At 33.1% G+C, this 56831-nt stretch overlaps 2 protein-coding genes and 3 long non-coding RNA genes across 5 annotated transcripts; 3 read left to right on the top strand and 2 right to left on the bottom strand.

Moving 5' to 3' along the window:
- Positions 1-201: 201 nt before the first annotated feature.
- LOC105326823 (sialate O-acetylesterase) lies at positions 202-13403 on the bottom strand. The gene is made up of 9 exons (XM_011426998.4): positions 13322-13403; positions 12805-13124; positions 10099-10237; positions 9354-9522; positions 8274-8359; positions 6281-6411; positions 4839-4993; positions 2309-2507; positions 202-634 (listed from the first exon to the last, which is right to left on the bottom strand). The coding sequence occupies exons 1-9, from the start codon at positions 13374-13376 to the stop codon at positions 392-394; spliced, it is 1497 nt and encodes a 498-aa protein (XP_011425300.1). The 5' UTR covers positions 13377-13403; the 3' UTR covers positions 202-391.
- Positions 13404-28652: 15249 nt separating this feature from the next.
- On the top strand, positions 28653-35606 carry LOC117690849 (uncharacterized). Its single transcript, XR_004602736.2, has 2 exons — positions 28653-28721; positions 35401-35606. It is a non-coding gene; the product is annotated as an uncharacterized lncRNA (long non-coding RNA).
- Positions 35607-37666: 2060 nt separating this feature from the next.
- Positions 37667-43323, top strand: LOC105326822 (uncharacterized). Its single transcript, XR_010709373.1, has 4 exons — positions 37667-37786; positions 38911-38982; positions 42603-42719; positions 42810-43323. It is a non-coding gene; the product is annotated as an uncharacterized lncRNA (long non-coding RNA).
- A 2196-nt stretch (positions 43324-45519) lies between these two features.
- On the bottom strand, positions 45520-49154 carry LOC136271328 (uncharacterized). Its single transcript, XR_010709249.1, has 3 exons — positions 49017-49154; positions 48553-48684; positions 45520-47920 (listed from the first exon to the last, which is right to left on the bottom strand). It is a non-coding gene; the product is annotated as an uncharacterized lncRNA (long non-coding RNA).
- A 96-nt stretch (positions 49155-49250) lies between these two features.
- Positions 49251-56513, top strand: LOC105326821 (alpha-galactosidase A). Its single transcript, XM_011426996.4, has 8 exons — positions 49251-49446; positions 49563-49720; positions 49816-49990; positions 51755-51929; positions 54047-54141; positions 54751-54912; positions 55833-56030; positions 56163-56513. The coding sequence occupies exons 2-8, from the start codon at positions 49563-49565 to the stop codon at positions 56418-56420; spliced, it is 1221 nt and encodes a 406-aa protein (XP_011425298.1). The 5' UTR covers positions 49251-49446; the 3' UTR covers positions 56421-56513.
- Positions 56514-56831: the final 318 nt, after the last annotated feature.

Below are 56831 nucleotides of genomic sequence, written 5' to 3'. Positions count from 1 at the left end.
ACGGACAAATCCTCACATGAGACGATTTTTAAAACAGCTATAACAATTTTCAATAATTCTTACCTAATTTTCCTCTTTTGAAAGGATGTACATGTATTTTTCTTCCTTTGAAAATAAAACCTAGAAATTCTTTACTTATTGGTGTTTTTTGCGTAAAAAGACATGGAAAAAGATAAAGACATGGGTAAATCCTCTTTCATATTATCTCAGCTTAAACATTATGTAACGTTCATTCCAAATTTTTTTGGTTTTGTTTCTTTATATCAAATAAAAGAAGTCCACTTCTTTCTTTAAAATATTTTTTTATCAATAATTATAAAGCGCAGTTGACAGCTAAGTTCAAGTCACTGTAATTACTTGCTAATCGGAACATTTAAAGTACTCATTTATATTAGTGAACATAAAAAGTAAACGGAGGTCCCGGTAAATTGGTTATTTTTCCGTACACAGCGCATTGGTGAAAAGGACAAGGACTCTCTCGCCATGCATATCTGACTTGTGCTACATGATTTCCATGGGAACATGTAGAGACATCCAGAGTGACAGAGGCAAAGTCATGAGATTCCATGGTCACATTTACCCAGTGGTTATCAAACGCATTGCAGACATTTGTTGTATGATTCACACAGCAGACCTAAAACGTAGAATGGTTGCACTTAGTCAGGGGTCAGAAATTCCATAATCCGACACATTTATGCTGATGCTCATGATTGAAGGATTTTTCGAGAAAAAAAATATCAATATACTGAATATTTCTTAATTTGAATGTCATTCTCCACTTAAAAATAAATGCCTCAGATTAAAAGCAATAAAAATACAGGACAAAAGATAACTTTAGAAACTATGTGGTCGTAAATAATAGAAAAAGAAAACATTTAATCGATTTGAAGATTTAATGATTACACTTGATCATTCTATAATCAATAAAGTGTGCTTTTCGTGATTCACGCCTTTTTTCCAAGTTAAGCGTGATCATCTAACCTAAAAATGAGACTGATTATTATTCTAGTTTTTACACTGTTTAAACTTTTTCAATAATTTGACAACGTGTTTTGTTTTTTTCTTTCTTGCGAGTATTTTTTGTTTAAATCCATCATCGGGCATATACAGTCCCCGAAACCTTCTACTTTCCCATTTTCCCGTGCTTTCACCGTGCGCTCACAGTGCGTACGTTCACAAAGCGCTCACCGTGCTATCACAAAGCGTTCACTTTGCGCTCAACGTTCGTTCAGCGTTCACTTATCGTTTAGTCAGATAATATTATATTAAGGCTGATAACAATACATACATATATAGTAAATCGTTATATTTTCCCGATTACTGACGAAACACAATAACTCCGAAGGCTTTCAGAATAAATCGTTCATCTTGCGTTCACCGTGCATTCACCGATCACTTTGCGCTTGCGTTTGCTTCTTTTGCGCTCTGCGTTCGCTCACCATTCATATATGTATAAAGGCGCTTACTAAATTCCGTTCAGCGTTTGCCAACCGTTCGCTCAGAGTGCGCTTACCGTTCGCTCACCGTTCAAGAGGGAAAGTAGAGCGTTTAGGGGACTGTGTGTTGAGAGTATCACTACGGTTCTCCTATATTGGAATTTCCTTTACCTACATAGATCATAATTGCTAAGAAATCCATATCACTTATCATTGACATAAAGAGTAAAACGTCTCTGAGAGATGTATTCGATCCAGGTTAAAGTTAACATGAATTCATAAAAGCATTTGGTCGCCATAACGAGTGCATAACGTCTGCATCTTTTTGAAAACCCCGACGGCTCTACATCCAACACAGCAGCTAAATGATAGTATATCCAAGAAAGTAACAACGTAACATCGTTTCCATCCATTCCAACAATAACGCTTCGTATCTAAAATCCATGCGATCATTGACATTGCTCTATCTGCCACAGTGTATGGTTTGCGCATGTGCGATGTTAAACATACACAGGAAAACGGTCCACAATTATCGAGGTATTTTTGAAGTATCTGTGCCTGGATTTCAGTCTGTTTTATTTCGTCGTTTATTTGACATTCCTTGCCAGTGCAGTGGTTGTCTTATTCTTTTTGTTCAAAACGCGTTACAACATGTCTTTTCGTCCATGGTAACGTGTTCGGATGTATGAAATACCTGAATGCAGTGAAGCATGAATATTGCCCCCGGCCTTATATAGGGTGTGTGTAGCGATAGACAGAATAGAAATCGACAACTAATATGGCGGTAGTCTAAAATAAAAGGGAAATAATGCGTATTTATGAATTCATGTCAGCTTATTTTGACTGATTCTCTCTACCATTGTAAAGCTGACCTCAAATCCTTGGTTTGATCTGACTTCTATGGGATGAAGTCCGCGGTCATATTCAATAGTCAGATGACGGTGCGTGTTGTCGATCGTAGCAGACGTTGGGAAGGGACCTTCAAAGTTAATCCCTTCAACATGATAAGCCACCGCCAGGGCTCCTAGATACAAACGGTAGGCTACCTCATGCTTGTACCGGGGATGAATGCTAAGATATATAATAGTAAATACATGTTCATTAATTTACTCCTGATCAATATTTTCAACCGAAGACAACCGATATCGAATAACGGACAATATTCGTAATATGTATAAAAATTATTTCAAATTTGTTTGAAACATACATTTAATATAACGATAATAATTTTTTTCCAAACAATTCAGACATTCACTCAAAATTTGCAGTTAAAATAATTACAATGCTATGATATACCTAGAAGACTAATTGTTTTGGGGCATCTTACAAATAATTAGCAAAATTTATGTTAATTGACACGTCTTTATACAGTACTGTAATAGAAACTAAATTGTCTGATCAGTATAATGGTATAATGACCAACTGATAGGTCAATCGTAACGAATAACTAATTGATACTTGTTGTTTTTTTAACAATCGATATATTCAACCCTGCGAAAGTTTCCTTCATCGTTCGATTTGAACATATTTTATTGCATTATATATTGCAATGGAATTGGGCACAAGTTATAAAAACTTAATTCGCCCTCTCCCAACATGTTAAACAATAAATACAATATCATTGCAGTTACGTCTCAGTTTGTACTTATACAGTAATAAATTACATCAGTACGTAGATATTTGATAAATGTAGTAAGAAAGTTAATGTTGTCTACTATTAATGTTACATGTATGCAAGGATGAACGAGATGAATAAATAAAATAAGCAAAATGTTATCAACAAAAATACTCAGATTTGTGATTATTCAAATCTGCTAGTACCATGAATATAAATTTGAACAATTGAAAAAAGGTATTTATTTTCATCCACGCTGAGTAAGTCGTCTCTCCAAAGTAAAAAACGAGAGTCAAGAATATGAATTTTGCCAAATCTAAGAAATTTATAAAAAAAAAACTTCCCTAACAGTAGCATACTTAGGACAAGAAAAAAGAAGTGATGTGCGTCTTGCATCTTCCCACATGAACAAAGAGGGCTTGATATAATATTGCATCTATATAGATCTATGTTTAGCGCACAATTTTGACGGAGTCGAGTCTTATGTGTAAAGTTTTCCCGTAAATAAAATAAGGTGGAGCTACTGCTAGAGATTTGGAAATTTTGTTTTTAAATAAGGATAATGAACTAGAATCTCTGATATCCAAATGTAAGGAATTCCATTCGTTGACCATGCCACAGTTGGAACAAATGATGATTTATAAATTTGCAGTCTAAACACGGGTATAGTGTAGTTGTGTGAGTTTCTCGTAAGATATGCAGATGCATTACATCGCATATCCGGTACAATATCTGACAGATATTCAGGTACTAAGTTATTGTGGATTTTATAGATTATATTTAATCTTTGAATTTTTCGTCTTGCATTAAGTGGTTCCCAGCTCGTTTCAAAATACAAAGATTCTCCTTCATCGTTGCAAAGTATGTAATAAATCCAGAGGTGCTCGAATGAAAGTTCACGAGACTTCTCCGAGATTTGTTCAGTTCCTGTGAAATTTCGAGCGGACGTATAAGTGATCGGTTTTCATTTCATATCCTAATTTAATTTATGTTAATACATGAAAATCTATTTAGATATATGTCTTATATTTCAGCATCTAGCGGTTATTCAAATTAAACGATGATTAAGAGAATTATCGTTCGTGTTAAACCACTCTACACGTGGTTGGAAATATAAACATCGGGTTGGTTAATAAAATCATAGCCATGTTTGATGCTTTTAGTGTGCAATACCATACTTTTTAAAAAAGGAGTGGATGTTGGTTTTGTATAACAAAAATTAGTATATCAAGCCAGTTTAAAGGAACATTCTGCAAAAATAGTATAGTCTGTTTCACTATTGATGCAATTTCATGTACAAGGCCAGGCGCGGATCGAAAATTAATCCTTAGGGGGAGCGCTACTAAGTAATGTTAATTATTGCAACTGCCAAAAACCTACATTTTCTATTGTCACTTTTTTCAAGAACTCATTTTACCCATCAATAATGAAGGTAAGGTTTAAAACCAATGAACGTCTAGATTTTATAGTTGACTACAAGAAACTAGATTCTAGGAAAAAGACTATAAACACGAGGCGTGATTTTTACTGCGATACAGAAAGGGTCAAATGAACCATGTGGTCTAAATCTAAATGACAATAACAACAAGGAGTGATAATGATTAAAAAAAAAACTATTAATCACGCTGCTGTTGATATTTGTTCTTAATAATATACCTAATGGATATTTAGTGTACTACTAGTATATGAAAAATAAGAAAAAATACAATTAAGACTTATATTTGTGTGTTAAATTCATGTTAAAATTCAACAGATTTTCAGTATATGTAATATAATCTGATCCTTACCTTCCATACGGAGAATGGAAGTCCGGCAAATCCATAGCCACCGCCATAAACACATGTGGCAGCAGTGAGTTCGGCACGTATCCAACATTACTGGTTTGTGCCCAGCGAACCTGAGGAAATCCCAAATTGCTTTCTCCCTCTCGCCATGGTGCTAACTGGTATCAAATATTGAAAATATGTAAAACAAAATTTCTTATTTCTTAAGGATTCTTAAGAATTCTTAAGGAGGTTGGCATCTGAATTAATAGTAATGTCAATCACCCAAAAGCCACTTGGATATAAAGATGGGGACCTAAAATGTTCATTTATTTTATTTGTGACCCATGTCACGTTCCATTTTTTTTTGGAAATATAGGGCCCCAAACAGAAATGATAATTTTCCTGAAATATTTGCTAAATTTTGACATGGAAATTGATAATTTGAAGAAATCAAACAAATATTTGTAGACTGAACTATTATTTTGCTATGATTTTAATACAGTTTAAAGTTGAGCACATGTAGTGACTATAAAAGTAAAATCTAAGTCAAATTTTAAAAATTCTTGCTTTACTGGTGGCTTCAAAGGCCAATACATAATGAACACAACAACAGATGTTACAATATTTTAGAGTAATCAAATTATAACGCAAATGAAAAAGAAGAAAATGCCATCTTTCTAAAAGTATGCACACAAATAGACATAAATTTATGTTTCATTTAAAAGTAAAACAGGTAGGGGTCACATCTCAAAAATTTGAGATATAGCATGAAATACACGAATTTTAGGCCAAAATTAGAGTTAATTTTTTCTTAACTTCTGTGAAATATGAGTTAAATATGCCAAAATATATCGAAAGAAATAACAAAATATTATCTAAATATGTTTTTTAGAACATTATGAATATATCGTAATACACAAACTATCTGGAAGTTTGGTCTGTGCTGAAAATTAGGAAGTTAAAGAATAAGTACTCTAATACTCGTGAGTTATGAAAAATTTTCATTTCCTTCTTGAAAAGCTTTCGCCACAAAATATAGTCCCTTACTAAACTCTGTAAAAGCGTAATTATTGTATAACAATTTTATTCAAAAAAGTTCATTTTGCATTGTATAATATAAATATACTACTAGAATTAATATGTGATGCAGAATTTTCAGACTACAGGTTACCCAAAATGGCTACCCATAACCCAAGGAGCGAACCTCTTAATAAACTAGGTATACATGTAGTTAAATATGTTAACTTCTTTATAAACAAGTCAGTTAAAGTGTTAACTTGTTTATAATCTAGCTAGTTAAATGTGTTAAATTCTTTATAAACTAGATAGTTAAATGTGTTAACTTCTTCATAAACTAGCTAGTTAAATGAGTTTACTTGATAATTGATAGAACAGTTTCATCCTTAAAACGTTTCTCCAGTAATGATATCAGAACTAAAATCAAGGTTTGGAATATCTTTAACCTGCACAAATCCGAATGGAAATGAAGAACTGGTTGTACCAAGTGAGGCAGTACTGAATTTTGTTCTCCAATCGAAGATCATCTCTTGAAACTGGCAGGTGTACTTATACGCATGCGCTGCATTTGATTCTCCTTTAAAAAAAAAAACTAAAACGTTTTGAATTGATTTGAAATTGTTATCAAATTCAATTATCTTTATTTTTCTATTTTCATTATTTGCAGTGCTTAAGTAACCTTATAATGATCAATTACAATTCGAGTGTCAGTCGTAATGTTTTAAGCAGGACACAGAGCTCACTATTGTTACCAATTGTAAACAATTATGCAAACAAGGGTCGTGCCATGCCAGCTTGCATTTGTTTCAATATTCAAGTTGACCTATCCGCTTAAAGTTTTGAACATGAATAAACAGATCCTAGCGTTAGTTCCATTCATATTAGGTCTAATTTAGCTGGAATTTTTTCCATTAACATTCAAAATGTAACAAAAAACCATGAGCTGGGCTTTATCTACATTACAAAGATTTGTGAGCTCTTTATATTGCTTAAAACTTGACGACTGACACTTAAATTTTGATTGAGAATTAGAATGCTTTTCTGAGACATTGTAATCAATGAAAACGGAAAATATTGACAATAATGGTAACCAATTCACTTCAAAGGATAATATCTCTATCAAAAAAGTATTTAATAAAAGTAATAAAATCCCAATAAGAGTCAATTTATAACTGTTTAACTGATTTAAGAGAAACTTTTGACAAAAGTAGCTGTATTTGAAGCATTTCTGTAAAATTGTACCAGCAATATTAATTTGTGTTTGTTGTCTTTACAGTAAAACTAGATGACATCCCGCGCAGGCGCAGGAAATAACACATCACACATTAATGAAATTTGTATGTTTAACCTGATTTTTTTAAATTTTGTTTAATGTATACCAATTGGAATTAAAAAATAAGATATGGCTGGATATTTAATTAGAAGTGCGGGCAGGGATAAAATTCTAAGCTGAAATTAATTATGTATGCTTCCTAAATTCTTTTTTTGCAGCTGACTGAAAAAATTACAAACTTTTTCGGTTTGTTCCGTATGCAGTTTATTGTTGCAACTTAATAATTTCTATTTTCTTAAATTTTGAAATATCAACCCTCAATCGCATACATAAAGGGATGTGTATTACAAAACATGGAGGGTGTATAGATCGTCGTATTTCTTTTCTTAATTTCTTTTATGTCAAATTTCACTAATTTTTTTAAAAAGCCTAATAAAAATATATCCTAAATCTTAGCCTGCATTGAAGCTTATCTCTAATTATATGATCGAAACATTTGCATTTACTTCTGTTGTTATATTATCTTTAAAGTTTCTAAATGCTAATGAACTTCTTATTGATTGTTTATTCTAAACAAATCCATGTAATAGTTTTCTTTAAAAATATATTAGACTTAATGTTATTTGTTAATAAATCATTTCATCTTTTCATTTACTGTACATCGCGTTATTTTTATGTCACAATCTGTGTTATAAAGTAATACCACTATAAAAGTAACAGACGATGATATAATTATCAGCTAAATGCTAATCTTTTAGATGCAATATAAAATACAGCCTTATATGCTTATGTAGAGGGTTGAAAAAAAGTTAATCATTATTTTGTTTGTGTCCTGAGTACACTGAGATTTGGATGGACTTCTTCAATTAATTTCTCATACTTATTCGAACAAATTCTCCTCTGGGAGATAAGTGCGGGGGCTTGCCTTGTGTTGATGAAATGAGCATTCTCTTTTAAGTGTTCAAACTTTAAATTTCCTATGAATCTTTTTCAGCACAAATCACTTTTAAGTAATTTCACAATTCGAAATACTGATGATTCAATGTTAGAATATGCAAATTCCATTTAACACATGAGTTCAAATATAATATCTTTCTTTAAACTTTATATATACATGAATGTGATTAAAGGGTTCTGTTGATATTTTTTTTTATTTAAATGCTTACCTTGATACCATATGGCTCCTTTAATTGTATTTCTTAGAAGTGGATTAATCATAGCGTTATAAAGATGGCTTTCGTAGTACTGATTTCTGTAAGATGACAATAAGTCATGATTGCCAAAGCTGTTTGGTCCGATTTTTGTGGTTTATACAGTATCAGTTGGCCATAGTATGGAAAATTGTTTAATTTGATGTGTAGTGAATTATTCTTTAGCTTATCACATGTATGCCGCGCAACCAAAAAGTTATAGACCTACACCTGTTAACACAAGCAGATAGGGATGGATCTTCTTTCAAAGTTAGAAGTATTTAAATTAAATTTCTGTTTCGTGATACATAAAAAAACTTAAACAAACAAAGAACGAAACGACATGAGCTTGTCCACAAAAGAAAACCGTTTGGTTTCGCACCCCTCTCCCCATATTGCATATTTTATTCAGCATGCAATTTTTTTTTTGCAACTTGCATCAATAGTAAAAATACATATTTCATAAATATTATTGAAATATTGTATACATGTTTATTACTGATTTACAAAAACACTTTTAAAGTTATCTTACGATAGTTAAGCGATTGCCAAAATTGCAATGCAATCATATCCGCATTGATATCGCGACAAACACTAAGTGAAATCATACTTAACCTTACTGTATAAGTTTTTTTGTAATAATACTATGCACATCAGTTTTTATCAAAGAAATGCCGTTTAAATGATCAGGAAAATTACTACATAGCCTAGTATTATACATGTACATATACTTATCAAAATCATCATTGTACTACATGAACGTACATAAATCTTTATATAAAATCCGACCAAGAAGATTTAAACATAACTTTAATACAATATGACTTTATGATATTATTGCAAATAACAAAAGGCCGAAATGCGTCTTCCAATAAATTACGTAAATCTGCAACGTTTATTTCAGCAGCTTAGATGCTTCCAATGCAAGAAATTATCACAAATGTTAATAGGTGCATACGATGCCGAAATGTAAATTTTGAACTTCCTATCCTATAGGTTATATTGTCAAGTTGAAATGTGACTCAAGTAGTCAAAAGGTATCAATTATCTTATCACCTTTTACGGCCAGAAAATCCTGCACAACGTTTTAAAGCGTCTGGAGAAGACCATGCTTCAATTCTTGTTCCTCCCCAATTTGTTTCAACTAGTCCAATTGGATAATTAAAATGCTGTGACAGAAATTTCCCATACAGCCAACAAACAGCCGAAAATGTCTGTAGACTTCCTAGAATACAATGAAATGTAGAACTTGTTATATAACCAATGTAGAAAAAAAAATTCAAATGTATGTGAAATAGTTCTATCTATTTGGGAGGAAAGGCAAAACAGCATAAAATACTTTGCTGTCGGATTTTTTTTTTTGCTTTGTCATACAAAATGTAAGGCGGTTTTTATGGAATTTTTTTTGATAAAACCGTAACTTCATTTAACTCTTTGAAAATAATTTAGCTTTCATAACGATATCGTATCTTTCTTTATTATTTCCGATTCGAAAAATATATAAAAGCTTAAGAAGACTTGGCTCATATAATGTTGATTATCAACAACAAAATTTAGGATTAACAAATGCAAGGGCATTTATATAATAACCTAAAAATGTAACATAATGTAGCTTAGAATATTTACAAGACAAATACAAAATGTACAAGCAGGCACATTTCCAAACTTTCCTGGGATGTTTTTGAACTATTAGTGAAAAATTTACTTTTACTCTAGTATAACTCTAGAATGCATTGTATCCTATTCTACAGGTACATGTAAGGTTCTTTTTATGAACAAGTTGAGATATAATAAACATTACTTTGATTGGGTGTATTCCAACCAGAATTAATTGAGTCAATGTCGGTAAAAGGTGTTGCTGAAAATTGCTTGTGGATATGAATGAACCTAATGCTTTGATAGCTTGTTGAGTCGGAATATTCTTCTGAGGAATTAAGCAGCTGCAAAAGATAATAATTATAGATGCAAAGACGTACATTTAAGCTTTATATATATAACATTCTAGGGTATTCAGTCAACTGTCAGCTTCACGCCTGCTTTGGTCGAGTCCGACATTGAGAGATTGAGAGGCTCCTTTCCAGCCAACAAGTTGTCCCCGACAATCTTACGAAAGAAGAAAGATCTGCTTTACAGAGGTGGAAAAACAGAAAAGACATAGTCATTAAAAAGCAGACAAAGGATATAAAGTGGCTGTCCTAGACAAACAGCGTATCAAGCTGAAGTCAACAGACAACTGACAGAGTAACGTTTCTACAAGAAAATAGACTCTGATCCCAACGAAGAGTTTTCAGCTCTCATCACCAACACCTTGGACAAAAGGTATAAGAATGATGTATTCGGTGTCAATGTTTACAAAATGCTTTACCCAACCAACTTTATCTTGTCAATTTTATCTGCTACCCAAAATCCATAAGGAAGGAATACTTGGACCCCCATAGTTAGTAACACTGGTCGTGATGTATATTTTCCATAATACCTCAAGGACACTACAGTTTTCTCAATAAAACGCCTTCTTCTGGCCTTCCAGACCATACCTTCTCATTCAAATGGATATCACTTCCTTGTACATGAATATGTGAACACGATGAAGGTATCGAGGTTTGCAGGGAGGTTTAGGATAGTAGGACGATTCAGCATCCATCAACTGAATCCTTGTACATGTCTTCAAGTTGAACATTGTTATGTTTATTGGCGAGCACTGCATACAAATTAGTGGAACAACTATGTGCTCCAAAATAGCTCCCTCTTAGGCCAACATTTTTAATTTTTATAGAAAAACTAAAACGCAATATGTCCCTTAGCGCTCCCTACAAACATTTGAGCTGGTTGCGTTTCATAGAAGACATAGAGATGAAATAAGTCGGAAACCAAGACCGCATGAATGATTTCATAACCTTTGCAAACTTATTCCATAAATCAATCAAATTCACACTTAACATATCTCGTTCAAAAAATGTATTTTTCTTAATACTAAACCGACTGATTCTCATCTCTACCGCAAGCCGTCTTGCTACCACCCTCTCTATACTTTTGGAGGAATTCCTAAAGGTTTAATCACTCGAATCAGTTATTCTGATGAAATCATTGATGTGTAATCGATGCCATAAATCCCATACGGTGCTATCTGCAATTGATGAGATTGTTACAAAAGACAGGAAAACCCTTTTGCAAAGACAAAGAGAAAGTAGACAAAAGCAAAGTTCCATTAGGCACTACCTATCACCCCGTACACAAGAACCTTCACAGCATCCTTAAAAAATTTGCCAAGTCTTTACAATAACGACAGAATGGCTTACCTTTTCAAGGATTGGCCGATGGCTGCATTTAAACGCCCAAGAACTTAAAGAACATAGTAGTGAGAGGAAGACAACCCATTTCCAAATGGTTGCTTAAAAAGTTTTTGAGACACCAGATACCTTTACACAGCACCAACACGGACATATTTAGTAGCCCCATTATCGGTCGTACCTACAAAATATTGGACAACACGTCTTGTCACACAGACAACTGCATCTATATCTTGTCAGTTGCAAGATTTGCTATAACCAATACGTTGAGGAAACGGTGACATCTGCAGAAGAATCATCAACCAGCGTTCTGCCATAAAGACCAAAAACTCAGTATGCCTGTCGGGGAACATTTTATTCTCAGTGTTCACAAATGGGAATAGGTGACAGTAGTGGTTATTGACTATAATCCGCATTGGACGAACGCGGAGATAGCAAGGAAAAGTTCTGGATGTAATGACTCAAATCGTTCAGACATGATCCCATGAACAAGCAAATTGATTTCATTTAAATAAAGCACTAATAGCTTAATCACCTGTTACCCTACAGCAATTCTACCAATTTTGTCAAGTTCGTCTCTTCCTATACACTTTTCATTTTATTTTTTCATAATTATTTTAAAACTTTCCTCCTTTACATAAATAAGAACGATTCATCATAAAATGATTTTTTTTAAATAAATTAAAAATTGGAATTTAAACCTTGGCGTCATACGACTTAACATCGGGTGTTTGGTTTTTTTTTTTATTTACTCGGATTTCAAATTAGTTTAATTCACCCAATCAGGCGTGAAGTTGACTGAACACCCAGAAAGATCGATGGCACGACCTACGCCATGGCAAACACTGAAACAAATCTGTACAAAATGTAGTTCCTAAGTCTTTTATAATTCATATGGTTGGTAGTTTCAGTTATAATGCTAAATTACATTTTTTTTAATTTTGTTTTCCTTGATTTTGTACTATGTAATTTATTCTATTGACCTGAAAAAAAATCTGACATCCGAAAATTGGACAATTTCAATAGTTCGTGTCGTTAGCCATTTATATAAAGCAAAAGGAAATTCACTATGCCTTGCCTAGTTTGCCGAGTGTTTATTGCAGCGACAGCCGGTGAGTTCCAGAGGTCGTAATTTCAAGTTCCGGTCGGGACGGAGGTTGAGCTCCGATATAGTGAAATTCCCTGTGCTTTGAATCTATAAACATTAATGGTTGCTTTACCTTATTAGTGGTGAACTCCATATTACTTTGTCCTGAACAAATCCAAACATCTCCAAACAGAACGTCAGAAATCTGAATTGTTCCAAGACTAGATACAGCTGATATTATGTAAGGGCCGTGATCAGAAGGACTTGTCAATTTGGCCTCCCATATTTGATTACTTTTAACAACAGCTTGAAAAACTTCGCTGTTGTTCATTTTTATGTGTACCACATCACCAACTTTGCTAGAATGACCCCATACTGTTGTTCCTGTTGAACTCTTCTGCAGCACCATGTGATCATGATAGTAGTTTGAAAATGTAAATAATCCATAAACAGCTAACAAATTGAAAGAAAGTTTAAAATAAAACTTAATTAACCGGCTCGATTAAAACAATAAATAAAATGCAAATGAAATTCATCATTTAATTTAATTTACAGGTAAAATATTGCATTTTCACTAACGTTACTTTATAATATTTTATATCAGATGATAAACCACCAACGTGTAGCAAATTTAATTAAGACAAACTTACAGCAAAGTGAACAACTTGCTACAAAAGCGCTAAGAAGAAAAGATATTGACCACATTTTCAAGGAATGCAAATGGTTTTGGAATGTGACAGGTTTATAAGGAGTCTTATCAGTAATCTACGGCAATATCTAGTACGGAGTCGTGTATGGGACGAAGTTATTCGATTTGGTTTATATAACTACATGCCTGACAGAAATTTAAGTTTAAAGTTTAAATACAGTAGTTCTATTAAGATTAAGCTAGTTTAAGTTAAAAAAAAATTTAAGGTAAAATGCTAAGAATGTTACCCATATGTTTGTATGGATATATCAACTCCCCTCCTAAAATAGAGACAAAATCAAGTTTATTGAATTTTGGGATGCTTTTGAAGTCACCATTTCAGGCTTGGGGCGAATTATATTGTAAAGTAATGCATTACATAACCATTATTTCTTGAGTTTTGGCATTAAATTACCATTACTTAATTCTCTTGACGTAATGCATTACATGAGTAAAGTAATGCATTACCATTACCATGTGAAAAGTCGACAATAAGTTTTGAGAAAAAGTAATTTAAAAGCTGATTAAAAAGTTTCTGCAAATGTTTAATATATAAAACACGCTAAAACATTTTTACAGTTTCATGTTACTATCAGGCTCAAATTCAATGACTTCAACAAGATTGCTGTTGCACTTTATGCTCAGCGAAGTTTCAAAGGTTTCATTTTTTAACTGCATCCTGTCGGGTTTGAAAATCTAAGATATAAGTGTCCAGACAATAATAGAAAAAACCGAATATTGTATTCTCTATCAGTCCAAACTATTGTACTTAATATACAACACAGAGAGAGAGAGAGTAAAATTATTTTTAAATGAGTTATAATACTGTAAGTTATTTTTAAGCTTTCAGAGAGCATGGTTGGACAGTGCTTTCTTTTTTGCTTCTGTTCTATATTCTAATGGAACACAGTGAAGAGAAGAGCGGAGATCACGGTGTTTAGCACCTCTTAAAACAATTGAATATTTTGATACTACTTAGCTTGTCCTGGGGGCATTGCATGTTGACACAATCTTCACAGTAAAGAATTCATTGAATCCACAACTAATATTTCAAATGCAATTAAATTTATGGTAATAAATTGTTTTATGTAAAGTTCGAAGTTTGATTGCTATTTGTTGTACATCCCACTGGAGGCCCCAATTATGTATAGATGTATGTTAAACAAGTACCCTGTGTAGGGCCCCAGTGTTTACAATTGTAGCCAATCACAGCTCAGCATCTTCATTATTCTTTTGTTTTTCTCGATAGTGGCGGCTGTAATTTTGGCTCTACCCTCCTCCACCCCAGCTACATTTTTACCACCTTTATACTTTCATTCAATAATTTGTCATGGCATGGCATACATTTTTGGCCACCTTTTTTGCCTTTTGTATTATAGCTTTGGTTTGGGAGGCCTCTCCTTGTTAAAATTGTCATATTGTGAGTTATGATATGTAAACAATCTTGTCAAACATTTTAGTATATGTTGTTTAGAATGGCCTCCCAATATTTTTATGTATTATGTTTTATTTCAACGTCATTTTTCAATAAATGACATTTATGGAACCTGATATGTCGTTATCTTTTATTGGCAAAAAACCTAGCTTCATTGTTGGCAGTATTTTTAAGAGCGAAGAAGTTTTACATAAAGTCATTTATCTGGTAACCCAGCAGCTGAAAATCAGATGAATGAACCGGAGGTAACCGAAACGCACTCTTCACGTCCAAACGAGCGATTAAAGCACCTGAACCTAACTTTTCTAACTATTCAAGGGCTTCTTCAAATGGGGTAAATCTACATGTAACTGAACAATACTTGTGATCAATATAATCAATAACACTATCACCAGCTGGATGAGAAAATGATGAATTATGCGGAAAGTATCATTCTTCTTTGGCACCATACCTATCGAGGAAAGTCTAGGGTTATGAAGTTGGGAGTAAGGGAAAGGGTCAGCAACCCTGCTCATATTTATTTCTTTGTTTAACAAGTGTATGGCTTCTGTGCTAGGTTACTATAGAGGCTTCAAGTTGTTACAGTTGTATGGCCGTATAGGACCTTCATAACATAATTTAAAACCAAATTGAAACCCCTCTAGTAATTCATGGACATTTTCCTTATCAGGATATTTTGCAAAATATTTGAATAATGCTGGGAGTTTAATGGGAGTGCAAACAACGTTACTGACGTCTAGCATGCAAGGGAAGGGGGGTTCTGTCACTGTTTGTGGCTGGTTTGACTGTTTACCGAGGACGCCAGGTTGATTGGAAGTTTCCAGACCTAAAATTCAAGGAATTTCGATTAATGTTTCTACACATAGTGTATGAGTGGGGCTGTGAGCATAATATACGCAAATGGCTATAATGACAATTTTGCCTTGAACATGAGCCCCTGTAATTAAAATTATAGCATTTCAGAGGCTGGGTATGTTTTACCAAATGCTGTCGGGAAGGTGCGCTGTTGTACATGTAAAGCAGCCATAGCTCCTGATCCACTATACCAAATGACATTGAAGGGTAGCACTCTTTCTTATGAAGTCTGAATTGGGTGTCGTAGTCGCGCCATCCCAAACCATTGGCCCGACTTGCCTCAAGCCGTATTGTGTGAACATATCTAACGAGGCCAGCAGGCATGTTCACGAAACTTTCCTAAGATGTGACCTAAGTGTGTTCCTAAGATATGACTTAGGAAACAAGTTAGGGACATCCTAAGATCAACTTAGGACACGTCTTAAGATGTAGCTCGACGGTTACTTAGGAACATCTTAAGTTAGGATATCCTAACCTTCTACAACCATTCTTATTTTTCACAATTATTCATTCAGATCGAATTTGAGAGACTTATGTAGGGATAAATCATTAAACATTTTGCCGGAGAAAATTGTACGTCTCGGTAGTTAACACAAAAGGCCTAAAACCAGTAATTTTAATGTATGCATTTTAATAATTTTACATTTACCTAAATATATATATCAGTTACCAATAACAATTTAGTTTGTTTTTCTTAAAATGAACCCCCCCTCCCCAAATATTAAAATAAACAAGATATCTGTGAGCCAATGCTCACTAGTGATACCCCCGCTCTAATGTGAATATGCAAAATAAGCAAAGTCTACATTTAACAGAAAGCTGGCATCCGATTGGTACAGAAATATATCCCACAATATGGCATGCCTAAACAAATAGTGTGTTAAAATTTCAAGCATCTGCGATAAATAGCTGCTGAGAAATCTTTGAGGAAAATTTGTTTGAAAATTTTGGCTAAAATAAACAAAATACTCATTTAACAGGAAGATGATGTTCGATTGGTACAAAAATATATCCCACGATATGGCATGCCTTAACAAACACTGTGTAAAAATTTCAAGCATCTCCAATAAATAGCTGCTGAGAAATCTTTGACGAAAATTTGAATGAAAATGTTGGCAAAAAATAAACAAAGTCATTATTTAACAGGAAGTTGACGTCCGATTGATACAAAAATATATCCCACAATATGGCATGCCAAAACAAATAGTGTGTTAAAATTTCAAGCATCTGCGATAAATAGGTGCGGAGAAATCTTTGACGAAAATTTGTTCGAAAATTTTGGCTAAAAATAAACAAAGTTGTCATTTAACAGGAAGTTGATATCTGATTGGCACAGAAATATATCAAACGATATGGCATGCCTATACAAATATTGTGTAAAAATTTCAAGCATCTGCAATAAATAGTTGCTGAAAAATCTTTGACGAAAATTTGTTCGAAAATTTTGGTTAAAAAATAAGCAAAGTCATTATTTAACAGGAAGTTGACGTCCGATTGATACAAAAATATATATATCCCACAATATGGCATGCCTAAACAAATAGTGTGTTAAAATTTCAAGCATCTGCGATAAATAGTTGCTGAGAAATCTTTGACGAAAATTTGAATGAAAATGTTGGCAAAAAATAAACAAAGTCATTATTTAACAGGAAGTTGACGTCCGATTGATACAAAAATATATCCCACAATATGGCATGCCAAAACAAATAGTGTGTTAAAATTTCAAGCATCTGCGATAAATAGGTGCGGAGAAATCTTTGACGAAAATTTGTTCGAAAATTTTGGCTAAAAATAAACAAAGTTGTCATTTAACAGGAAGTTGATATCTGATTGGCACAGAAATATATCAAACGATAAGGCATGCCTATACAAATATTGTGTAAAAATTTCAAGCATCTGCAATAAATAGTTGCTGAAAAATCTTTGACGAAAATTTGTTCGAAAATTTTGGTTAAAAAATAAGCAAAGTCATTATTTAACAGGAAGTTGACGTCCGATTGATACAAAAATATATATATCCCACAATATGGCATGCCTAAACAAATAGTGTGTTAAAATTTCAAGCATCTGCGATAAATAGTTGCTGAGAATTCTTTGACGGAAATTTGTTTGAAAATTTTGGCAAAAAATAAACAAAGTCGTCATTTAACAGGAAGTTGACGTCTGATTGGTACAAAAATACATCCCACGATTTAACATGCCTATACAAATACTGTGTAAAAATTTCAAACATCTGTGATAAACAGTTGCTGAGAATTCTTTGACGGAAATTTGTTTGAAAAGTTTTGCTAAAAATAAACAAAGTCGTCATATAACAGGAAGTTGATGTCTGATTGGTACAAAAATATATCCCACGATATGGCATGCCTATACAAATACTGTGTAAAAATTTCAAGCATCTCCGATAAACAGTTGCTGAGAATTCTTTGACGAAAATTTGTTTGAAAATTTTGGTTAAAAAATAAGCAAAGTCGTCATATAACAGGAAGTTGACGTCCGATTGGTACAAAAATATATCCCACGATATGGCATGCCTTACCAAACACTGTGTTAAAATTTCAAGCATCTGCGATAAATAGTTGCTGAGATAAATGCGACAGAAATTTTTGTTACGGACGGACAGACAGACGGACAGACAGACAGACGGACGGACAGACAGACACACAAGGGTAAAACAGTATACCCCCTCTCCTTCGGAGCGGGGGTATAAAAATATTACAAGCCCCTAACAATTCAAATAACTGTTCTTTTTTAAACAAAGAAAATATGTATTAGGACAGAATTGGCTTCAAGCAGATAATTATGTAAACAACACGAGTGTATTGTCATTTCATAATTAACATTTGAGAATCTTTCCATTCAAGTATATGTAATACATAAACACGCGATTTTCATGGAATTTGAAACGTTACATGAGGAAACACATGTACTCGTACAAACACAATCAATTTCCCTTTAATCTGCAATATATAGAATACACGAAAGTTTTAAAGATTTTTTTTTTCAAAATAAAGTGATCAGAATTAGGAATGATCACTCATGGTATATGTAACCCGATATAAATTTACTTTTTATAGCAAAGGACATTTGAATAATTGTTATCAAAAATTATTATAATCAAAACAATGAATGTAACTCATTTAGTGTACAATATGTAGATAAAAAAAAATAAGTGAATAACTTTCATTTGTCAAACAGACATATTATTTGCGAAAAAATCTTAATTTGTCAACTCCAAGGCAAGCATGTAGCAACGGGGAAGTGGTGAGAGTTCGGGGTCACCCTTCACATCATTTTGTTAAAATGAACATACATGATAAAATAATTGACTATGCCCCCCCCCCCTTCCCGGATTAGGAATTTGATTGCGAAAATGTTGGAACTGTGGAAAATGTTGCTTTATTCTACCGGTCTTAAGAAAAGGCTTCACAACATCCCAATATCCCTAAAAACGTGATCTTATAGCTTTAGGATGGTCTTAGGACAAGGTAGGTGATGTCTTAAAGTTAGGACAAAGTTATGGCGGTTCCTAAATTTAGGAGAGCTTCGAGAAACAGACTTAAGACTAAGACGTATCCTAAGACGTACTTAGGACAAGCCATAGTCCTAAGATAGCTTCGTGAACATGCCTGCAGGTCTAATATGTTCTGCCCTAGATTTTTGAATAAATTTTTTTTCATGAATTTCTACTTATATAAATGTTATTTTAAGATAAAAAAATAAGACATTCACCACACCGTTTGTTCAAGTGGTAATCTCAAAGTTTGTTAATTTTTAACATAGGACCCTATGGAATTTTGCTTGAAACGTATCAAGTTTGCATATATATATATATATATATATATATATATATATATATATATATAGCGTAAACTGCTCCAAACCATTTTATATCGTATAAAACAAATGAATATTGAATTTATTCCATAAATAAAGAACATTTCTTATCTCAATGAACGTCTGCTGTACATGTAATCAAACAATTTTGAGTGTATCACACGGCACTTGAATGAAATGCTGTTGTACGGTGTGATAACTCTACCACGTGCCACCTGTGCTTCGGATGCAAGCAAACTGTCAACATAATATTGGCATATAACTGATAAAAATAGTGAATAACACTTCGTTGGGATTAGTGTTTTACAATTTATTAAACCAGAATTCTAAGCTAGTTCATTTGAAATCAAAAAGTAGCATCCATTACAAAATGAATCCCTGCCATTCAGTCAACGGATATGTGAATAATTCAGCAATCTTTCCAAACCTTTCAGTTAACATGTTGTCATCCTATGCACATGGAAGCTTACATGTTAAACACTTTGAATGAATAAGTGTTTCAACAAAATAATTTAGTAGTGTTAATAAACTTGGCCTTTTACTTGTTTACCACTTCACAATAACATGTTGTCATTCATCGCTTATTCACGTCTTCTTGAAGAGATTAGGAAATCGCCCCGGCAATGTCACATGTAAAGAAAGTGAGCGCACAAGATAGTAAGTTTGCAGGAATCCTCGACACGAATCAATTGGGATTTAAATGTCTATAACTTCGAAAGGCTATGTACAGGTTTCAACAAAAATATATTAAATTGAGAGTCGAAGTTCATGGCTATTCCGGTTATTAAAAAACTCACAAGCTTTCAAAAAATGGCAATGAGAGTTAAACCGATAACTAGTTGGAAATGTTAATGCAAACATATTTTAATGAGGTTATATTGTGTATATCCTAAAAAACTAGTAATAAGAAAAGAAAATAATGTTCATACAACAGATCTAGAAATCAATAACAACAAATTTAAATATACCGGAATATTATAATTCAACATCATGGTATAATAACAAACATTTAAAACAAAAAAGTTTAATTTTAAAAAAAAAGACCACCAGTTGGATTTGAACCCAAAACACTGAATGTTTGTATTCACTGATCCAGGACGAAACCACTGAGCCATGCGAGACTTGTCAATATATGCTCTATAAAGTACTGTTTCAAACAACATTGTCATATAAATGGACTTTGTTTTTTATCCTTCAAAAAATAATTTGAAAAAGTACAAAATTAGTCATCTCTGGGTCATCTCTCCATCTTTTTTTTTCAAAGCGATATTTTCAATGTTGAAATATGTTATCTTTACACGTTTCAAATTTGTGGAGAGAAGACCCAGAGACATCAAAATCATTTAAAAACAGCTGTAAATAAGTAGGATTTTGCATGAATTGCATCGTGTTGCTATATTTAGACCTATATTATGATAAAACCTTTTGCATTTCAAATATTTTCCCACTCATTCCACATCCAACAGGAAGCAAATATCGGTTATAATTCGAAAAATATTCAAAATTAATTGATGACATTTTTACTCTCCTTGTGCGCCCAGATTCCTGCCGAATGTACATCTTAAGCCCCCACTTTCTTTCTAATGTATCGATAAGGATTTAAATGCATTCTTCAGTAGGTCTTGAACTACATATTACATCAATTGTCGATGGAAATAATATTTTATAGGATCGCAACTTTATTATGTAGATCAATTGAATAAAAAAGCTTTGCATTTTAAGCTGACGTTAAGAGTACCCACGTTCTTCACCAACGAACACATATCATGATTAAATAAACTGTTCACAATCGTTTTCATCATCAAAGTACTATAGAATAATATTACACACGCAAATATTAGCCATTTTAATTCTATCTTGTTTTAACACTTTATTTCATCATTCGTCATTAAAGCGTTCTGGTTCTTTTATTTCATTATATCCCGTTAAAGTTTATTTAGCATGGTATCATTCGTGCAAAATACTATATGAATTGTTCATGAGAACTATTGAAAAAGTGATATTGCACGAAAATTGGCCATCGACAACTTTGATGACTCTGCAGAAAATGAAAAGTGCATTAAAATTGTATCCACAAACTAATTGATTATTATCGATTTCATGCATAACACCTTTGCTTGATGATTCTTGAAACACAAATGATATGACAGGTTGTTTGTTGTCTTTAAAAAATATGCCTCAAAGCACAAATAGAAGAGTGCTTTTGCTTAGATCTTTCATACTCAAAGTTTAACATTATTGAATCTTATACAATATATATTAAAAAGCTTAAAATCGGAAACAACTTTGATGATATAAGGGACGTTTACTTGATTAAAGAAAATAACAAAATAGAAACGTTTTTCTCTGAACGAGGAATGTACATTTCTGCTACATAGAATTTTAAAATTTCAAAACGGTGATACATCGATATTAAAACTTTCTAATAGAAAGTCAAACTAACCATTCTTTAAATTTGAGTTATTCTTTTCTCTTTCGAAACAGGTGTTTTACTGAAGTAAAATGGAGATTGCGCATTCTTTAAATAACAAAAAATAAAATTTAGGCACGTTGCCTCAAGGGCATTATGAATCATTAACAATGCCACAGAATGAAACATATAAGGTTTGTGATGGATATATATACATGTATTTCTACAACTATTCATGAGTGCGTTAACGTTTGACTGCTTTAATATTACTTTTTTCAAAAAGAGACGGTAACACCTATTTCACAAATGAATATTTATAAATGTAAGCCAATTCCTTGCAATTATTTTTTGAAAGGGTAAAGCATTCTGTCAGTTACATCAATCGAAATCACAATTGAAACAACATGCATCAGTTAAATAACTTAAAGTATGCATGCACAAAATACATGACGTCCATAATTAATATTAATAAAAATGTAGTACCCAATCAGAACTGAGCTTCATTTTCCAATAAATGTCAAGTATTCATTGCAAAATAAGGTATACTTAAGCATAGCTTCAATTCGATCTGAGATGCTGCATATGTATGGTAATTATGTGTATGTTTCATTCATGGGTTTTCTTCTGTTCAGTTACTCCAAGTCGGATTTTACAATAATAATTCACCAGAAAAAGAAAAATAGCATGGCACCATTCATAGTTTACCTTATGTTTATGACCATCAGCCAGACATGTGTGGTAGCCATGTCATCTAAGACGTACGAGGCTAGGCTTGAGTTATTCAACAGGGTGTCGATATACGAACCGTTAGAACACAAACATTCGGGTTCTGTTCTTGGATGCAGCGTGTTATGTGGAATTGGATGCAACTGCTTCAACTTTAACGTACAAACTGGCACGTGTCTTTTATATAATTCATGCAACCCCTTGCATTTGACAGTCTCTGCATCTGGGTGGTGTTTCTTCACTGACCCCTCTCTTGAACCGATTGGTGAGTATGTGTTGTTACCTTATGTATAGAAATTTGCAAAGAAATACATTCTTTTATTAAAACAAAGTGCAATTTATCAAATGACACATAATATTATAAGCCTGCATTGAATGATATTTTTTTTAAAATCTATTTGATTGTTACAACTTATTACGGGCCGCCAGGAGGCGGTCCGTTATTTGATACACATTTAAATATTGTAACTGCGTTTCTGCTGGATAGGTTTTTTTTAATGAATTAATATTATGCTCTTTTTCATCAATTAAAAGTAAATTTGCACGTAGAAATATGTTTTATGCCTTTTAAAAGATACAACATATTTTTTTGTTTTACTCGTAAATGAAAATTTTGTCATAGACTGTCGTGTTAGACGCGTGTTATCAAGACTATAATATATTCGGAAAATTTTGGAGTTGTTCATTGTATCGGTATACGGGACATACTAAAGACCTGAAATACTGAGTAACATGAAATTTAATATAATGGTGTATTTGAATTTCTATGTGCCGCGTCAAATAAAATAACTTTGTGTGTGAATTTATTATATTGACATGTACTTTGTGGTAGAATATTATCATAAAATGACATCCATATCAATAATTTACGCAAAAATATGAAAGAACTGAAAGTTTGAATAGACCTGAAAATTCGAGCTAACCTGATTTATTTTTAATTCTTTTGAAATGACCATGATTATTTTCATAAACTGTAGTGTTGATAAAATTCATAATTCCATTTAGGAAAAAAATTATCCGGCTTATTTTTTACCTTTAAAGTTGAACAGATTTATTCCAGAATGCTTGACTATATTACTCGTAGCCCGAACCCAAGCAAAAACGTAAAAACACTACACTCCTCCCTTTTTACTCAAAAGAGGAGAGAAAAAATGGACAAAATATAAAGGTAAAAAAAATATATATAAAAATTTGAACAAAGACCACAATTCCACCAAAAAATTAAGATGGTTTGAAAGAAATAATTTCCAAGAGAATAATAATGAATTGAACTTTGTATTAAAATATTGTACAAATCAATGTGTTCTCCATTACTTGATTTATACTAAAGCAATGCTCATTCAACTACCGTTAGAAATGCTTACAGTAACGAAGTCTATTCTTAATAATAATAGTAAAATGTTAAACTTCAAAACGTGTTGCTGAAAATATAGTATTAAAATCAAAATCTACCATTAAAATAAGTACAACTAACTCGTTATTTTCTTCTTCGTTCTGTGTTTTTATGTAAACAACCAATGATGATTCAAACAACAATTACATGTTTATTTTTGCGGCCCGTTTAACGCTTGCGACAATCTTATATAAATAGTGCAACAAGACATTCAGTATAACAAAATAAAGAGTGCCTGTTTGGGAGGATAACAGTTGAAATTGACATCCCGAGAAACCATTGTCAACCGACGCGAAGCTTTTATATAGGAATAACGTGAATTCCACAGCGAACCGTACGCGCATAATTTTCGCGCATGTAACAATTTGTAATGTTACCCGTTGCTAAGTGCGTTGCTAACGCTGAGGGTAATAGAACAGATTATGAACTGCTTCTTAACCAATCAGATTTCAGTATTTAACATGAAAGTATAACAAGATTTCTTGTTATCATTTAAATCTACATTCAGTTCATAACCATCTGGATTTATTACATGCAAAACCAAACTACCGGTATATTTTGTTTGAACATTTCATCTCAATATTAAAAATAAAATCTTTAAAAATCCGAAGAAAAAAGTAATCCTTGCATACGGATAGCTAATTCATATTTCAGTGTATTGGTGACGCTAGAACACCCTTCTTCTTGTTTAAAACAATTCTTATCATTGTGTTTAAATGTTTAAACTAGTGTAACGAAAAATACACACTTAACCAAGTCTTTATATCTCCTCAAAGCTTTTCCTTTGAATAGTCCCGAAGGTTTAGGAAGATTAACTCTACCATTAATAGTTAACACACGTCTCAAATTTTCTTAATTAGTGTTAAGTGGTCAGCGGTTTACTGCAAGTAAGACTTTTAAATCTTTAAAAGAAGGTCATTTAGACCAATTTGTTTTAAATACTTTTTGTGAATAGTATTTGTTGTTTTTGGTTTTTTTTTAAACTTATGGGCGTGTAATTAAAACCAGTTTTAAATTATGTCTCTTTAGACACAACTGTGTCAAGACGGACCGAGACTAATGTAGAGAGGTGAAAATTACACAGGGTGAAATAACCCTGTAAATAGGGGTTGTATGGTATAGCCAAAAAACTGGCAGACAGATTACACAATTTTTAATTTTGAATAAAGTTCGTGCATTTGTCAATTAGGCATACGTATTAATGAATGAAGTATAACTTTGTAAGTTTCAAAGTTATCGAATGTACAGATGTAATAAATGTAGAGATGTGAAGAAAAGGCAAATCTTAATCACTTCCATAAATACTTAAATAAAAATATATTAATAAAGATTGCGCCATAAAGTCATTTCTATTTTCAACTTAAATGTAAACTAATTCAAAATTGATGCCTTTTATAAGTATGCCTGTCAGTGCTACAATTCTAAGAGGTTCCCTGTACCAAACATGTAACAAATTAGTCTTACTTCTGTACTCCCTTTATTTCATTATTTTTCTATAATATTTACATTTTTAACTGTCTTTGTCTGTGATAACATTAGGAATCAATTTTGAACCCTAAAACCCAATAACTTCATAAACCATGAGTGACACAAAATGGGCGTGTCTTATAGCATAACCGAAAAACGGTATAGACTGTGCCGCGTAATAATACATAGCATGTGATACATAAAGAAATAGTGGTTTTAAAATAGTGTTGTGTTAAAGTGTACACATTGGAAATGATATACATTTAAATATAAGTAATCATTATTTGAATATTATGAGGTGATAATTTCGGTCGAAGCGTGGTCAAATCTATCATAGAGCCCTTCGGGTTTTATTGGATTTGACCACGCCCCGACCGAAATTATCACCTCATAATACTCAGAGATTGATTTCTTATTCCTTAAATAATTTTATTAACATGTATATGATAATATAAAAAAAAAATTCAAAAAAAGAAAAGAAAAGAAAAAAAGGGAAAAACAACGACAAAAACCTTTCTAATACTTATATATTTCATCAATTTACAGAGAACGAGAAAATGGGTTTCGTCGTTTTGTTTATGGGCAAGTTAGCAAATGCTACGAAGAATGTTTTTATTGCGTCAAAGAAAGGTGCAATCATGAATATAACAACATCCGATCGCCTTGACGATAACATTAAACGGCAGATAGACAGAACGGCAAGTGTAGCGTCAAGTCGACATATGATTTTCCCACCTGAAATTGAACTGGCCAGGTTTAAGAAAGAAATGAAGTCGGTATTTATAGAAACATTTGGAGATGCTTATGTGGTAAGTCTGGATAATAAAATATGGTCTGTTGGAAGCATAGGACTTTTACCACTACATAAACTGTCTACCTATTATGTGGTTATATCGACAGAGCCTTCGAACTCGCGGAGCAGTCAGTTTGCTTTAGCTGCAATGAAAAACAACACAGCTGTTTCAATAACGTTTAAGATGAAACGGAAACTTCCTCTATATATTGATAGTAGTTCATTTTTGAATGGCGATGTATACAATTTAACACTTAATCAATGTGAAACATATCAAATTTCCCATGGAACGGATTTGACTGGAACCGTTATTGAATCGTCTTCACCTATTGCAGTATTTTCTGGAAATGATTGCAGTAGGCTTGAAAATATAGGCTATTGTGATCCTCTAATCGAGCAGATTATTCCGACAACAAAACTAGATGACACGTACATAGTGCCTCCGAATTCAAATGATCGAAACACTAAAGTTATCATAACAGCGGTAAATCAGAGCAACATTTCCTATACAGTTGATCAAACAACTCAGACTATTACATTAAACAAACTGGATTCCTTTGAGGTTATCATTTCAAGCAGACAAACGTGTGTGATTGAATCAAACACAACAATTATCGTTACAAGTTTTGGCCTTTCATCTCAAGTATCTAGTATGGGCGATCCTTCTATGACAAATGTACCAGGACTACATCAGTATATTGATTACTACAAAACAATCGTTCCATTTGGGTTCAATTATAGTTATGTGACCGTGATTATGAAACAATCTTTTAAAGATTCAATCCGTATTAACAACACGGCAATAAACGCAAGCAATGTTGTTTTTGAAGAAAATGTATCAGCCATGAAATTAGCATACAATGTGAGGTCAGTGCAAGTAGAGGCAGGGGAGGTTACCGTATTTACGGTAGGCGGGGAGAAGTTTGGACTCATGTTTTCGGGAGTTAAGGCTTGGGCTGCCTATGGTTTCTCAGCTTTTAATCTGTGAAACCGTATAAGAAGAAATGAAACATTTTTGTATAGGGAATGTAATTTATTTTTTATTTATTATTAATTATGTATGCACCAATGACACATTGATTAACAATTGGTTGGTTTGAATGAAATTGATTGCTAATAAAACAGATTTGGCTTAGACAGCTATAAGTCTTTAACACCTATCGCTTTTTTTATTTTTATTTTTATTTTTTTTTTTAGAAATGATTGTCTTAAGCTTTAAAATATGGGCTACTGTGATCCTTTTTTGAACAATAAATCCCGACAACAAAATTAATTGGCACGTGCATAGTAACTAGTTCAAACGACCGAAACACAAAGGGTTTTGTTATTCCATAGCGATATAGAAGAAAGCGATACTTGTACACAGTAGATGAAATGTTTCAAACGGTTACATTAAAGAAACTAGATTCTTTTGATATTATAATTTCTAACACTCAAACGTGTGTAGTTATCCTTACAAGTTTTGGTCTTTCATCGCAAATATTTGACATGTGCGATTCTGGTTTGACAATTGCACCGTGGTTTGATCAGCATATAAAATACATGTACTACAAAACAGTTGTACCCTACAGGTGCAGTTATAATTATGTAGCCCTGATGATAAAATATCTCTAAGGGACTCGATCCGAATCAACGCCACAGTGATAAATGGAAGCAACTAATGTACATATGTGAGATGAAGAACTGTATATACCGGTACTATGTTTTATAAATATTTTACATAGTTTTAAAAAATCTAAATAAAAAATGAGGTTCTTCCCGGGATTGAACCCTGGGCGCTGGATCTATTGACAACTGTCTTATCCGGTAGACCACGGACATTCCTGTCCTAAGGTGTGTTTTTCATTACATCATAATACTATTAGTTAATCTATAGGAAAAAGGTTTGAACATTTATATGAATTAGAATTATTTTGATAATTATAATGTAAGATACTTTTCATATAGTGAACTAATATTTATAATTTTTTCTTAAAAGTAATTTTATAAAAAAATTTGATTTTGTTAGATTTTCAATTATCATAGAGATTATAAATTTCGCACAATAGCCATTTTGTGTGTGACCATTGCTGAAACCAGTTGAGAAAACTTTTGTAAGTAAAATATTTGTACTGCTACTATATTGTATTGAAAAGTAATTTTTTTTTTTCAGTAATTACAACAATGTAATCAATGTATCACTGATAAAAGTATATATATATGTTGAAATTATTAAGAAAATTTACAAAGTTTCAAGGTTTCATAATGAATTGTACTCATGATTTGATTACGGACGAATGTTTAAAAAGGGTACAGTGATATTGATTTTACATGTATTTTTATACAATTATAAACATGCATATTTTGCATACTTACATGTCGAAATGGTTTGTTTCAGATATTATCTACCAGTACATGTAATTGTATATACAGTATCAGAACATCTGTTCCTTTCACTCTTATTAGGGTAGGTACTTGTGTACTTGAGAAAGTATTGATTATGGCATTCACATATTGTCAGAGTATATTTTTAATCTGCAACGTTTAAAAAATTCAATATTATAAAATATAAGATAAAGGTTGTAATTAAAGTAGAAAAACAAAATATTGTAATTGAACATATGTACATGTATATGCGTCATTATAGTAATTGAATTAATTCAGATGCATTATGATTGTAAAGTTTTATTATGTTTTGTACATGTAGGAGCGGCACCATAAATATAGATATTAAACGAAAGTCAAACTACCAAACTCGTTTGTTACACATATATTTGAAGAAAATAATTATATTAGTCGTGAACTTAGCATACGACAACATTTTGTTGATACAAGTGGAAGAAGGATAATTCACTGTAGCTATGGTAAACAAGGGACATTTTGGAGTCGATATTTTCTTAAGTTGAAGCTTGGGTTGGGTATGGTTTCTCTTGATGCAGTCTGTAAGGACGGGGTCAATATGGGGTCAACTCAATAGTGTAATTCTGACAAATGAAAAAAAGTAACTTTTGCAATTAAAATGACAGAAACTTTACAAATGCGATAGGATAGATAACGATGATAAGCTTATTTAAATATTAAAAGAAGATGATACATTATGCTGTCAAAGGGAGATCAAATTTAGAAAGTGAAAGTAAAACTTATGTATGCTTGCATCTCATTATATTGCGTTATTGCTACTACATGTATTATGCTTACCTATATTGGTCAACATCATAATGATAATCCAATTAAAGCACAATAATGAATTCCTTTAGCTGATCTTAACTAACCCTTTTCTGCATATGGAAAACACATACATGTATGTATACATGTGAAACCATCTAATCGAAGAGCTGGGTAAAACTAGTACCCGCTAATGGGACCTGCAGACCTGTGTTGTGTACGTAACTTCAGACAAAGATCAGTTATTTGTAACATGCATGTATTTTTATGACCTATTCTTGAAAACCCCTTGCACTATTTTATTAGGTAAATAACAGCCTTACAAGGTGGTGCAGGACACCTGCATATTGTGATGTATACTTCCTATTGAGATAAACAATAAAGTATAAATATTAATCAAATATTTACCCCTAAAATCAAGTTACCTAACATTGAAGCGCCGTGGGTTAGAGCATTTTTAATTAAACTGGAACAAAACAGTGTAATTTTGGGGCAAACACTTGGTGCGGGTATTACTGTCTAATGACAGCATCTAGTTTTATATGTTTTTAAACATCACTGGTACTTGAAGATACTAATTTGTTTTTAGTTTTTCTCAATTTTAAAGCTTCGCTAATTAATAGTCAACGAAAATTTCTCAAAACATTCCGGAAAACATCTGGATTTTTTTGGATTTTACAACCTTGCAGTGTGCATTACATTCACCAGCTGTTCACGCTAAATCACGGTAGCTTCTTTAGCATGACTGTTTAGTTTATGTTTCCACAATATCACATATGCACTGAAAGTAGGAAGATAATTCTAACACAGTGCATTTACCATGAAAAAGCAAGAACTATAGGTTTTGGGGAACGAATTTTAACACGTCAGGTAAACAAGAGAAAATTTCTCGAACACTTTATGACATTACACATAAACTTGATATTGCTGATGTTTATCATTTCAAAAGGTTAAATTGTGTTAAAGATGTTTTAACCACTTGTGGTTATATCAATTGTTGAAGAAATTAATCTCCTGAAAGTATATTGCATTTAAATAAAAATGTGAAGAAATGCTATACAAATCTATTTATTGGTGGTGAATAGAAAATTCAAATACATATAATTCACCTAAATGTTTAAATTGTAGAGTTTATAAGACTGAATTCGGCCTTGAGAAGTATTTTTATGTATTACCAGCTGATGTCATGTATACATTTTGCAAATTTAGATGTGGTAGTCATAAACTGCCGATTAAAACTGGTAGATCTTTTAGCATAGAGAGAAGTGAAGGATTTGTGATTTGTGTAATTCAGGAGAGCTAGGTGATGGATTCCATTATCTGTTGAATTGTTATTACTTCAAACAAGAAAGATCTGAATTATTACCAACTGATATATGCAAAAATAGAAATATCATTGATTATGCTGATCTCATGAATAGTCATGATAAATATACTCTTATTGGATTAAGTAAACACAGTAAAATTATTATGTCAGTTTATAAACAATAAATACAACAATATATGATGGTATATATTATCTTCCTACATCTGTAAACTCATGTTTAAATGTTTGTTCTTACATTCCTACTATGTATGTTCTATATGTTTAAAATTTGGTTTATATTTGTACTTTTATGCCTTATGTAAGGCCTTGAGTGAATAAAAGTTTCAAAGAAAAATCCCGAGAGTTTGAAGCGAGTGAAAAATGTTATTGAAAAAATGTTGATTTCTACCATTATAAGGATATGATTAAATATTTAGATGAAAGGTATTTACAGTCTCAAAAATGATTAATTTGACTGTTATTTTCAATGCAACTTCTCCATATTCGTTTCGGAGCGATTCTGCAATTTTCTGCTACATTAAGGGTACTTGGGGGGCATTCTAACTTTGGCGAGGGGCCTGTCCCGAGACACAGTTAGATTTTTCTAACTAAGGAGAGTGAAGTGAAATTAATAGCAATATTGTAGGCTTAAAGCTTTGTTATGTGTGCGTTGCCACATAGGTTATTTCAAATCCACTAAAAATCACAAAACTTGTGTGCTATAATTCTTTGAAAACTGTACAAAGAATGTATGGTGTATCAAAGCATTTGGTAATGTGAAGATGGGATAAATAAGTAAAATTAATGTAAGTAGTCGTTTTCATGTGTGTATTTCAAAACTGACAATGTAGTGAGAATCGTGTGTCTAACTGGTGGGTCACGTGGTCTGATGTAGTGGAGTTCAGGGGAAAACCAAAATTTTTAATATAATGAATTTACGAATTATCAGTCCCCTAGGCTAATAAGAGTAGACACACTTTTATAAATTTGCTCAATTTTTTTCTTCACGACCCTTCGAAAATAGTGTAGTGACTTTCTGGTGAAAAATCAAGTGTGGTGAGTTTCATGTATTTACAAGTGGGTGGGTGGGTGTGCGTGCGTGCGTGCTTGCGTGCGTGCGTGTTTTAAAAATTTATAGGAACTTTAAGGAATACATTAATTCAAAAATACGCTAATTCGGTCAAATTTATTTTTACCAATTATCATACACTTAAAATATAATATTTTTACAGTATTAAATACACATGTAGGTAGTAACTTGCAAAATCATGTCTAATACAAGGGCTTCAGAACAGGGGCAGCAACTGCCGCCCTAATAACTTTGCAACTTAAAAAATATAAATAATTAAGACTGAAATTTATAACGGCAATCTGTGTTAATTGGAGCGGCGTTGATAACGGCGACCTGTGTTTATTGGAGCGGCGTTGATAACGGCGACCTGTGTTTATTGGAGCGGCGTTGATAACGGCGACCTGTGTTTAATAGAGCATCAAAGTGTAATCTCTGTAATTTACACAAGCAAAATATATATATCCCTTCGTTCAACCATTAAAATTAAGAAAAAAAATACAGTCGGGAATACTTTAACTTTAGTTAAATGGCCAATTGGAAGGACATGACTTTTTTGGCTATTGATCACAAATCAGATTGGGCAGATGCGGAGAGAAAAGTTTTTTGGATTCATAGACTGAAGTCATTCCGCCCTGACGGCATGAAAAAATTAAATAACTTCACCAAAATGAACATCAACTAAAGCATCCTGATTTTTTTTAGTCTAAATAGCTTCACTATATCACCTTTTGGCTCTACGTACTAACTATCGTTCACTTTAACTAATTAAACTTGTTAACCCGTTCCTTAATTGGTTCAATTTACAGAGATTCTTTATGGGTTTTTTTAATTTGGATATTTCTATTTTTTTTAAATTTTATCCATTTTCATTCTTTAATTTTACTCCTATAGGTTTATGTTCTTTTATGAATATTTATTTGTTTATTTACTGAGTCTGTCTCCCCTACGGACCTTCATTACGGTTTATCCAATAAGTAAAACTCAACAGCAACACCCAATCAGCTAGTTTATTCGTTCGCGTTATCTTTCAGCACTCCCATAAAGACCGTGCGTCGGACGTAGGTTTTATTTCCTGGGTATAAACCTACAAAGCTTGTCTGTCAGTCCCTCTGTCTTTGCAAAATCCGTGTCCGGTCTATATCTATCTTATTGAGAAATATTTGTAGTTCATATTTCACACATGGCTTATGATCTGAGGATGTGTCATGGCCTTTGCCAGGTCATTCGAGAAAAGTCAAGGTCACTGGCAGAAAATTTGTAATTTTTTGTCCTGTCCATATTTTTCTTATGGATTAACATTAAAAGTTCCTACTTCACACAAAGATTGCATATGACCTGAGAGTGTGTCATGACTTCCACCCAAGGTCATTTGGGTAAGGTGAAGGTCACTGACAGGAAAAGTGCAAGATTTGTGTTTGGTCTATATCTTTGCATGTAGAAACATTAAATTTCACACAAAGATTGTTTATTACCTAAAGGAGTGTAATAACCTTGATCTTAGGTCATTTTGACAAGTTTAAGGTCATTGTTTAAAAATGTTGAGTTCTTTTCTGTGTCAGTATTGTATTAATGGAAATGATTAAAATGTAAATTTGACCCAAAGTTTGCTTGTGTCAGGTCACATAAAATTACTTGTAAGATTATCATTCCCACAGCCCCTCCAGAACATGGCACACCCCTATGTATTTTATCTTTCTTTTTTTTGAAATTGTGTGGAAATTTTTTTTCGAAAATTAATCGGGCTCGGTATACCAAAAATTCAAAACATTTAATGGACACAGACCACAATTATTTTTCCCTCTTATTCCTTTATACAAAAATAAATCATATTAAAAATTCCACCGGCTCAAATGAGTTCAAATACAGCATACCTATAGAATGACACTAGTCCAACAACATATCCAAACTACAGGAAAATCAATCGAGAGGGGACTGAGATATGGCCCCTAAAATAACCCCTACCATGAAAAATTCACTTTCACTTTGGAATTTGTGTAAACATTGGCCTCTTTACACCCTTTCTATTGCGCCTGTAAAGATAATTTTTCTAAATTTTTTCCTGCCTGTATTTTTTTTCAAACCTTCTTCTTTCCATCCATGCCATAAAAGGAACCAAATTCGACCATTTGGTACCCCTAGGAATTTTTGAAATAATACATACATTTTAAGAATGGAACTACTTGCGTGGTCAATGAGCACGGGGTAAAAATAGTGGTATGTGACCTAATGGCTGCTTGACAGGTGGATTATCGTTTGATTCCAGTCATGTATTTTATCATAACGATGCAAATGTCTTCATGCATTAACAGTTAAGATGAAATAAAATAGAATTTGAAGAATAGAAATTGGTTTGTATACTCATATTAGCTTTAACATTTTTTTTAAATGGAGTAGTTGTCATTAATAGAACATGGTCGGTTAAATAGATAGCATCCATCATTTTTTATAATATAAAAATACATGAGTTATGATTTTTTTCTGAGCGAGGGAGGGGGAGTATCATTTGTGAGCTTACTCACAGTAACTCTAGTTATAATTGGATTTTAAAGCTGCTTGGTCCGATTTTTTTGTAATTACATTATCAAATTTTTTCCCATACAAATCATTTATCTTAGAAAGTTATGGGCTTTCTCCTATTTACACCAGCAGAATCAGTCTCCTTTCAAAGTTAGAAATATTCAAAGTAAATAAAAATAATTTCTCTTTGGGCAAACGAAAAAACAAACCAAAATGCATCACGGGAATGTTTACAAAAGGAAACCGCTTGGTTTCGTCCCCCGAATGATTGGGGTTATTCAACCCGCATGCTATGCATCGATGGTAAAGATAGCAGACTTTCGAAATATTAACGAACAAAACGTACACATGTTTATTTGTAATTTGTCTGATCATTTCGACCTTTATTTAAAGCGATGTCAAAGTCGTAATACAACCATATCCGTCTCGTCGTCAGGGGTGAAATTTAACATGAGGCGAAATAACGCGGTACCTTTTAATGTCGTTTGTTTTGTTAGCAAATTTTGTACGTATTTTCACACTTTTATCCCATATGTATTGGACGGGTAAAACTTCTGCAATGTCTAATATTATACATATACTAAGCATAGCCATCGTTTAAAAGCGTGCATAAAATTTTATATAAAATCGGACCAAGCAGCTTTAATTTAATGCTACTTTTGTAGATGTTTTTTCTCCCTCCCCTCCATATATAGTGTTTACTTCTTTGCCCTGGAGAATGGACGGATTGTCCCAAAAATTTTACAATATGACTTTATAACCCTAATTTATTAATTCATGGGGGAATGTTAATTCGTGGATAAGAGGTACCAACGAGTCCCACGAAAATTAAGCCACCACGAAATCTAATGATTCCACAGTATATGCAAAATAATAATCATTGTGCATATGGCTCCCAGAAATATTCACTGTTGTTGTTTGAATCTGTACCCAGGGTCCCCCACATGTACTGGGTTGAGGTACAGGCAAATCGCGTTCACTTAATTTTATTTCATTCTTTAGTTTCTGTTTCTTTAATTTTAAAATGTCTTCTTTCAACTGGAGGATTGTCATCTTCTTACTATGTTCTATTTCTGCCATTTCCAGGAGCCTATTCTTGAGTTGGTCTTGACGTCCTGGACCAGCAGCTTTTCGTTTGGTACCAGAAACTCTGGATGCTGTTTGCGGCTGTTTAGCAGACTCTTCTGACATTCTCGGCGCTTCCTCCTGAGTTGTGTTGGTGGTTAATATCTGTAAACAGAAGCATTAATTGTCATTATTATGTCTAAATAAATGGTATTATGATATTGATATATGGTTTTGTCAAATTTAAAAAAATAAAGCATGCACACCGTAAATTACCTATCAAACGTAGGCAAATAATAATACTGTAAAATCGTTAAATTCTATTTTAACATATTTAAAACACTTTTATTTTAATAGCATTGACGAAAATATTGAGATTGCGTTATTACCTACATGCACGTTTAAAATAAAAGAAAGTTACAATGTATGCAAAGAAATTTGAATTAAAATCTTTGACGCAAAAATATTGCAAAATTTACATTGTCATCTGAATCTTCATCGTCATCATCTGGTTCATCCCCATGGAGACCTACATCATCGTCGTACTGATTTTCCAAGCTGTAAATTTACTGCGGAAGCATTTCCGAAATTATGCTGGCAATTTTATCCAAGCTTTTCCCAGCTGGTCCTCCACCTGTCTTCTTCTTCTCTCTCCTCTCCTTAGCAACAGCAGACTTTGTTCAGGCTTTAAGATTTTTCCATAAAGATTTCAACTGGGTTATGGTTCTCTTATTAACGCCGTGTCTTGAAATAAATTCTCGATATTTGTCCATTCTGCGTCCTTCTTACTTACCATTCAGCCATCATTCTGCTTGTTTTCTATGATATCCTTCCTAGCATGAAGTACAATGTAGTTCTAACAAAATTTCTTTCTCTAGTTGAGAAAAATTTGCTGACTTCTGTCTTGCAGCCATTGTTTTCAGTGAATGAGAAAAGCTTAAGCCGTAATCAAGTAAGATAGATTTGAGTCACAGGTATGAAACCCAACTACTTCTCACCCGAATACAGCTTAAAGCTGAACACCGCTCGTAAATAGGCACTGTCCGCCATATTTCTCTTTCAGCACCGCTCTTCCTACACCCCTATATAAGCCATAGACCTCTTAACAGTTCAAAGTATATCGCTGTAGAGGTCTCACCTGTGTGGACGTACATCTTGCCTCGCTATGTTACTCGGGTGCGATGAAATTGTCAAGTTTTACGCACTTTTTCAAACCAGGAGAGTACTAACATCAAATGAACTGGTCATTGCATTTTTTACAGACATAATATGCACATAAATAAAAATTAAATGCATAAAAATCCAAAGACAACGGAAGGAACACTACACGTCGGCCACGAGTTTCAGATGTGCAATCGGGTGTAACGAAATCGAAGGGTTTATATACCAGGTACCTGTGTGACGGTTCCTATTTACGAGCGGTGTTCAGCTTTAAGCCAGGTTTAAGACAGGATTACCTGATTCTCAGATCACCTCTTAAATCAAGCATACCTGAACTACAGGTGTGCAAGTGGCAATAAGAGGTTAAGAGTCAAGATAAAAAGTCGTCCAAGTTTTTCCCTCACCGTTACATGTAGGTTAACATCAGGTTAGAATTATTAATTAGCGATTCCCCACTTTTTAATGTGTACGGAGTGGAGAATAACTGTTTATATGATTGTGTTAAGAAATGGAATAAATATGGAAAATACAGCGAGTGTTGAGCTAATTTCCTAATAATCGTCCAATACGGAAAATACCCCCATACGGTAAAAACCCGGCGCTTATAATCAACATCAGAAGACCATAAAAGAATTTGTAGTCTTTTATAATTTAGATTATTGAAAAGTAAACGGTGTCACTCTTTTGATTTTAGCATTTGTAAAAGCAAAGTAATTCGATTGGGAACTCTACTTTCAAGTTTCATCGAAGCTTTTTCGAAGACATTGTTATGATCAATAAATAATTACCAAAATAATGAAACAACTATTAAAAATATAACTTTTAAATTAGCCAGGAAAATCAGCAACTGATAATTGAATCGCTGAAACTAGTTTTTTGCGAAGAATTTTTTCAAGATTTCAGAAAAAATTCAATCTTTATTTATGGTATCAGATACGAAAGATAAATTATGTTTTCAAAACATGCTTTATTTGTGTCGTCCAGTTTAGCCAGTCTAATCACCAATAACAGAATAATAGTCTTCTTCTTCGAGATCTTTTAATTACTTGCTTACGGTAGATTTAATGCAGAACATGTCTAAAGAAAGAAGTTCTTAAATTAATGTGAAAATTAATGATTGTCCGGGCAGCGGTCGTGAGGAGCAGAAAGACGTCGCACTTTCGATCACTTCAACACGATTTTCCCCGCTACGATCAACCACGGGAGCCACGACAGGCAAAACCCACACGATCGCCAAACACGTACGGTAAGTTGTGACTAAGGCTTTATTACACACATTGATTAAGGTGTAGTGTTGGTTTCGCACATTTAACTTGTATCTAATTAATAAATTTGTTAGATATTTGGCATATTAACAATCCATAAACAGACACGAGGGATTATCACCTACTGTAATGCGTAGAGCTCGGTGATCGAGTTACACCACGAGACCTATTTGTCTTTTAGTTGTTTACATTGACACATTTAACAATTTTGATTTGACTTCACACATTTACCTTTTTTATTTTTTTAAGAATACCAATTTTAGACATTCTCTTTGAAAACAAAGGAAACGTTGTTTATGTGTCACTGACCTCGTCAGTTGTTACAGGTGTCTTACAAAAGTCATTCCTAGATCAAATAATGTTTTGGCTTTTTAATGCATAAAAGATTTTAATCAAGTGTTATTGAAGATTGTACGTATATCGAATTTTTGTAAACATTCTATTTTTTCCTCAATTTTAACACACACACACACACACACACACACACACACACACACACACACACACACACACACATATATATATATATATATATATATATATATATATATATATATATATATATATATATATATATATATATATATATATGCCACACTGCATTATTTAAATTACCCTGCGCATGCATCACCTCAAAGCGGAAGAAAAACACAGTATTTATGTCTTGGGCGATTTAATATGTCTATATTTTACTTTTTAATCAGGTTTATTTACTTTTGAACGCCGTCATTTTTCGAAAGATCTTCTTTCATATGAGATTTAAACAATTTGAAAACCGTGTAAAATAGGGTATTGGTAAATTATATGGGTTTGTGCTTCACCATGTCTTTTTTTATCTCAAGTTTTGATTTACAAAAGCATTTAAAAAAAGAAAACGTGCCTGTCTAATGGAATAAGAATCATGGAAATATAATTCTGAGATTATACTAATTAAAACATAGGAAGATATTTGATTAAATTGTTTCTTTAGTTTCATTACGTACATGTACACATGACCAATTTGGGCAAAGCTGTGAGAAATATCATGTTTCCCAATAAAATCAGCTATTGTTTTTCATCATTTTTATGTTTTTCCCATATATATTTACACTGGTGTTGTTTTCAGACACGACATAAAAGACGTAGGCAAGGCAGGGGTAACATCGAATGCACTGCTCTCTGGCGATAGAAAACATAGGTGAGATATTCATTAAATATCATTATTCTTGATAATTGCATGAAATAACTAGACACATTTTGAATAATCAAATGTCCATATAAGAAAAAATAATTTAGAGTAAGCGTAAATGTAGAAACAAAAACCGTTAGAAGCTAAAACATTTTGTTTCGATGGATCTTAAACTTGTTTTGTCTCCTTTCATTAAATGGTGTTTTTTTTATTATTTCGCATAGTTTTTTTTCCAATTTTTGGGAGTTGATTTTAATCAACTCTCCTATGCAGTTACTCAGACAAACCGAAAGTGAAACAGTGTTTGGACCTCAGCACAAATCAACAAATCATTGCTGCTGACAAGACGTAGTTCTTGAAAATAATTAATAAATTCGATGTAATGTATACTAAAGCATTGTTTTTCAAGGAAACTTATTTATAAATACCTTGAAAATTGTCAGATTTTAAATGGTACGAACAATTAAATATTTTTTGTAGTCGTATGTATTCCTACGCCAGAGTTCAATATAGTCTCGTTCAACTCGACGCTGGGCTGTCTCCGTAAATCCTTGTCGGAGATTTACGATGTCAGCCGAGCGTTTAGTTGAACGAGACGAGTTTAACATTGCTTGAATCCATACAATTTTCGAGAAATATTTCTATTACTGATACATAGTTTGATTTAATTAATTTTATCTTTAAATATTATTTAACATGATTCATATGGGGGTTTCTCGACATTCTTGTCGAAAAAGTCCAAAAAATTAATATTATAAAAATGTGCGTAATTCAAATAAGAAACTACATGTACTTGTCATGCCAAATAACATATCATTGAATTCAAAATAAATAAACATCGACAAAATCAACTCCCGTCAGTTCTTCAGTACTTTGATGAGAGGGTTAGATGCTGTTATTGTGGTTGATTTGTCTATTTTGAACATGGACATATAATTAAATGAATTCTTTTTGGCGTCTAAGAAACTTAATTTCCCCTTACGAAAGTTATTATTATAGCATTATTATTATCATTTATTATGGGTCGTATTTTGTTTTTCAACTTTTTTTTCTCGATGGATCGTATTAAGAGATTTTTTTTAGTTTCGTGGTCAGGTTGCTTGCCCAGTTTATATTTTGTGCAATGCTAGGGCAAAGAATATCAAATGAATAGTGTATGTACTTTGGGGAGAGAGAATGTAGAAACTCCAACGTAGACACTTTGACTTCATTCTGAAACTTATTACAAACTGAAATAATGGCCTTTTAAAATCTAGCTGTTCCAGATCAGAATATCAGATCAAGAAAATTGTTTTGAATAAAAACAACTGGAAAGGGGATCATCACCACTAATTTAACTTCTTCGTTTTATGCATAAATCATTTATTCATATGGGGAGTTCATGATTTACAATAATGTATAAGGTTTACAACTCTACCAATCTGTCGTGCATTAAAAATACAATATATGAAAATTTAAAAAATCCCCTAGCGTATGCATATTTATTTCGATATTTTGAGCCAAAGTAGTCAGATCAAAATTATAAGTCCGATGGTTAACTCGTCATACACTTTCCGACATAACGATAATTAGTCAACCCGCGTTCCTAGCTAGGCACCCCGTTCTGGAAAATTGTTAAAACCGCATCAAATTGTTCGTTCCATTATATCTATAAAATCTTTTGTAGCCACAGATGTCCTATCCAAAGTATCTGCCAATGATGCTTTATGAATCGTCCTATACATAGCATTCGAATTCGCCATAACGTTAATTAGTCAATCCACGTTCTTGGTCACCCTGTTCTGGAAAGTTCTATTCCATTCTCTTATCACAGGCGCGCTTCGCAAGCGTTCTATCCATCAAATCTAAAACCGCAAATTCAAGAAACGAATTGCCTTATTTTATTTATTCGACATTTGTCAAATCTTAACTTCAGTGTATACTCTAAGTAAGGTCCTAGTAAATATATTCATTTTTTGCGTAATCATTCACTATCATTTCATTGTAAGAATATATATTGATGCAAATGTCCATTGACCTGGATCCGCCAAACTGTGTTCACCACCTGTCTCTCATTTTTGCTCTATAGGACTGGTATATCGAAAATGAAAGTAGATACTTAATTAACTTTACAACAACTTAGCAAATAAAATTCAATAAAAGCTTTAATTTTTCATTTGGCACCCTACTCCCCTTTAGCGAACTTTTTTTCCGTATTGATCCCCACCCCAGTCCTTAACATCGTCCCATTGTATTGTTTGTTCTTAACTAAGGAAAAAAGTGATGAAAAGACATCACTCATCTATGAATCTCTATTTATAAACATCCTCTTTACTCAAAGCTGTTGAACACTAGTACATTCTCACATCATTTAAATGCACAAAATGTTTTGTAATAAAGGATGATGTGAAATACGGCCCCAGCAAATTGACAAACACACACTCACACAAATGAATTATTTTAATATATACATTTTGCAAATAAACTACAAAATGCCTGCCCCAGAGAAACTGCTTACAAGCTTTAGTTGATTATTAATTGATCGTGGTAAGTAATTATTGTGAAATTAATCAAAACCTACATTCATTTTCCAAAAACACGCCCGAAATAGCAAAAATGTGTGTAAGGTGGTGGACACGCTTTGGCGGATCCAATTTGCATCTAAATATATGCTTGCAATTGAATGATATTGAATGATTACGTAAAGAGTGAGTATATTTACTGGAAACTTATTTAGGGTTTACAGAGAAATTAATATACCATCAATGTTGAATAGATAAGATGTGTCAAATTGTTTCTTGAATGGGCGATTTTAGTTTTGATGGAAAGAACTCTCCAGAACGGGGTTACCAAGAACTCGGGTTGACTATGTTTATAAAGGAGGAATAAAATATGAAGGAAAATTATATAGAATTGAGGAACGTTTCATGTGTCCTTAAGGGCGCGATTGATAAAAGAAGCTTTGAACATCTAAGCTTATAATCATAGGTGTCAATGTATCAACGATAATATATTAATGAGAAAAAAAACGAATAATTTTAAAGGTGAAAAAGGTCACTGTAATCTTGATTTGAAGAAACGAAGATATGAAGTTATATACTTGTAACTACATAACGTAGAGTTGTATTTCAACAGAAAAGGATTTTAAACATTCTTTTATATTTCTACATGTATGTTGAACTTAAAACCTCTCTTCGGACCTCAGTATTTATCATCGGATCAGGGTTTACACAATTTATAATCTGTACGGTCTGAAGATGCTTACAAATGATCTTGATGCAAATGATCTTACAAATTGTATAATTGTAGAACTTGAGAAAAAGATGTTTGAACATATTACGCATATATTTCTATGTTAAACTGTGAACCCCTCTCGGGGTCAAGTATTGGTCCGGGAGTTTTGGTTTTAACAATTTAGAATCTTCACTACATGTATATATACTGTAAAGGAATTTCTAGTGCAGTGTTTGTAAGAGGAAGATTCTTAAAGACACATACCCTATTTCTATGTCTTGATTATCTCCGTTTTGAAAAGGGTTTCGTCCTTTATTTCAATTATTTGGAGTTCCATTTTCATACGAATATTTTTTAACAAGAAATATACATACAATATGACTTATTTTAAATATTACTAATTATATTTATTTCAGTTCAATATACGAAGATGGTACGGTTGCAGCACATACAAATTTGTCTTGCTATCCTGTGCGCTGTTACTCCTGCACGTACACTTCATCCCATTGTAGGTTATTCAAACTCTGTATACGGTAAGAAAAGTTTGAAACTGTCAAAATAATATCCGAAAATTGCGATATTTTGGGTTTGCATTGATACGTTTATGATTTCTTGCCTTCTAGGAAATGACGTGAGAAATGCATATGTTTCAAATGAAAAAAGGGGCTCCATGATGACCATTGAGTGTCCGTCCGGCCTCTCACATTTGGACTGCTACCAACAGCTGGCAAACGTGTGGATGAGGTTTTTAATGAGGAAACAGAATAAAAGAAGATACCGCTAGCATTGAGTTTAACCTAAATGACCTGGAGAAAGACAAATAATTCATAAAGGCTTATATTTTTTATTTACACACAGAATACATTATGACAAGTTTGCTTGTATACAAATTGTATCACAGAAATACATGGCTTGCGCATGTGGCTCTTTTATACTAAAAACTACAGGTATGCCCGTGGAGCTATTGCGCTCACACATTGAACTCACGAACTCTCATGACTTAATAGAAATTGATATTCATAGATTAGAAGAAAAGTTATTACAGTGTGAAAACTAATTTCTTCCGGATTCTCTGGAATAAAGATAAGTATAATTACATGAAGTGAGATTACGCTTATGCTGTGGGGATTATACATGATGGAAAGATTTCGATTTATTTCTGTATTAGTATCACAATTATAAATTGAAAATTCTGTCAAACAATTAAAGAAAGATAGATTGTAACAATCACTTATATCTAATTTATAAGTTACATGCATGCATGTATTTAGAATGAAATACGGAACTTGATCTGCAGTGAAAAAAAATATATTATACCTAAATGGAAACCGTTGTGCTTACTAGTACTTAGTTAATAAATTTAAGCCAAGTAGATATACGTTCATCTAATCACGATGCTAATACGTTGCTAATTCATAGCTAAATCAAATGCAAGGAAGAAGATAAAACTATTTCTTTTATTAAATGCATTGAAATTATTCGGGTATTAGTTCTACGCAATTTCCCGGTTTTCATGATCACGGCGCCGTTCCAGTATGTATAATTTTAATAATATTGATTATTATACATTTACAACAGATCTAGAATAACAAATGAAATGATATATGTTTAATTATTTAATTGTATACATGATTTTTAAACTATCAATTCTATAACAAACAACATTTCTAATTACCGGTGACGTATTTACTGCATGTGCCAATTGTAAAATTAATGATGTATACATATACTTGTACAGAAAATTGTATGATGTACCAGGCCGGGTATGTGACATATTTACCCTAAGTTAATACATATATTTAAATAATTAACCTCCCATTTATGATTACCGGTACACTAATTAGCCTCTAGATTTTACTCTTACATACATGTATCTTTAATTTGTAGACGTAAGATTTTTAAAACCCAGAGTTAGGGAATATTACTTTGAAAATGAAGTACAAATGTAAATAAATTCATTCACTAGACATTTTGTATACACGTACATACTGAGATTTCAACGCCTTTAGAAACCCTGACGTGCACCTGGGCACACGACACACCTGTTGTGTATATCTTGTATATTCTGTGTCAGTTCCAGGGGTTTTCTTAAGTTAGACAAACAATAGACTCTATTTAGATATACACAAACGAACAAAACTATGTCTAGACAAACAAAGCAGTAATATCCTGCCCGATATAACAAAGGAAGTTGAGTCTTTTCATCTTTAACATGTATCTAGCAGATCTAGAATTAGACTTACAAATATTAAAATTGAAAAAAAAAAATTCAACCGATTATTGAATTAATATAAATCATGCATCGGTTCATTTTTTTTATTTTGATTAATAACCGGATGAACTAAGAGAGAGAGAGAGAGAGAGAGAGAGAGAGAGAGAGAGAGAGAGATTTCACCGATTAGAACCATTTTAACAAGGCCTTGGACTTTTAGTAGAATGTAACTATCTATTTCTTGCGTCAAAACAAGTTAAAATGACGCTGGTTTCAAGCAAAATATACATCGATTGCATAGTCTTCGCTCAAAAGCCAGCCAAATCTTGCTGATTTCAAAGAGCCATGGCTGAGTGGCCAGCAAGGAAATAGACAGGCCTACGTGATAGTGATGTTTGACATAAGCATCCAAAGTCCAAGCTCTTGTTAAAATGGTTCTAATTTATACATGTAATAGGAAACAAACATACTTCAATACAGTTTCATGCACAGATTTAGATACAGAGACTGCGCTCAGCCCTACAATAATTTTGACACCCCCCCCCTCCCCCCCAAAAAATGATAAAGAATTTTATAACGGCAATCTGTGTCCATTGAAGCTGTGTGATGATAGCGAGCTGTGTTTAATGGAGCGACAATGAAGACCGCCTGGAACACCCCCCCCCCCTTCCTTGGAAATTATATCATCACTCGGATCACCCCCTCTCATCCCTAAAAAATAGCTTTTGCATTAAATATATGTTTTCAAGATGAATCTGTTCAGCTTGATCAAACTTGACTTAAAGGGAACTTAAAGATGGTGTAAAGACAACATAAAGGGAGCGTAAATGCCACTTAAAGATGCTTAAAGGTGGCTTAAAGATGACTTAAAGGTGACTTAAAGAAGTTTGGACCTTCAGGACCTATAAGCTCACCTTAAAGATGACTTAAAAGTGGCTTAAAGATTGTATATCCTTTAAGCCACCTTTAAGGACTTGCTAAAAGATTGTTTTTCGACCTGTGTGTAACAGTCAATATATGATTCTGAAAACCCTATATTATTACCTTTGTCCATTTTCAAGTTATAACCAATTACAATAGAGTCTACAATTTTTCCCATAAGGTTCAATGTTAGACCCCACGACCTTTTGACCCCCCCCCCCCCAGAAAAGTGGTTTGCCAACCCCAAATGAAAAAAATCAAACCATATTGCACACCTACATATGCAGGCCTATCGTATCCTAGAGTTTTGTATAATTCTGTTTCGCCATCTCTGAGAAACGCGACGGACAAGTTCAGAGCAGAAGAAGAAGAAGAAGAAGAAGAAACACCGTACAAAAACAATAAGTCTCCAAACTTCGTTTGGGAGAGTTAATAACATATACCAGTAATGAATGACTATGACATTCTAACATGATACTTACAGGGTCTCTGGCACATGTTCCCACATTGTTGGCCTGGTTAATGTATCCAGCAGTTTAAATTGCTTGGACTAAAAGAAGTTCCTGCCGAGCAAGCATGTACAGTCAAGCATTCCTCAACAGTGGAACATCCCAAGAGGAAACAAGATCAAACCTACTTCTGTAAATCAAATTACAGTTGTAAAATCCAAAGAGATCCACAAAAAAGTTCCTATACTGCCAAAAGAAATGAAGTCAAGGTACAAAACACACTTACACATGTAATGTTACAAGTGAAAATCAATCATCAAAAAAAAAACTAAGATTCTTTAATATCAAAATCAGCAATACTTTGGAAATACATCTTCTTTCATCAGTTTTATTGCTTAAAAATCCCAGAGTTCCAGAGTTAACCGATGAGTCACTCAACTTGCTGAAATCAGTGAAAGGATCACCAATATCACGACTAGTTACATCACAAGTCTCCAAAATAAGCAGCTACTTTGGTGATGTAAAGCTTGTGAAGCGGACAGCTTATTATTATATTAATGTATTTTTGGTTAGAGCTATTCCCCTTTGATTTATTGATTTTTGATAATTCAATTAATGTTCCCAATAATGACCAATGAGTTTGCTAATTATTTTTATACAATAATAAATATTTAATGTAACTAAGGTGTTGTGCATATGTAGTTTTGGATTAGGTTGGGTAAGTTTGTTTATTTTTGATTTCGCGTTTTAAGATACTTCAAATTGTTTTAGGCCGGCACATATATAGAGACAGAGTCTATTTTGTTTCGGAAAGGGACTTTTAGGGGTTAAACTTAAACAGGTACGGCTAGATCGAGTGTGTGGATGTCCCTGCTCTATCTGGTTTTCGTGGGTTCTAACCTACGATACAGAGTGTGCGGTCATCCCTGCTCTGTATCGCATCAATACAAGTGCTTGTAATGGTGGGTGGTTGCGGCGAGCACTAGTGTGTGGTCATCCCTGCTGGTGTTCTGGCCTTTCAAGCTTAAGAGGGCGGCACTCCCTGCTTGCGTTTGGGTGCAATCGGCGCAAGTGTGCGGTCATCCCTGCTTGCATTAACGTTGGTACCTGTTGAGTTGCGTAGGTGTGCGGTCACCCCTGCCTGCGTAACGTTGAGTCCCTATATATGTGCAGGAGCGGTGATTAAAGTCTGCACTTGTAAATTTTGGCAGCAATAAGGGCTATCCGATTCTATCTCGGATACGGGCCCGCGGGGGAACACAGGCAGTGACCCCCTTGCACGTTACACTTGGATCAACATTAAGCTATCAGATGTGTTACACTGTACAACAGAAAATTAAAAATTTTGTAAATTAATTACTTCTTTTTTAAAACTGGACCTTGGAAAAGAGTAAGCAAGGCACACACTGTCCATACTTTGTTGATCGATCCAAATATACTGGTCGGAATACAATGTGAAATCATTTAAAAAGTTCTTATTTTACGAACTGCACGTTCCACATGCATGCGATGAGCTGCAATTTTTTGAGTGATGTCAGCATCCGATTGACACATTTGTGTTCCACTTTTCACAAAGGATGGCAAGTTTAATGTAACTTCCAATTCTCATGATATGGTAAACCCTTTATCTGCCATGATACAGTCACCCTGATGAATGTAGCCAGCAACCATAAGTTGATGTAGGATGAGGCCATATCGGTATTGCACCATCATATACATGTGATCAATCCATGCATTAAATATCTCACTGCATGACAGATTGGGTAGAAATACAAAAACGTGCAGCTAAATCTTTTAAACTAAAGTTATGTCTGAGCCGCATTTGTGTTACCAAGAGCTGTGTTTCCAGGTTCATCTTCTTAACTTCTTTCCTCTTCTTTGTAAATTCTGGCAACTGTTGAGATGTCAGAAACTCTAACAATGTAACAAATGTAGAATGCTCTAGATTAGTATAATGAAGAAATAATCCTGAAACTTTTTTCTCTTGTTGAAGAATTTTCTGGACTGCTAAATCAGGTTCTGGATCTTTGGAGGGTTATGATGTTGCCGATAACTGCAGCTACCAGTGGTGGTTCAAAACTCTTTGTTGATGAAGGGTTTCCAATGTTAAATTACGCTTATCTTGTAGTTAATGCACTTAAACCTAATGAACCTTCAAGAAAAAATCCATCGATTTTAACCCCATTTGTGGTACACAAAATTTAGGAATTGAAATTTAAACTTAATAATATTGTTTAGCTTGTATATGTATATGGTACATTACACATAAAACTACTTATGTATCTCATTGTTTTTAAATTTTATAGTTTCTTTTTGATTTCAGTCAAAAACATGTGGTCTACAATTGAACAAAGGGATATTGATGTACTGTGGAAACACAGCATCAAAGGTAAAATTACTCTCATGATACAACTATTTGCTGACACAAGATCTTATCATCCCCAGACCTCAGGAGTTAGAAAAATCTACAATGAACCATGCAGTCCCAGAATCCTGAATGGTTTAAATATAGAGCAATTCTCGTAACTGCATCTCAGATGCACCGCATTCTAAAATACTCATAGAACAAAATTGCAAAGTCTCACTTGATAAAAGTAATGATTAATAAGGTTATTTACTTGTAACTGGTGCACCCTGGTGTAACTTTGTAGTCTATACAACAAAAGATATGTTTATAGAGAATTTCACCAGATATCCCATTCATAACATTATGTTACTCAAGCTGTCTCTCTTTTACAAATATTATGCTGTTTCTTTTATGCAAAAGAAATGACATTAAATTACCTCCTTCAGCACTTCAGCATTTAAAACTTGTTGACATTCATTGGTGCCATCAATAATAAGCTGTCTGTGTTGGAGACACTTGCATCTTGATGTATGGATGTACTGGTCTCTTGATAGTTTGGCTTATATTCTCTATGAATTTACAGAAACACAAAAATTACACATGATAGAATGACAATTTGCCTACTTATTACAATCTGTCCGTCCGTCTGTCTGTCCCACTTCAGTTTTCCACACTTTTTTCTTAATGCGTTTGAGGAATAATATGAAATTTGCTGAACAGCTTCAAAATATCAAACTACAGATCAAGTTTACACTTTTGTAGCGTCTGGTTCACATATTTTGGAGAAAATTAATTTTTTATATTCCAATTTTTTAATGTTCGGGTTCGTTATCGGGTTTGGTGTGTATTGAATAAACGAGGAAAGTATGTAGATAGTAATAATATCGTGCATTACTTGTACCATTCCTTTTATTAGTCCCCTACCGGTTTTCACCGGAGGTTTCCTCTGCGTCCGTCTGTCCGTCCGTCCGTCTGTCTGTCCCACTTTAGTTTCCACACTTTTTTTCTTTATGCGTTTGAGGAATAATATGAAATTTGCTGAATTGTTCGTTTTGCATTATCGTCTTTTTTTTACCCTTTCCGTCGCCCATAGGAGAGTCAGATGCTTATTAATCACAGCAGGAAGTATAATGATCGTAAGGCGAATAGATTGAATTCAAGCACATGTCACGGGATATTGACACCGGTCTGTCCTTGGGTTTCTTAGTGGTACAGTGTAGTTGTTTACAGCAGAAGTCAGCTGTTGGATGATTGATTTCTTTGTCTTCATAGAAGAGCTCATTTAACGATATAATAGCTATGTGCACATAAACTCCTTTTTTCTGATCAAGGTAGGTTTGTCATTATTCACTTATAACATTTTCACAAGCGAATGTCGTTATTAGAGTAACTTGATTGATATTATTTCATCATGTATGCAAGTTACATAAAAAGTATGTTTTGTCAGATGACTTGCTGGATACTGGTCGTTGTTGCTATTTTGGCGGTGAGGGGGTTACATGGGCTTGATAATGGACTAGGCTTGACCCCGCCCATGGGCTGGCTTACCTGGGAACGATTCCGATGCAATATGGATTGTGACAGAGATCCGGATAACTGCATAAGGTTAATAATGAATGCCATCAATTTGATTTGTACGTTATTGAGAAATATAGATGATCATGACTACATGTACAACTTCATCAAAAATTTTATTAAAGTGAACATTTGATAAAAGCTATGGCGGACATTATGGCAGCAAATGGTTACAGAGATGCTGGATATGAATATGTGATTATTGATGACTGTTGGCTAGGACCAGAGCGTGATACAAATGGACGACTGGTTCCTGATCCAAACAGATTTCCATCTGGAATTAAGAATTTATCGGCTTATGTAAGACAGATTACAGTCATTTAAATATTTAGTTACATCGATTTTCTTTTTAATTCAGCTGTACCGGAGTGCATACATTTTCTTCCAATTATTGATTCTCAATATGAATATTGTGCTCCTTAGCTGTTTTTGTAAATTCGCTTGATGCGAGTGTTCATGAGAACAAAATATATATGTTGTTGGTTATTTTGGATCCTCTTTAAGTAAATTAATACATTATGTAAGTTTTAATATAAAATACACATGTTGACAAATTGATATTTCTCACTACGGAAATGGTCATCAATGTGTCAAATCTGTAAACTTCTAATGACCCTGTGTCAAGTCCTTGACCTCCATGACCCTGTCCCAAATTCTTGAACCTCATGACCCTGTGTTTAGTCCTTACACTAGTGACTACTCTGATTCCATATATATATATATATATATATATATATATATATATATATATATATATATATATATATAGTCTTTTAATCTCATGACCCTTTGTCAGCTTCTTGAACTTCTATGACCCTATGTCAAGTCGTTTAACCCGATGACCCTGTTGCATGTTCTTGAACTTCTATTGACCCTATGTCAATTCGCTATTCTTCCTGCATAACATCAGCCTTTGTTTAGAAGTTAAAGTAGCACATGAATTATCTGGGTCGTTACTTTTTCTATGTGCACATGGTAAAACACACCCTTGTATCATTATAAAAACCCAAATATTTAGCGACATAAATGATAAGCTCTATTTAAACATAATTTATTTATTTTTTGAAATATATACTATAATTTTATTCATTATTTTTTTCACAAAACAACATCAATTACGAATATATTTGGTCATGTCTTAGGATTTCTGAAAGATTATGCTTACGGCTTGACATCGTAGCAAAGCGTCACTAAAAATTCTTTTTTCGCGATTTGTCAAAGAAGCAAATACAGTGAAATGTCATATTTGACCTTTTCTACTAGTTCCTATAAAAATTACAAAGGCAATATCATAGCAGACATTTTGTGTCTATTGAAATGCATGTTTACCATATGGAATTAATCATGAATAGCTTATCTCTAAAATGTCCGAGAAAAAACGTTATGCTCTGACTTGAATTTTTTTCATCTGTGTGCGATGGATTTCCCCTGGAAATTTCTCTGCAACTCAGTTTTATATCTCGTTTTCAAATTTCCAACCGCTATATGACTTTAACTTCCACGGAAAAAGCAATATTCGGCTGAGCTTTAAACTTTTGTTTTACATAAGAGTGAAATTTCTTTACTATTTCACTCTATCTTAATAGCGAATGTATCGTCTTGTCAAAAAGTGTTAATTTTATTTTTAATGTTAATAAAATATTTGCAACATTGTTGAACTAATTTTTGCTACGTCATGTTAGGCAAAACGGCTTTCATGTCAACACAAAAGAGAAAGTATGGAGCATAGTAATTTCTATAATTTACAACAAATGTTAATACTAGTATAAGAAATAAGGCATCATTTTTGGATGTATATCGTATATAATAAAGCCGATATACGGGTTGATACGTGATCAAATCGTACATGAAGATTTTTTAAAAATCAACAGAACTGGAATAATACTTTTCCCCCCAAAGTCGCCTTAAACTTATTTGTATCATTCAAAACAGGCAGGTGCTATAAATCAGCAGCCATTACATTGCTTTTATATAATCTTATTACATGTATTATCGTTATTATAACATGTGCGTAGTATTCGAGCTTTCTGTCTTCTTGTTTGTTTGCATTTTGGTCTAATTTAGGTTCATAGCAAGAATTTGAAGTTTGGTATCTATCAAGATTTTGGCACAAAGACTTGTGGTGGGTTCCCTGGAAGTGAATTTTATATGCAAACAGATGCCGAAACCTTTGCCGACTGGGGTGTGGACTACCTTAAATTTGATGGCTGCAATTCTAACCTTTATGATTTTCCTTCTGGTAAGATATTATATTGGATGAAGAAGATTTTTTAAAGGTTATAATTTTACAAGTTATTGGATTAATCGATGTCAAACTTTAACCTAACTCTTCGTGTGTGTTTATGATACTCATAGGCGTCGGAACCGGGGGGCTAGGGGGGGGGGCTTAGCCCCCCCACTTTTTTTGCAAAGTTATACCTGACCATTAGAAACATAGCATGATAGAGGGTTCAGCCCCCCCACTTTTTCTCGCAGGAAAGATTATTGTTCCTAAATTTACCTTGAAAGATTGAGAAGTTGGATTCAGAAGCATACTAGCCCCCCCCCCCCCCTCCCGGATTAGGATTTCCATGATTTTGGGAATTACTTTTTTCTCAATATTTCTGAGGATTAGTCTAGCCCCCCCCCCCCCCACTTTCAATTTGCTTCCGACGCCGGTGATACTTACACACACAAACCCTGAAACGCACTTCTAAGCATGAAATATGGGGAAAGTGTGTGACCCCGCACCGCATAAAAAGCGTATCGTGAGAGAACTGTATCATATCTTGCGAGAAGCACTGTTACTCTTTCCGTTGCATACTTGTTTGTTTAAATGAAGGCAGCAGATGATGAAAATACAACATGTATGACAAAGAAATTTAAATGCGGGCGGTTCTTGTTCGTGGAACAAGACATTAAAGGGGCATGGCCATTATTTTGGTCAAAATTATTTTTCCGATTTTAATATTTACAATGCTTCAGAAAGGCATTTTAATAGGCAACCGAAATTTGAGTGTCATTTGTTGAGTTATAAGAGCTTTCAATTCTTCGCCATGTAAACAAAGCATTTGTTTACATTTTGAACGTTAAAGTAAATTTTTCAGTTTTAAACCTAAATTGAGTGTGTTAAACGTAAGGAACTGTTTATCTATGCTTAAAAAAAATAGACAAATCAGATGGAAAAATATTTTTTACTGGTATATTGAATCTATGTAAACAAAAACGAGGCATGAGCCTTATTTGCATGTCAAAGAATCGTGAGCCCTGTATCTTGCGTATAACTCTACGAATGACTCTCAAATTTTACTTGATCATTAAAAATACATTTCTAAAGCCTTGTAAAAGATAAAAACATAAAAATAGAATTTGACCAAAATCGTGACCATGCCCCTTTAACTGAAGCTGTGTAAATAGCGGCGTTCTATCTAAAAAGTATCATCGAACCCATCTTCTTAAATCAAGAGTTTCTGATCCGCTAGGTTCATCATAAACCCTTGACCGAATAGGCAGAGTATGACGGGGTTAAAAACCTCCCACGCTGGTTGGTTTCATACAAGTTTGCATGATCCAATAAGAAACGTTATTTCAATAATGATGTTAATTGTGCATTGATCAATGTTGAACCGTTGTCAAATTAATTTTAGACTGACTAGTAGAAATTTATCTTACTGCTATCGGTTTTTAATCCGAGTGAATCCATATTTTCTACAAATTTGATTTTGTTTATGGGAGCAGCCGTATTGCTATATTGTTTCTGTTTATAACACATTCTCTGATTGGTCAGAACAAGCGGTAACAAAAGTTCAATAATGAGTACTCTCACTAGATGGCGTAATCGTTAACCCACATATGTATTGTCTTTTCGGTCAAGGGTTAATGTAGAGTGGAGCGGATCAGAAACCCTTGATCTGGGAAAATGCATCGAACCAGAACAATTTTCCTATCAAAATTCATAAAGTAGGTTCGAGCGTATTCAGGTATTATACGGAGCATCATTCTATGATTATACGTAACAGCTGTCATCGTATATCCCAATCGATATCAAGGAATTTATTCTATTTTTCTGTAATGAGTGCTACCTTAGTAGCCAGAAGAAATCATTTTATTGACAGTCTGTCTGACTGCCTGCCAGTTTGCCCGTCTGTATGTCTGTATATCTGTATGGTTATGCATGAATCGTGATTTGCTTTATTAGTAGCTGTATGATTCTTAAAAAATATGAGGAAGAAATAGCCAGTAGATGTAAACTTTTTAGAATATAATATTACGATGTTGACGTAAACGGGATGTCACTTATCTTCACAAATATATTTAATCCAGTTTGTTATCGTTGATGTAAGAAAATAAATACTTTTTTGTCTTTCTATATCGTAGGGTATGAAGCAATGGGATTCTTTTTGAATAAAACAGGAAGATCAATATTTTACTCCTGTGAATGGCCATTTTACAAAATAGTTTCTGGACTTCAGGTGAGTGAATTGTCATGTTGTAAATTTTGAATTTACTGTTTGGGTGTAAAAACAAAACTTACAATATGAAAAAATCGATAGTCTAACCTTAATACGTCTAACTACCTGTATTCATCATAACAATTGTTGACCTAGGTGCACTAACTATTCAGCTGTAGAACTCTTGACTATAAACTAAAAATGCACAGAACTAAAAATACGCTGTAACGTGTTTAATCATGATGTTTTCAGGATATTTAATTCAATTTGTTTGTCAAAAGATGTTTGCCATGGGTAAGATCTTCTTATTCTTAAATTGTCCTTTACATAAACTTTCAACATTGAGAATCATATTTTGTACATGATAATTAATTTTTTGTAAAGGACAGAATAACAATTGAAAACAAACTTATAAAAATTCTGTTATTCCAGACAATGTGACCCTTGATTTATGAGGAAGTTATATGTCCTAAAAACGACTCAAAATTAAAAAATGCTTTTTCGACTATATCTTCAAATAAAAAAAACGACAATTCTCCGTACTTCAATGTTCATATTTTTGCACTTTTCTCAGAATGCGTGTAAAATTAGTTGGAAGACCTATATTGGTTTTTGCAATGTTTGTAACAGGTCGATTTTGCAAAGGTGAGGAAGACTTGTAATTTGTGGAGAAATTATTACGACGTTCAAGATTCGTGGTCTAGTGTTCTTGACATTGTCAATTTTTGGGGAAGTAATTCCAAAATATTTACAAAATATGCAGGCCCAGGCGGATGGAATGACCCGGACATGGTAAGTATATTTAACTTTCGTCTTTATGTATCACTCATGCGTCGAAAGTTATTTTTTATTTTCTTAATAAAAACGTTGTTTATTATTATCTTAATTGCAGATATGCCATTAATAATATACATATTGATTACAAACGTTTCTTTAAATAATGCTTAGTTTACAATATCAATTGCAAAATAGTGTACCAGATTTGAAAATGTATTATTTTGAATGTTTATGTTGATATTTTCATGCAACATTCACAAGTGCTGAAAAAGTAATAGTCTTGTGTATTTTGATTAACAATACTAAGTCTTTTGTACGGTATACATATAATTACATGTACGTAGGAACAATAGAATAAGTCGTTCCTATTTCGCCTGAACTGTGAAATTCAGATTAAAAGTTTAAAGTAGTGTTTGTAATGGTTGGTTAATGGTATTTATATTAATCAGTGACAAAAAGGTTCGATTTCTCAGTTATAACAAAAAAACCGAATTATAATCTATGTATGAACATGTACATTTAATATACATGCCACTCCAATTAATGCTTACTAACAATTGATTTACTTCAGAAATACATGTACAAATGTACAATGTTCTTAATTGATGTAAATATGGTATATATATTTATTTTACATTTTCCAGTGTTTTTGTCTGTGATGACTCTACCGATAGATTTTGTAATATTTGGTCCAATACATTTCATCAACTATTTTCATATTTAATCGTACAATAAAAGGAAAAAAAGTATATAAGTTATAAGGAATCACTATTTGCATAGTATGAGTTGATCAATACAATCGAGCGTGATTAAATCTATCTATCTAAAAATATATATGGCTTAATTAGATTTGATCAGCCCCGACCTTATTTGATCGCCTCATAATTCTCAAACAATGATTCCTTATTTCTTAAATTTGTATGCATTGCTTTTAGATTATTCTGGGGAATTTTGGATTAAGCTATGAAGAAGAACGGGTGCAGATGGCAATGTGGGCCATCTTGGCAGCACCTCTTATTATGTCAAATGATTTGAGGCACATACGTAGTAGTTCAAAAGCTCTTCTACTGAATAGAAACCTTATAGCCATTAATCAGGACAAACTAGGAATTCAGGGAATTTTATTGCAGAAGGTAAATAGATCTGTGTACTATTTAAATGTGTACGGTATTTGAATTTTTTCATATATTTATTTCTGTGGAATATAAATGTACATAAATATTCTTAAAACATTATTTTTATTTTTAATTAAAATTTTTACCTAGCAAAATGGAATCCAAATTTGGAGCCGGGATCTTTCGTTTAATAGAACAGCAGTAGCATTTCTTAACGAGAATTCAGATGGAATGCCAAGGTTCTTGAGTTTTTCTTTGGTTGATCTGAAATTGACATCATCAACGTACAACTTTACAGAGGCTTTTGACATGAAAACTAATATTCTTGTAACAAGGCAAAGACCACTTAAAATTAAAGTAAATCCACATGGTATTAATCTTTACATTGCCAAAGAAATGCATCTTTAAATACAATACGACAAATAATTTTGCCATCATTACAGAACTGATCAAATTATGAAATACATGTACATAATATAAATTTATTCTACCAAACACAAATATTGTTGATTATTTTTATTTGTGTATCATATGATTTACTATATACAATTATCATACGGAGCCTGTTAAAAATATGCATGCAAAATTATTATGGATGGCAATCGATAACAGAATTGCCAATCGATTAATCGCATTCGTTCCGACCGATTAACCGGTTACTCGTATCAAAGCACGCAGATTGTTGGCATGTTTTAATTTCTTTTTCAATAATTGTTATAAATGACAAAGAGCAATTTGAGTATTCTGTTTATGTTTAAATTTAAATATAATATTAAAATTATATTACATGATAATTATTCAAAGAGAAAATTGAAACAA

The sequence above is a fragment of the Magallana gigas genome, chromosome 9 (assembly GCF_963853765.1).
Source record: "Magallana gigas chromosome 9, xbMagGiga1.1, whole genome shotgun sequence".
Taxonomy (NCBI): domain Eukaryota; kingdom Metazoa; phylum Mollusca; class Bivalvia; order Ostreida; family Ostreidae; genus Magallana; species Magallana gigas.
Note: the sequence above shows the minus strand (reverse complement) of the source record. Positions and strands in the feature narration are given on the sequence as shown.

Excerpts from the sequence above, each read along its gene's own strand:
- LOC105326823 (XM_011426998.4), bottom strand. The coding sequence starts at position 13,376 with ATGTGGTCAATATCTTTTCTTCTTAGCGCTTTTGTAGCAAGTTGTTCA. Across the intron at positions 13,125-13,321 it reads AGCAAGTTGTTCACTTTGCT|CTGTTTATGGATTATTTACA; the intron begins GTAAGTTTGTCT and ends TCAATTTGTTAG. Across the intron at positions 9,523-10,098 it reads TTGGAATACACCCAATCAAA|GAAGTCTACAGACATTTTCG; the intron begins GTAATGTTTATT and ends ATTGTATTCTAG.
- LOC105326821 (XM_011426996.4), top strand. The coding sequence starts at position 49,563 with ATGACTTGCTGGATACTGGTCGTTGTTGCTATTTTGGCGGTGAGGGGG. Across the intron at positions 51,930-54,046 it reads CCTTTATGATTTTCCTTCTG|GGTATGAAGCAATGGGATTC; the intron begins GTAAGATATTAT and ends TCTATATCGTAG. Across the intron at positions 54,913-55,832 it reads GATGGAATGACCCGGACATG|ATTATTCTGGGGAATTTTGG; the intron begins GTAAGTATATTT and ends CATTGCTTTTAG.